This window comes from Phacochoerus africanus, chromosome 7, assembly GCF_016906955.1.
Source record: "Phacochoerus africanus isolate WHEZ1 chromosome 7, ROS_Pafr_v1, whole genome shotgun sequence".
NCBI classification, from domain to species: Eukaryota; Metazoa; Chordata; class Mammalia; order Artiodactyla; family Suidae; genus Phacochoerus; species Phacochoerus africanus.
This window is the reverse complement of record NC_062550.1, coordinates 107,334,000-107,406,088: the sequence shown is the minus strand read 5'-3', so window position 1 is coordinate 107,406,088 and position 72,089 is coordinate 107,334,000.

Below are 72,089 nucleotides of genomic sequence, written 5' to 3'. Positions count from 1 at the left end.
GCATATATAAAAATGCCTTTCCCAGTATTGTGCCTTTTAGTTGCCTTTATTTATTATAACCAATGCCTTTCCCCCTTCCATTGATGTGTAATCCCTAAACGTGCATCTGAATGGAGCAGGAATATCCGGTATGGTGAGACGATGGCATAGCCCTTGGAATGTTTCTGTGGATGATGAGTATTTTTAGTTAGTTCTCCACTGGTAATTTTACTAAATGATGTGGGGCCTGTTAGATCAGTATATGCCTGTCTTTTCTCCAACCACTCTACTTTTTGGCTACCTAAAAGAAAATTTGAGCTTGTTCTGAACAATAGAAATTGGACCAAGAGGAATATACCTTTCCCAGAATAGGTTACTTGTTCTTTTTGCTGAGAAAGATCACTGATCATCTGAACTAAAGACATGAATACTTAAAAATGGAGGGAGAGTCCTAGTCTCTGGTCACAGAGGCAGTTAGAGTACCCAGCCACAGTAGGGGAGGGTTTTTAAGCAATGTTAGAGAGTCTGCGGTCAATCCTTAACTTGGGAAATATTTTCTCAGGCTAAAATACTCAGAAGAGGAGAATTCTGCATCTTTATATAAGGCCAAGCTGCTTTTCACCATAGAGTTTTATCCATGCTTGTGTGGTCCTGGTGGGTCTGCTCAGTGGTTATCTCCCTGTCTTCCCTCATAATTATACCCTCATTTATACTTCTTCTGTTTCAAGACGCATTGTAGAGAATAATGGAAGAGATGTTCCTACTGGAAAGAGGTGTGTAGCGCTCATCTCAATATTGTCCACATTTGGCTGGGACCACAGTGATACTAAAAATATTAATAGCAGCAACCATTTATTGAGTACCTACCATGTACCTGTAGAAGCCATCCAGGCATCGCACAAATACTCTGAAGTCAGCAACCATATCTCTCCATCCTTGGCGGAGTCCCTGGGATGTAGAAGGCAGTTAATATGTGTTTATGTCCATACCTTGAGACATTATGGCTTTGGTTCCAGCCTCCTGCAATAAAGGGAGTCACACGAATGTTTTGGTTTCCCAGTGCACGTAAAAGTTCATGTTCACACTGTAGTCTATCAAGTGTGCAATAGCATTCTGCCTAAAAAATGTACAAACCTTAATTTAGAAATACTTTTTTTTTCAAAATTGCTAAACATCTCTGAGCCTTCAGCAGATTGTAATCTTTTTGCTGGTGGAAGACCTTACCTAAGTGTTGATGGCTATGGCTGATCAGGGTGGTGGTTCTTGGGGGCTCGGGTGGCTGTGGCAATTTCTTAAAATAAGACAGTGGTGAAGTTTGCTGCCTTGATTGCCTCTTTTGTTCAGAATGATTTATCTGTAGTCTGTATTGCTTTTGGATAGTATTTCACTCACAGCAAAACTTAATTTCATAATTGGAGTCACTTCTTTCAAACCCTGCCATTGTTATATCTACTGGGTTTATGTAATATTTAAATCCTTTGTCATTATTTCAGTGATCTTAGCACCTTCACCAGGGGTAGATTTTATCTCAGGAGAACACTTAGAAGAAGCTCACTCTCAAGAAGCATCTCCTCATCCATACAAGTTTTATCATGAGATTGCATAAATTTAGTCCCATTCACGTCTATTTTTCTTGCTGTTTCCACGTCTGCAGTTACTTCTTCCATTCAAGTCTTGAACCCTTCAAAGTCATCCTTGAGGGTTTGAATCCACTTCTTTTTAACTCCCGCTAATTTTGATATTTTGACCTCTTCCCATGAATCATAAATGTTTTTAGCAGCATCTTGAATGGCAAATCATTTCCAGAGGTTTTCAATTGACTTTTCCCAGATCCATCAGAGGAGTCACTACCTATGGCAACGATAGCCTTAGGAAACTTATTTCTTAAGTAATAAATCATAACTTTAAATCCAAGCTTACTCCCTGATCCATGGGCTGCAGGGTGGATTTTGTGCTAGCGAGCATGAAAACAACATGGGTCTCTTACATCTCCATCGGAGCTTTGGGTAATCGGATGAACGGTCAATAGGCAGTAAGGCATCTTTTTTTCTGAGCAGTGGGTCTCAACCTTGGGCTTAAGCTATTCAGTAAATCATGTTGTGAACAGATGTGCTGTCATCTGGGCTTTGTTACTCCACTTACCGATCAGAGACAGAGTCGAGTCAGCATAATTCTTAAGGACCTAGCATTATCAGAATGGTAAATGACCATTGACCTTAACTTTAAGAAACCTGCTGCCTTAGCTCCTAACAAGGGGGTCAGCCATTGACACTTGGAAGCCAGGCAGTGCCTTCACCTCTCTAGCTATGAAAGTCTTAGATGGCATCTTCTTCTAATAGAAGGCTGTTTTATCTACATTGAAAGTGTATTGTTAAGTGCAGCCACCTTCATGAATGGTCATAGCTGGATCTTCTGGATAATGTGCTGCAGCTTCTGCAGCAGCACTTGCTGCTTCACCTAGTACTTTTATGTTGTGGAGATGACGCCTTTCCTTAAACCTCATGAGTCAGCCTCTGCTAGCTTCAAAAACTTCCGCAGTTTCCTCGCCTTTCTCAGCCTTCATGGAATTGGAGAGAGTTAAGGCCTTGCTCTGGAGTAGGTGTAAGGAGGTGTTGTGGCTAGTTTAATTATCTATCCAGACCAATACACCTTTCTCCATATCAGCAATGAGTCTGCCTCACTCTCTTATCATTCATGTGTTCACTGGAGTAGCACTTTTAATTTCCTTCAAGAACCTTCCTTTGCATCCACAACTCAGCTAACTAGTGCAAGAAGCCTATCACTTGGCCTTTCTTGGCTTTCCACTTACCTTCTTCACTAAACTTCATCATTTCTAACTTTATTTAAAGTTGGGGTGTGGGCTTCTTCTTCTTTCCTTGGACACTTAGAGCCTGTTGTAGAATTACTCCTTGGCCCAATTTCCATATTACTGTGTCTCAGGAAATAGGGAGGCCCAGGAAGGGGGAAGGACAGGGGAAAGTCTGGTTAGCAGAGGAGTAAGAACACACATTTATTGACTAAGACTGCTGTCTTCTGTGAGTGCTGTTTGGGACGCCAAAAGAATTGCAATGGCAGCATCAAAGAGTATTGATCATGGATTACCATAGCAAATATAATAGCACTGAAAAAGTTTGAAATACTGCAGGAATTTCCAAAGTGCGACACAGAGACATGAAGTGAGCAAACGCTGTTGGAAAGAGGGTGCTGATGGACTTGCTTGATGCAGGGTTGCTGCAAACCAACTTATTAAAAATATGTAATTATCTGTGAAGGACAGTGAAGGGAAGCACGATAAGACAGGTGTGCCTATATTAAAGGAAAGAATTGGTCTCATCCTGAGAACAATCCTAAACAGATTTGTTATTTCTCTTCTGCAGATAGAGAAACCGAAGCTTGCAAATAAGTAACTTTTATAAGGCCATTTAACAGGTACTTGGTAGTATCATGTTTGAGCTCAAGTATGTACAACTTCAGAGCTGTAAATGTTTCTGTTCTGCCATGTGGTTAGTAGATGGATAGATGAAATAATAGAAGAGTGGGTGAATGAATGAATTGTTCTTGCCCTCTGTACTTGTATTTATTACTCAGCCATCCCTAGTCTACTTTGTCCATAAGATATTGTTCCTTTGGTGAGAATAATAGAATTGCATTTGCTGCTTGCACACTGCACTCGCACTGGGGAGAAGATGACTTTGAATACTGTTCCCTCTTCTCAACATCCACAGGATCCATGGAGGTGAGAAAAAGCCAGTGGATACTGGGTTTCCAGGTGGTTTCACACTGTGGAGGCCACCTGCTTGGGTAGCAGTAGGTCTGTAAGTATTCCCTCGCTGTAAGTCATGAGAGCTTGTCACCAAAGGTTGTCAAGAGTGTCTTGTTACAAAGGTTGGGTGTGTGTGAGTGAATGATCTGGTTTTTTTAGATGCCCGTGCCATTCTTTGGGCCTTGTGAGTTCAGGTTCCAAATATATTGTACTTAGGTAATTCTGCTCTGTGCTTTGTCTGGCCCAGAATCTGGTTAACTCTCCAAACCTGGGGAGCTCACAGATCAAGACAATCAATTTCCAAAAAGAGTGGCGTGTACAAATGCAATTCCCCTCAGAGGAGAGGTCTGTAATAGGGCAGGTGGGAGTGGAAGACTGAATGGGCAAAGACGGGAGAAGGGCATTCTTCCCAGAGAATAACAGGTTCATTATCACACTTGGGTATCTTCAAATTCTGATACTTTTATTTCCCTTTTCTACTTTTTTCACCAGAAATTGCTAAGCAAATTGGCTGGGAAGTAGGGAGAAGACAATAAAGGGCCATAAATCATCTACAAGTTAGTAATTCTTACCTGCATCTGAAAATTTCAAGTTACTGGATATGTAAATGGAATAAAATATGGAAACAGAATTAGAACAGCCAACATCATCTCAGAATGAATAGGAAGGATCTATTTAGCAAAAAAACAGTCTACTGGGTCTTTCAGAATCTGCCAGGTTCCAGCGAAAGACAGTTGTAGTGCCGACAAGGTGTATCCAGTTTTACTACTTGTTTATGAGAGAGTTGTCGTTATTCAGCTGGAAGCATAGTATTTTAGTTTCTAGGCAAAATATGCCTGTTGTAAGCAATAATGCTTTTACGTAAATGATCTGGCACGATGGGAGAAGTTAAATTCAGCAGATTCTCATTTACATCTCCAACGCGTGCCTTTTGACGGTGCTGAACCTGAAGCCTTGGTTAGGACTTTGTGTTACAGTGTTAATTTATACAGTAGCACACTGTCTATAGGCTGCCAGCTTCTGGGATTTGAGGCAGTTTGAAGAGGACCATACTGCTTCTCTTTGTAACCTTTTGTTTAAAAGAGTAAAATATTTTGAGATTGCTGAATTAGAATGTTTTGAAGATCTTTGAATGCATTTTATTTCATATTAAATCATTAGTACTTTGTGCCTTTCTTTACATATAAAACAAACACTTAAAAAAAGCCTTCTCCAAAATTTTGTTTTCTATCACTTCTTATTCTTTTTATGTTTAATTTTTTTTTTCTTTTTCTAGGGCCGCACCCGTAGCATATGGAGGTTCCCAGGGTAGGGGTACAATCGGAGCTGTAGCTGCCAGCCTACACCACAGCCACAGCAACGTGGGATCCGAGCTCACAGCAATGCCAGATCCTTAACCCAGAGAGCAGGGCCAGGGATCAAACCCGCAACCTCATGGTTCCTAGTCACATTTGTTAACCACTGAGCCACAACAGGAACTCCCTGTTTTCTATCACTTTTATGTCTGTTCAAACTTAGCAACTTTATAAATATGAAATAAAGCTATTTCTTGTATGGGCATAGTTAAATACCTCATGAATAGTGTTTTGGTATAGGTAGAGTAGGTTCTGAAGATGAACTTTCTGGAATCTTAGCTTAACTTCGTCGTTTACTAGCTGTGTGATTTTAAAGCAGTGTATGAACTTTTCTGTGCCTTAGGTTTTCTAGCTTTTCTTGAGGATTACAATAGTACCTCTTTGCTAGCCTTGTTCTCAGGATTAGCAGAGTTCCTTCTGATAATGTGTTTACTTAGAATGATATCTGACATGTAGTAAGCATTATTTCTATTATAACTTATCTTGGCAGTTTCCTAATCTAAATCTAGTCCTGATTGGTAATTAAATTTCTAGTAATGAGAGTATTTGAATTAGTCTCCCTGTTCTTGACCGAGCAGGTTACCATTTCCTGTATTTACTTTGGGCTCCTATTTTAGCAATTTGTGGAGAATATGCTTTGAGAGAATGCAAAGATAATGCACAGTGGGAATCAAATATAAATATTTATGTACATATATCATCAGCTTGTACCATTGTTTTGGAAATCTAAGACTGTCAGGTTACAGCGCTTGACGACTTCAGAAAATTTTGTTACAACTGTGTCCTGTACTATTTTCCTGTGTTCCTGACTAATCGAAGCTATGTTCTCCATAGATGAGCACTTCATACTTTTAAAATCACTGAAGTAGAATAATGTCCTTCATTTGGTAGTTTATGTTTTTATATTTGTGCCCCTTCTTTGGAGGAATATTAAAGTTTTATGTTTGAAACTTTACAAGCCTGTTTTAATAAGGAATGGAGTGAAAAGCTCTAAGATATGGTAATACCTTGATTTTGTGACATGTTGTTAGGAAATGATGTATTCCAAATAAATGCATTTTCAGGTGATTTCCCCTCTCTAGCGTAGTACACTTGTCCTTGCCTTTTGAAGCAGTACACAGCGAAAATAATATAAATCTTCCTTCATAATACAAGGTTGTCATTAGGCATCTTTATTTTTACACTGCCCAGTGATGACACAGCATTATCCTCAGGATGTGTTATAATATGTAGACCTGCCTGACCACGTGCTAAATGGATCCAGACAACTGTCTTTTTTGTGAATTCTCATATCTACTGTTATTTCTCACCCCTGGCAATGTGCCTACTTGTAGAAAGCCAGTCCTCTTCATTTGCTGATTCCAATTGCAAGCTATGCTTTCTGGGATTGTATCTAAAATAACACTGGAATAGAGCTTGAGTGAGGATTTGATGTTTTTGCCAAGTGCAATTCATGGAATAGGAGAGGTGTTGGTATTTGTATATGGGCACTGGCTGCCTTAGCTTTGCTTTGATTTTTTTTTTTCTGGTATATGATTCTAATATACAATCGAGTACTCTTTTTTATGATTTTCATTTTTTTCCATTATAGTTGATTTACAGTGTTCTGTCAATTTCTGTTGTATAGCAAAATGACACAGTTGAGATCTGAGGATGAAGAGAAACTAGAAAAAAAGAGCCTTCTTAACAGAGTAAACAGCATGGGAAATGCTTAGGAATGGAAAAGAGCTTGGCGCATTGTCAACACTGGAAGAGGCCAAGGTAGCTGGAACGCAGTAAGCAAGGAGGCCGTATGTTAGGACATAAAGATGGAGAAAGATGTAAGAGCCGGATCATAAAGAACTTTGTAAGGATTTTAAGTATTTTTCCTAGTGAACGGACATTGAAGATTTTTAAGTAGAGAATGGCATAATTCGAGTGGAGATAACAAATATTCTCTGCTATTCCTTAATTAATGGAAGTTATTAAAGAGCAAGGGGGGAAGCAATGATGGACAAAGTCAGGATATGCAGGCGCATCCCTCAGTTTCATTATCTGTAAAATGGGGATAGTTGTGTTTGGTACAGGGTATCTCGGCACACACTGGCTACTATTATTATTTGTATTATCCAATGGGATTTGCACTAGTTGGTTAGTTAATTGAAAAGGAAAGAGAAATACTAAATAGTATAGATGCATGTCCTATATTTTATTTTAACCTAAAGAATATAAACACCCGTTGACAATATTTTGATGAAATTCGGGACTATTTGTTGAATGTGAATCTGTGAATCGGGGTTCTGACCTGATTTTATTTGATTTTTCTCTTGTGTGAACCATACCCATGGTTACGTCTTCCATAATTTCTGTTTTTGGTTCCTTTATATGAAGCAAGAATTTAAAGATATCCATAAATGTCTTTATGAAGCAGGGGTGAGGATGAGAACACAGAACTTGGTAACTTCTTTTTCTTCCAATTTTGCTGAAATATGATTTTATTTTTTTATTTTAAATTTTTTGGGCCTTTTTTAGGGCTGTACCCATGGCATATGGAAGTTCCCAGGATAGGGGTCAAATAGGAGCTGTATCTGCTGGCCTATGCCACAGCCACAGCAATATTGATCTGAACTGCATCTGCCACCTACAACATAGATCACAGAAATGCTGGATCCTTAACCCACTGAGTGAGGCTAGGGATCAAACCTGCATTCTCATGGGTATTAGTTGTTTCTGCTGAGCCACGGTGAGAGCTCCCCAGATATGATTTAAAAATAATTCAGGAGTTCCCGTCATGGCGCAGTGGTTAACGAATCCAACTAGGAACCATGAGGTTGCAGGTTCAGTCCCTGGCCTTGCTCAGTGGGTCCGATTCGACCCCTAGCCTGGGAACCTCCATATGCCGCGGGAGCAGCCCAAGAAATAACTAAAAAGACAAAAAAAAAAAAAGTACATACTGATAGCAACAAGTTTGAAGACAAATACACCTGACTTCTGCCACAGATGTTATTTGATTGGAAGGAGTAGAACTGTAGGGTAATGCTAGAAATAAACCTTGCATTGGCTGCAAGCATTCAGTGTGCCATGGTCACAAGTCACTGTCTGTTTATATAAGAAACGGGAAATAGCAGTTAATCTAATAATCAGGTAACTGGAGAATGGTTCCAAGGGCTGTCATGGGTTTGGAGGTAGAATTGACATGACAGGCTCTGGGGTGTGGTAGGAAAGGGGGAGTCCTGAGAATGGTCCCCATGTATCTGCAGACCCCCCCTGGAAGAAGGGGCTGGTAGATGAGTGGGAAGTTGGGAAGTGGCGTACACATGTGGGTTTCAGCTGAAGATGCCCGGAAGGCATTCCTCTGGCAAGACGATAGAAGCCCTGGCAGTTCATCTCCAGAGTTTAGAGGGAGGTCTAAACTGGCCTTGCTTGCAGAGTTGGAAGTGTGGTGAGGCCTGAACCATGAGACAGTGGCCCAGGTGCTCGGTTGGATATACAGAGTATAGAGTCCTGGTGGCTGGAGGTCAGGTGGGGAGAGGGAGGGTCCGAGTCATGCCTGAGTGAGGAGGCGGAGGATGTCGCTGCAGAAATTGTGCTGATTGTCAGGTATCAGGCTGGGCAGAGCTCCAGATGCGAAAGTGAGTCAGAAAATCACAAGTCTACAGAATTAGGAGATCATAGTGAAGTATGGCAGGAGACAGATTCAGGAAATACGCTTTGATAGTAAGACCTTGAATAACGCCGAGGTGTTGGAACGCTGCTTTTGTGTGGCACGGATTGAACAGTGGGCAGGCCATCTTGAAATCTCCTCTCTCTGGTCGCTCAGACATAAATATTAATTTTACTTTCTGGATGTGTCAGCAGCCTTGATACAAGGACACCCTGCCATAAGTTGTATGTGTATATGAACACGTTAGTCTGCGTGTTAGGGGTACTCGCCTAAAGAAAGCCATTTTGAATTCTCTTCAAAAAGGACTAAGTTCTGGGAGTTCCCATTGTGGCTCAGTGGTTAAGGAACCCGACTAGGAACCGTGAGGTCGTGGGTTAAGGATCCGGCGTCGCTGTGGCTGTGGTGTAAACCGGCGGCCACAGCTCCGATTGGACCCCTCACCTGGGAACCTGCATGTGCCACGGGAGCAGCCCTAGAAAAGGCACAAAAACAAAACAAAACAAACAAACAAAAGGACCATGTTCTGGGCCTCGGCCTTATTACCTTATCCTGTGACAGAATAACTTGGATCCTACCAATTTATCATCTGCCTGCACGACCGTGCAGCTCTTTGTTATCCCCAGAGCCCTGCAGTCGTATCGATGTGCAAATCATCCAGTTGTGTTGGAATTCACATTGAAAACACAACACGTTCAGAAACTGGTGGAGTTTATAATTAGATCTGAAAGTAGTCTGCCAATCACCGCGAACATTGTGTTGCCTTACCCAGCTGAGTTAAGAGGCAAATTGTGGTAAGGGAGGAAGTGTTTATTTTTAGTTGATGGGTATAGCTGATCTGGCCTCTCAGTGTGGGGGTGCTGTGCTCTGATATGAGAGACAGTTTGGCTCAGTGGCCACGTGATAACTTGTTAAGTAATTCCAAACACATCAGCATGAAGTTTCTCATTGATTTCCCATTTCCTGAAAGACTAGATAGCTGAATCTTGGTATCTTTTCTTTCTGAAGAGGCAGTTTCTTAAAGGGTAGTTTCTTCATTCTGATGCGAATATTTATATATTGACTGTTGAAACTGAAACTAGCAACCATAGATTTTGGGGAAGGGGGTCTTGATCGCTTTCCCACATAGTGAAAAATATTTCCTAAATGTTTTAATATTTAATGTATAGGTATTTGATGCTTATTAACTTTTCTCTAAGTATCTATTTTTAAAAACACCCCCAAAGAAATATTCTTCTGTGTGAGAAATCTGTCACTTTCTCCTGTATATGGGGTTTTTCATTTTATGTTTAGAAGGAGCTAAACACTTCATTGTGATTTACCATTATCCCCCCCAAAATTACCATTTGATTCCTTTTTTGTTTTCTTTTTAGGGCTGCACCTGCGTCAAATGGAGGTTCCCAGGCTAGGGGTCGAATTGGCACTGCACCTGCTGGCCTACACCACAGTCACAGTAATGCAAGATCCGAGCCACCTCTGCAACCAACACCACAGCTCATGGCCATGCCGGATCCTTAACCCCCTGAGCAAGGCCAAGGATTGAACCTGCCTGCTCATGGATGCTAGTCAGATTGGTTAACTGCTGAGCCAGGATGGGAACTCCCATTTGATTCCCTTTCATAGGTTCTGGTGCTACCATTCAATCCCTGGCCAAAGTCAGAAACCTGGACTTCATCCTTCACTCCAGCTTTTCTCTTTCTTACTGTTTGACTCATTCAGGAATCTGTTCATGATCTTCCGTCTCCACAGCGACTGCTGTCTTCAGCCCTCTGTCTCCCTAGATTGTTGCAGTGGCTTTCTGTGTTCTCTGCCTCTGCTTTTTAATCCATTCTCCCCACGTTAGTCAGAATGGCATATTATCATGCCACCTCCCTTCTTAAAACATCAGTGCTCTTCAGGTAAGAAACAAACGACCTAGCCTGTTGCTAAAGTCTTTGAGGGTCTGACCTCCTTCTCTTTCTTTAGCCTCAGACTCACCTCTTATTTCCTCACATTCTGAGCTCAAGTATACGTAGAAGCTCCATGTAAGTTCTCAAATGTTGCATGACTGTATGCCACCCACCCCCAGCCTTCACACATGATCTTCCCTTGGTTTATTCCCACTTTGCTTTCCTTAATTTGATGCCTCTCCAAAGAGGAAGTCTCTGAGGACCACAGGCAAGGGTAGATGTTCATGCTCACACGCTAGTGCAGCCGTTTCCCTTCACCATGACGCTTCGTAAATCTTTTTTTTTTCATTTTTTTATTACTCATGAATTTATCACATCTGTAGTTGTATAATGATCATAACAATCTGATTTCACAGGATTTCCATCCCACAGCCCAAGCACATCCCCCCACCCTCCAAACTGTCTCCTCTGGAGACCATAAGTTTTTCAGTGTCTGTGAGTCAGCATCTGTTCTGCAAAGAAGTTCTGTCTGTCCTTTTTTCAGATTCCACATGTCAGTGAAAGCATTTGATGTTGGTGTCTCATTGTATGGCTGACTTCACTTAGCATGATAGTTTCGGTCCATCCATGCTGCTAAAAATGCTGGTATTTCGTTCTTTTTGATGGCTGAGTAACATTCCATTGTGTATATGTACCACATCTTCTGGATCCACTCCTCTGTCTATGGACATTTAGGTTGTTTCCATGTCTTGGCTATTGTAAATAGTGCTGCAATGAACATTGGAGTATATGTGTCTTTGCGAGTCGTGGTTTTCTCTGGATAGATGCCCAGGAGTGGGATTGTTGGATCAAATGGTAGTTCTATGTGTAGTTTTGTGAGGAATCTCCATACTGCTTTCCACAGTGGTTGCACCAATTTAAAATCCCACCAATAGCATCATAGGGTTCCTATTTCTCCACAGCCTCTCCAGCACTTATTGTTTGTAGACTTTTGGATGATGGCCATTCTGGCTGGTGTAAGGTGGTACCTCATAGAGGTTTTGATTTGCATCTCTCTAATAATGAGTGACACTGAACATCTTTTCATGTGTTTCTCAGCCATCTGTATGTCTTCTTTGGAGAATTGTCTGATTAGATCTTCTGCCCATTTTTGGATGGGGTTGTTTGTTTTTTTGGTATGGAGCTGCAGAAGTTGTTTATAAATTTTGGAGATTAATCCCTTGTCAGTCGATTCATTTGCAAAGATTTTCTCCCATTCTGTGGGTTGTCTTTTTGTGTTGTTTAGGGTTTCCTTTGCTGTGCAGAAACTTTGAAGTTTGATTAGGTCCCATTTGTGTATTTTTCTTTTTATTGTCAATACTCTGATAGGTGGATCTCAGAAGATGTTGCTGTCGTTTTAAGTCAGAGAGTGTTTGGCCTATGTTTTCCTCTAGGAGTTTGATAGTGTCTGGTCTTATATCTAGGTCTTTAATCCATTTGGAGTATATTTTTGTGTATGGTGTTAGGGAGTGTTCTAATTTCATTCTTTTCCATGTGGCTGTCCACTTTTCCCAGCACCACTTATTGAACAAGCTGTCCTTTCTCCATTGTATAGTCTTGCTTCCTTTGTCATAGATTAGTTGGCTGTAAGTGCATGGGTTTAATTCTGGGCTTTATATCCTGTCCCACTGATCTATATGTCTGTCTTTGTGCCAGTACCATGTAGTTTTGATGACTGTTGCTTTGTAGTATAGTCTGAAGTCTGGGAGCCTGATTCCTCCAGCTCCATTTTTCTTTTTCAGGATGTCTTTGGCTATTCTGGGTCTTTTGTACTTCCAAACAAACTTTAAAATATTTTGTTCAAGTTCTGTGAAAAATGTCCTTGTTAAATCAATAGGGATTGCATTGAATCTGTAGATTGCCTTGGGTAGTATAGTCATTTTGATAATATTAACTCTTCCAATCCACGAGCATGGTATATCTTTCCATCTATTTGTGTCATCTTTGATTTCTTTCATCAGTGGCTTGTAGTTTTCAGAGTACAGGTCTTTTGTTTCTTTAGGTAGGTTTACTCCTAGGTATTTTATTCTTTTGGATGCAATGGTAAACGGGATTGCTTCCCTAATTTCCTTTTCTGCTTTTTCATTGTTAGTATATAGAAACGCTATCGATTTCTGTGTATTGATTTTGTATCCTGCAGCTTTGCCAAATTCATGGATGAGCTCTAACAGTTTTCTGGTAGAGTCTTTAGGATTCTCTAGGTATAGTATCATGTCATCTGCAAATAGCGATAGTTTTACTTCTTCCTTTCCAATTTGGATTCCTTTTATTTCTTTTACTTCTCTGATTGCTGTGGCTAGGACTTCCAAAACTATGTTGAAGAGTAGTGACGAGAGCGGACATCCTTGTGTTGTTCCTGATCTCAGAGGGAATTCTTTCAGCTTTTCACCATTGAGAATGATGTTTGCTGTGGGTTTGTCGTATATGGCCTTTATCATGCTGAGGTAGGTTCCCGTTATGCCCACTTTCTGAAGGGTTTTTATCAGAAATGGGTGTTGGATTTTGTCAAAGGCTTTTTCTGCGTCTATTGAGAGGATCATATGCTTTTTATTCTTCAGCTTGTTAATGTGGTGTATCACACTGATGGATTTGTGGATATTGAAGAACCCTTGCATCCCTGGGCTAAATCCCACTTGATCATGATGTACAATCCTTTTAATGTATTGTTGGATGCGGTTTGCTTGTATTTTGTTGAGGATTTTTGCATCGATGTTCATCAGTGATATTGGCCTGTAGTTTTATTTTTTTGTGGAGTCTTTGTCTGGTTTTGGTACCAGGGTGATGGTGGCCTCATAGAATGAGTTTGGGAGTATCCCTTCTTCTGCAATTTTTTGGAATAGTTTCGGAAGGAGAGGTGTTAGCTCTTCTCTAAATGTTTGAGAGAACTCGCCTGTGAAGCCATCTGGTCCTGGACTTTTGTTTCTTAGAAGTTTTTTAATCACAGTTTCAATTTCAGTTCTTGTGACAGGTCCATTCATCTTTTCTAGTTCATCTTGGTTTAGTCTTGGAATATTGTACTTTTCTAAGCATTTGTCCATTTCTTCTAGGTTTTCCATTTTATTGGCATATAGTTGCATATAATAGTCTCTTATGATCCTTTGTATTTCTGTGGTGTCCGTTGTTACTTCTCCTTTTTCATTTCTAATTTTATTGATTTGAGTCCTCTCTCTTTTTTGCTTGATAAGTCTGGCTAGGGGTTTATCAATTTTGTTGATCTTTTCAAAGAACCAGCTTTTCGTTTCATTGATCTTTTCTATGGTTTTCATTGTTTCTATTTCATTGATTTCTGCTCTGATCTTTATGATTCCTTTCCTTCTACTAACTTTAGGTCTTGTCTGTTCTTCTCTCTCAAGCTGCTTTAGATGTAAAGTTAGCTTGTTTATTTGAGCTCTTTCTTGTTTCCTGAGGTGGGCTTGTATTGCTGTAAACTTTCCTCTTAGAACAGCTTTTGCTGCATCCCATAGGTTTTGGAGTGTCGTATCTTCATTGTCATTTGCGGCTAGGTATTTTTTAATTTCCTCTTTGATTTCTTCAGTGATCCATTGGTTGTTTAGTAGCATGTTGTTGAGTCTCCACATGTTTGTGTTTTTTGCAGTTTTTTTCTTGTTGTTGATTTCCAGTCATATAGCATTGTGGTCAAAAAAGATGCTTGATATGATTTCAATTTTCTTAAAGTTACCGAGGTTGGATTTGTAGCCCAGGATATGGTCCATCTTAGAGAATGTTCCATGTACACTTGAGAAGAATGTGTATTCTGTTGCTTTTGGATGAAATGTCCTATAAATATCTATTAAGTCCATCTGGTTTAATGCTTCATTCAGGGCCTGTGTTTCCTTATTGATTTTCTGTCTGGTTGATCTGTCCATTGCTGTAAGTGGGGTGTTAAAGTCCCCCACTATGATTGTGTTATTGTCATTTTCTCCTTTTAAGGTGATTAGCAGTTGCCTTATATATTGTGGTGAACCTGTGTTGGGTGTGTAGATATTTGAAATTGTTATAACATCTTCTTGGATTGATCCTTTGATCATTTGGTAATGCCCTTCTTTGTCCCTGAAAATATTCTTCATTTTAAAGTCTATTTTGTCTGATATGAGTATTGCTACTCCAGTTTTCTTTTGATTCCCGTTTGCATGAAATATTTTCTTCCATCCTCTCACTTTCAATTTGTATGTGTCCCTAGAAGTGAAGTGGGTCTCTTGAAGACAGCATATATATGGGTCTTGTTTTTGTATCCATTCAGCCAGTCTATGTCTTTTGGTTGGGGCGTTTAGCCCATTCACATTTAAGGTAATTACTGATATGTATGTTCTTATTGTCATTTTATTAACATTTTGGATTTGTTTTTGCTGCTCTTTTTCCTTTCCTTCTTCTCTTGTTCTTTTCTGCCTATAGAAGTTCCTTTAGTATTTGTTGTAAGGCTAGTTTAGTGTTGCTGAATTCTCTCAGCTTTTGCTTATCTGAGAAGGTTTTGATTTTTCCTTCAAATCTGAATGAGAGCCTTTCTGGGTAGAGTAATCTTGGTTGGAGGTTTTTTCCTTTCATCACGTTGAGTATATCATGCCACTCCCTTCTGGCCTGCAGAGTTTCTGTTGAAAAATTGCCGATAGCCTTATCGGGGTTCCTTTGTATGTTATTTGTTTCTTTTCCCTAGCTGCTTTCAAGATTTTCTCTTTTTCTTTAATTTTGGTCAGTTTGATTAATATGTGTCTCGGTGTGTTCCTCCTTGGGTTTATTTTGTATGGTCCTCGTTGTGCTTCCTGGATTTGAGTGAGTGGTTCCTTTTCCATGTTAGGGAAGTTTTCGGATCTCTTGGGATATTTTTTTCTGTCCCCTTCTCTCTCTCTTCTCCTTCTGGCACCCCTATAATACGGATGTTGGTGCGTTTAACATTGTCCCAGAGTTCTCTGAGACTCTCTTCATTTGTTTTCAATCTTTTTTCTCTTTTCTGTTCTGCATCCATAATTTCTACTAATCTGTCCTCCACCCCTCTTATTTGTTCTTCTGCCTCCTGTATTCTGCTGTTAGCTGCTTCTAGTGAATTTTTTATTTCAGTTATTGTATTTTGCATCTCTTCTTGTTTAAGTTTTATATCTTGTATCTCTTTGGTCAGTGTTTCCGGTAAGTTATCCATCTTTGCCTCCAGTTTATTTCCAGTGTCTTGCATCTTCTTCAGCATCAACAGTCTAAAGTCTTTTTCCTGGATGCTGAGAATCTCCTCATGGCTTAGCTGTTTTTCTGGGGTTTTTCCTTTCTCCCTCATCTGAGTTATAGTTCTCTGTCTTCTCATTTTTATAGGTTTTTGGTGTGGTGACCTTTTTACAGATAGTAGAGTTGTAGTCTCTCTTATTTCTGGTGTCTGCCCTCCTTGTGGCTGAAGTCAGTAGGGGGGCTTGGTGTAGGCTTCCTAATGGGAGGGGCTGATGGATTCTAATCCCTCTGGTGGGTGGGGCTTAGTCTCTGGATGGGATTAGGGGCAGCTGTGTGCCTGAGGGGTCTTTAGGGAGCCTGTTTACTGAGGGGCGGGGCTGTGATCCCCCCTGGACTGTTGTTTGCCCTGGGGCTTCTCAGCACTGACTGATGGGTGGGGCCAGATTTTCCCAAAATGGCCACCTCCAGAGAAAGGCAGCTGCCGAATATTCCCGAGAGCTTTGCTTTCAATGTCCGTCCCTCACAGCAAGCCACATTCACCCCTGTTTTCCCAGGATGTCCTCCAAGAACTGCAGTCAGGCTTGACCCAGATTCCTATGGAGACTTTGCTTTGCCCTGGGACCCAGCACACGTGAAAGTCTGTGTGCGCCTTTTAAGAATGGGGTCTCCGTTTCCCCCAGTCCTGTGGAGCTCTTGCACACAAGCCCCACTGGCTTTCAATGCCAGATGCTCCAGGGGCTCTTTCTCCCTGTGCCAGATCCCCACACGTGAGGGTTTGATGTGGGGCTCAGAACTCTCACTCCTGTAAGAGTGTTCATTTCCAGTCTGTGGGGCTTCCCACCCAGGAGGTATGGGGTTGTTTATATCATGGAATCACCCCTCCTACCTGTGGATTTGGCCTCCTCTTTTTCTTCTGGAGTAGGGTATCTTTTTTAAGGTTTCTGGTCCATTTTGGTGAAGTGTGCTCAGTCTTTAGTTGTGAATTTCGTTGTTTTTAGGAGAGAAGTTGAGCTCCAGTCCTTCTATTCTGCCATCTTAATCCCATCTCCCTTCGTAAATCTTTCTTGCCATGTGTATCTGCCTGTCCATGCCTTCTACAGACTATAGGAGACGAGACCATATCTGTTGCTCTGGGTGTCTGTTGCCACACGTTTTAGGTTTGTTATGACGATACTCCACTTAGAGGAAGCACAATCTGTTCCTATTACTATTTTAAAAAGTACCTCAAAACTGAGTGGTATAGAACAGCCACCACTTTGTATGCTCATGGGATACGTGAATAATAAATTTGGACATGGCATAGCCCAAACGTGGGAATGGGTTGTCTTTGCATGGTGTTGGAGGCATTAGCTAGAATGACTAGAAAGGCAGGGGCTGCTTTAATGACTACGGGATGAAATTGTCTGAAGACTTCTTACCTCTTTACTTGTGGTACAGTCCTATTGATCTATTTTCTCTGTTGCTGCTAGTACTTTTTTTTTTGTCTTTTTGCCACTTCTTGGGCCGCACTCTCGACATATGGAGGTTCCCAGGCCAGGGGTCCAATCGGAGCTGTAGCTGCCGGCCTACACCAGAGCCACAGCAACGTGGGATCTGGGCCACGTCTGCAGTCTACACCACAGCTCATGCTGGATCCTTAACCCACTGAGCAAGGCCAGGGATCGAACTCACAACCTCATGGTTCCTAGTCGGATTCGTTAACCACTGAGCCATGACAGGAACTCCGCTGCTAGTACTTTTTGCGTCATATCTAAGAAATCACTGCCTACTCCATGAGCATGGAAATTGACTCCATCAGGTTAATGTGTTGTTCCTACATATAGTCTTTATCCACAGTAGTTTGGCAGGAAAAAAAATATCTCGTAGCCCATCACTTTTTCTTATCTATAAATTAAAAACACATGCCAAAATTCAATTCTTTTCTTGTTTTTGGTATCTTCCATTAACTAATATTCTCTTGAAAAGTACTTGGAAAACAGCTTGGCGGACTTAAGTCAAAAGCATCTGAGGAATGCATACATGTGCAAAGCTCTGTGCAGGAAGCAGGATGGTTTTATCCCACAAGGAGACAAGTCATGATGATATTAATGATGTTAGGAACCACCTGCTCAGACAAGCTCGTTATGTCCAGCAATTGTGTAATTTGTGTTGACCTAGCTATTAAACAGCCTCTCCGAGAAAGCTTACCCGTTTTCACTTACAGAGAAATCGTATTAGAAAACAAGATTAAAATCTGTAGTGATAGCTTTGGAATTGACTGTATAAGTTAGGCTGCTTTTTCCTCCATGCAATGCATTGTTGTGATTAGCTTAAGCAAATAAATGAATTTCCTTGAGGTTTATGGTGCAAAGGAATACCTGAAAGGAATACTGCAAATCAGGCTTCAGATAGGCTAGAACCAGGCATACTCATGTGGCTTTTGGGAGTCGAGACATTTTTAACATCTTTCTCTGTCAGCTCCATGGGAGATATGAACAAAGATTGTTTACTCTGCCCTTGCATTACCTTTCTTGAATTTCTAAGAGCTTCCATTTTGGGTTATTCCCACAACTTATCTGTGAATGGATGGAAAAAGGAAAAGACCCATCATGAGACCTCCAGGCACTCCATGGAGGGTCTGTCATGGGAGTCCATAACACCTTGATGTAAGCAAGGTTTTATAAAATCAAACTGGATAACAGTTAGCAAAGCGAAGGTCTATCAGGCAGCTCAAAGGCAAGGGCTGTCCGTTATACTGGCTGTTTTAATAAATTTAAGCATTTTGAAGCAGGCTGGCTTTAGATAATTAGTCCTGCTTCTGCTTATGGTTCTTGAAAAGATGAACTATTGTACTGGGTCTTCTAAGTAAATGAGTAAGTGTTTTAGAACTTTCCTCATAATATTGTCATGAAGAGTCAAGGTGATATTATGCTTAATAGTGCTCTATACCTAGAAAAAAAAGTTCCAATTTTAAAACAAGCATCATCTTTGAAATGAAAGAAAAAAATATGATTGCTACCAGTTTAAACAAGAAAATCTTAAAAAAAGGAACTACAACCTTAAATCTATGGTGGAACAATTAGAAAATTCAGTTATTAGCTAAATTGATAAACAGTTGCACCTAAGAAGCTGCAGAGTGTTTAACAAGGTTGCTAAGATAATTCAGTGGGGGAAATAAGAGTCTTTCCAACAAATAGTGCTGGAGTAATTGGATATTCACATGTAAAAGGATGAATTTGGTATACTTCATACCATAAACAAAAATAAACTTAAAATAGATTATAGACTTAAAAGTAAGAGCTGCAAATATAAAATTCTAGAAGGCAGAAGTAAAATTTCATGATCTTAGATTAAGCAGTGGTGTCTTCAACATGACACTGAAATTATAAGCAACAAAAGGAGAAACAGATTAGACTTGATCAAAATTAAAAAAATACTGTTGTGCTTCAACAGACATCATCGAGAAAGTAAATTCAGTAAATTCATAAACCATAAGATGAGAGAAAATGCTTGAAATTAGTTTCTCTGTGAAGATGCTAGTACCTATACAATAAAAAGAACTCTTAGAGTTCAATGATAAAACAACCCAATTAAAAATAGGTAAAATATTTAAATATAATCTTTTAAAAATTTATTTATTCCAGTAGATTTACAAAGTTTGACAAATTTCTGCTGTACAGAAGGGTGACCCAGTTATACATTTATATACATTATTTTTTTCACATTATCCTCCATCATGTTTCATCACAAGTGGTTAGATATGGTTCCCTGTGCTATACAGTAGGATCTCATTGCTTATCCACCACAAATGCAATAGTTTGCATCTCTTAACCCCAAACTCCCAGTGCATCCTGTTCTCTCCCCCTCCCCCTTGGCAACCACAAGTCTTTTCTCCATGTCCAGGAGTTTATTTCTCTTCTGTGGATAGATTCTTCTGTGCCATGTGTTAGATTTCAGATATAAGTGATATTATATGGTATTTGTCTTTCTCTTTCTGACTGACTTCACTCAGTATGAGAGTCTCTAGTTCTATCCACGTTGCTGCAAATGGCATTATTTGTTCTTTTTATGGCTGAGTAGTATTCCATTGTGTATATGTACCACATCTTCTTAATCCAGTCATCTGTTGGTAGACTTCTAGGTTGTTTCCGTATCTTGGCTCTTGTGAAAAGTGCTGCAGTGAACATATGGGTGCACATATCTTTTTCAATGAAAGTTCGGTCCAGACATATGCCCAAAAGTGGGATTGCTGGGTCATGTGATAGTTCTATATTTAGTATTCTGAAGTACCTCCATACTGTTCTCCATAGCTGTTGTACCAATTTACATTCCCACCAACAGTGCAGGATGGTTCCCTTTTCTCCACACCCTCTCCAGCATTTGTTATTTGTCAACGTGTCAATGATGGCCATTCTGACAAATGTTTGGTAGTACCTTGTAGTTTTGATTTGCATTTCTACTCAGCTATAAAAAAAGAAGAATATGCCATTTGCAGCAACATGGATAGAACTAGAGACTCTCATACTAGGTGAAGTAAGTCAGAAAGAGAAAGACAAATACCATATGATATCACTTGTATCTGGAATCTAACATATGGCACAAATGAAACTGTCCACGGAAAAGAAACCCATGGACTTGGAGAACAGACTTGCAGTTGCCAAGGGTGGGGGGGGGAGTGGGATGGACTTGGAGTTTGGGGGTTAATAAATGCAAACTATGGCATTTGGAGTGGATAAGCAATGAGATCCTGCTGTATAGCACAGGGAACGGTATCCAGTCACTTGTGATAGAATGTGATGAAGGACAATGTGAGAAAAAGAATATATTTGTGTGACTGGGTCACTTTGCTATACAGTAGAAATTGACAGAACATTGTAAATCAACTCTAATGGAAAAATAAAAATCATAAAATAAAAAAAAGAAAACCTATTTCACACAAAGACTTGTTCAAAAAAGTTTGTAGCAGCATTATTTATAGTAGCCAAAAAGTGAAATCTATCCAAATATCCATCAGCTGATGAATGGTTAAATAAAATGCAATCATTCATACATTGGAAGGTTACTTGGCAGTAAAAAGCAGTTAAGTAGTAAGATATTCTACAGTACAGATGGACCTTGAAAATATGAAAAGTGAAAGAAGCTAGTCACAGATGACCAAATATTGTGTGATTATTTATATGAAGTGTTCAGATTAAGCAAATCCCCAGAAACAGAAAGTAGATGAGTGGTTTCCAGAGACTGGAAGGTTGAAGGAACGGAGAGTGACTGTGGATGGCTTCAAGGTTTCTTCCTGAGCTGGAAAAATGTTCTGAAATGATGTCCTGTTGGTGATTGCACAGCTGTGTATATGCCAGAAAACTACCCTGAATTGCTGGATTTGGGGTTATGTCAGTTATATGTCGGTGAAGCTGTTATTGGGAGAAAAACCAGACAAGAATGCAGTCGTGATCTAGGCTTGCATCCTCGCTAGTTTATGAGAGGAGAGCAGCTTTGGCCTTGATTCTCAAGAGACGTGTACTTTCCTGGTATGTAGACTGATTTCAGCCCTTTGCTGGCCATGGCTGCAGTGTGTGGAAGAAACGGGCCTTCCTTCCCTTTTTGGAATCATGACTGAAAAGGAGTATGAATTATCATTTAGTGAAAATTTGCAGTGGTTCAAGCCAACAGACATTTATTGGGCACCTAGTGTTGACAGCCCATGTGCCAGACGCAAGATGCAAAGATAACCTGATGCCTTTTTGTTATTCATGAAACTCGTTTGCTGAGAGCATCAGTTCCCACCTCTGCTGACAAAATTGCTAGAGGTTCAGAAGAGGGGAGAAAGGGAGCTTCTCTATTCTGAAATGAAATTGGATGGCATTTCAACAGAGATACTAAACTGCATAAAGCACAGGCATTCATTTCCAAATAAGAATAACTTTATTCACTTAATTGGATGCCTTAACGCTATAATTTTTTAAGCCGTAATAGCTAGTGGCTTAGTTGCTATTTAGAGTAATGCAACAATAGTAAAGAATGTTTATTTTGGCTTGTTGGATTCTGTATATTTGTTAATAGGAATTATTTCTAGATATTTAAATAATATGAAAAATTACAGTCTGCTTTTAATCTGTATGTTTCAAATAGTTCAAAGATAATTGTGTATTTAGAATAAAACTAACATTCTGTTGTGTTTTACTTGGGAGTAATTAACATCATCATGCCTTGTAATTCAGCTAAAAGCAGAAAATCTATTTTCTTCATGTAGGTGGTTGCTCTCTATTCTCACATTTCCCTTTTATGGGAAAAATGCATGCACTACTCTCAACATAGAAAAAGATATAAAAAATGAGATATGAGTAGATTATTTGACACATGTATATTAAATAAAATACCGTTGTGAAGGAAGGGAGTTAAAGCCAGCAGTATAAATGAGTTTGGTAACAAAGTGGGAAGAACGAGTTAAGATAAATGTGAAAGAGCAAGTTTGGCGGGCATTTTGGTATGTTTTTCATGTCCTCAGTTGCTTTCAGTCAGTTTTTCTGCTAATGGAATTGGGTAGTTTTTAATGTTATGGATTTGTACTATTCAATAAATTTTTGGTAAAGGTCAAAAATTAAGTGTGCTCTTTAATGTATATTCATGAAAGAAAATGCATATTTGTATGTGTTTGTTACTAAATCTAATAGCTTATGTTGCATATAAGTGGTTTCATTTGAAAATATATGAAGCCCCAGAGTAAGTTCATTGTTAAATATAATCATTAATCTGACTCTGCTGGTAAAACAAAATATTTTACAAATAACCTATTCTTTAAGATACCTGGAGTCTTATATGGTGTTAAAAATGCTCTAATTTCGTTTTTCTACATGAAGCTTTTCAGTTTTCCCAGCACCATGTATTGAAGAGACTGTCTTTTTTCCATTGTACAGCATTTCCTCCTTTGTTGCAGATTAATTTGCCATAAATGTGTAGGTTTATTTCCGAACTCTCTTTACTGTTCCAGTGATCTGTACGTGTCTGTTTTTATGCCAGCTGTACTATTTTGATTATTTTGTAGCTTTGTAGTATAGTCTGAAGTCAGGGAGCATGATACTTTGAGCTCTGTTCTTTTTCAAGATTGTTCTGGGTCTTCTGCGTTTTCTTAGAAAATTTAAAATTATTTATCCTATGTCGGTGAACAGTGCCATTGTTGTTTTGACAGGGATTGCATTGAATCTACAGGTTGCCTTAGGTAGTGTGGTCATTTTAAGAACATTGATTCTTCCAATATGTTAACATGGTGTATCTTCCTTTCTCTGTCATCTTCAATTTCTTTCATCAGTGTCTTAGAGTTTTCTGAGTATAGATATTTTATTTTCTTAGGTTTATTCCTAGGTTTTTCATTCTTTTTGACTCAATTATAAGTGGGATTATTTCCTGCTTTCTCTGAGTATTCATTATTAGTGTATAGAAATGCAACAGATTTCTGTGTATTAATTCAGTAAAGTTGTATCCTGCAATTTTACTGAATTCACTGATAAACTCGTCGGGTTTTTTGGTGGTGTCTTTAGGACTTTCTATGTATGTTATCATTATCATCTGCAAACAGTGACAGTTTTACTTCTTCCTTTCCAATTCGCCATCCTTTTATTTATCTTTTCTTATCTGATTGCTGTGGCTGGGACCTCCAAAATTATGTTGAATAAAAGTGGTGAATAAAAGTGGTGTGTGTCTTGTTTCTAATCTGAGGAAATACTTTCAGCTTATTACTAATGTGTATGATGTTAGCTATGGGTGTTTCATAATGGTCCTTATTATATTAAGATATGTTCTTTCTATACCCAGTTTCCAGAGAGTTTTTTTTTTATCATAAATGGATGTTGAATTTTGTCAGAAGGTCTCTCTGCATCTATTGAGATAATACTATAAAAAAAAGAAACAGACTCATAGATATAGAGAACAACTAGAGATTACTAGGGGGAGAGGTGAGGTGGGAGGGGCAATACTGGGGTAGAGGATCAAGAGTTATGAGTTACTATGTATAAAATATTTTATAATACAGTTTTTATTCTTCAGTTTGTTAATGTGGGCTATCACATCTAATGATTTGGGAATATTGAAAAATTATTGCATTCCTGGGGTTATGCATCCACTTAATTATTGTGAATGATTTTTTTAATGTATTGTTGGATTATTTTTCCTAGTATTTTGTTGAGGATTTTTGCATCTATGTTCATCAGTGATATTGGCCTATGATGTTCTTTGTGTGTGTGTGGTATCTTTGCATGGTTTTGATATCATGGTGATGCTGGACTAGCATGAGTTCAGAAGCATTCCATCCTCTACTAGTTTTTGGAGTAGTTTTAGAATACCAGATGTTAACTCTGGATTTAATTTTGAAAAACATGATATTTCATATGGTATTCCGTATGAGCCCCAAAATGTTTCTAGTCCAACTAGCTATATTAGGCAGCATTTATATTCTGTGACATACAATATAAAAATAAGAGGATGCTGGTATGGTCTTATCTTTATGTACTTTATTAGAAATTTGAGTATTACTGATAGGGAAAAGAAGGCACATTATGACCTATTTCACTACATGATATAAAGAAAAATGCTACTATGCCATGATTCAGTGCATGTTTGTGTGATAAATATGGATATTTTCAACTAAAAACATGAATTTTGTAAAATTTCTGATTACTCAACATCCATTGCCAGCTTCACGTTTATATACTGATGATCTGTTGCTATCCAACATAATTGAAAATGAGATCTCAAAGAGATATTTGCACAGCCATGTTCATTGCAGCATTATTTATAGTAGCCAAGAAGTAGAAGCAACCTAATTGTCCATCAGTGGATGAATGGATAAATAAATGTGTTATATACACACAATGGAATATTTTTCATCCTTAAAAAGAAGTTTTTAATATGCTAAGCCATGAGTGAATCTGAAGGACTAAATGAAGTCAGTCAGTCATAGAAGGACAATTATGCATAATTCCACCTCACATATAAGGACCCAAACTTATAGAAATAGGAAGTAGGTAGTTACTAGGGACTCAGGGAGAGGGAGAAATGCAGGGGTGTGGGGCTATAGAGTTTCAGTTTTTCAAGATGAAAAAGATCTAGTTATCTATTGAATTACAATATGTTAACCACCCTGAAGTGTACACTTAAAAATGGTTAATACTAAATACTACATTATGTGTTTTTTTTTTAATCACAGTAAAAAAAAAAAGTTCTAAAAATACATGTATGGGGCACAGAGAAGTGATGTGATATGGTTTTAGACCCTGTCTTTTTACCAGAAGGTGAATGCTAGGGAAATTTTCTCATAAACTGGGGCAAAATTAGATATTTTACAGATAATAAAATGATACTGAATAAAACCTTTGTTATGAAAATTTAGAACTGCGCATTTTGAGCTATAAAAATGTTACCTCATAGAAAATGGTCAGAAAGTAAAAGCAGCTATGCAGTTTATTTCTCCATGGACATTTTCCATTATCAATGTCTGACCAGTGAATACCATCTTTATTCTTAAAACAGTGGGTACGGACAGACAGGAAAAATTCCACATTGAGTCTGTCTTGCATGACATGCCATCTAGTGTGGCAGATACATGCCTAAATAAGCAGTGATGGTTACAGTCAGTGCACGGAGACCGTAGGTGGTGACGTAGGGTGGATCCCGGAGGATGGAGAGACTGGCGGCCAGAGGCGGCCAGAGAAGGGGCTGGCAAGAGACGAGTGGTCCCTTCCGTGGTGGAGAAGGCTTAATGCCTCTAGGTAAGGGAAAGAGCTCCAGCAAATCCCTGGAGGTGTGACAGAAGGGCATGCCTTGAGGGTGGTGAGAGATTCGACATGTCTGGAGTTTGAGCTGCAGAAGTGAGAACATTTGGAGCCGGATTATCTTCTACGGGAATTTCATGTGTGTCGTGCTTTATTCTCAAGGAGTTGAGGAGCTATGCTGACAGGGATTATAATTACCACGATTAATTGAGAGCAAACCACGGGCAGTGAATTGTTTCAGTTATTTGCCTGTATTACCTTATTTCTATTTGGCAGACAAGGAAACTGAGGGGCTAAGTAACTTAACCAAACGGGCATAGCAAATGACCTGCCCAGCTGGGTTTGGGAAGCACAAGTCTAAGCTTCCAAAGCTTCTGCCTCTAATGTAGTACTTCACTGTCTTCTAGTGCAGTTTTTAAAGAGGGCAGATAACAGACTGAGGTGAGAGGTGTTTAAGGATGGTATTGCAGAAGCAGCATCGAGGAAACCTCTGGAGGAAAAGTCAGGCAAAGCAACAGTGCAGGAGGAAAAAAATAGCATTGGTGGGAAGTTACTGAATCTGATACTAAAGGATCTTCCTTTGATTCCTCTGCCTGCTCTTGGAACCCATTCCCCCTCCCTGCAGAGTCAGAATGGCTATCATCAAAAACAAACAGACAAGCAAACAAAAAAACTCATAAATAACAAAAGGTAGCAAGGATGTAGAGGGAAAAGAACCCGTGCACGTTGTTGGTAGGAACGAAGATTGGTGCAGTCATGTTGGAAAACAGTATGGAGGTTACAAAAAGGAAACAAAGGAAACCCCTAAAATAGACCTATCATATGGCCCAGTCATTCCACTCTGGGATGTGTTCCCAAAGAAAGTGGAAACACTAACTTGAGGAGACATGTGCACCTCAGTGTTCAGAGCAGCATGATTTAAAACAGCCAAGACAGAGAAGCAACTTGTGTGTCCATCACCGGATGAATGGATCAAGAAGATGTGCTGTCGGTACCTAATGGAGAAGTGCTCCGCCTTAAAAAGGAGGAGGTTCTGACACCTGCAGCAACACAGTGGACTTTTAGGGTACTGTGCTAAGTGGAAGAAATCAGAGAAAAAACAAACGCTGTATGATATCTCTTATATGTAGAATGTAAAAAATACATTAGTGAACCTAAAAAAGTAAGACTCGCAGATACAGAGAACAGACTAGTCGTGCCCAGTGGAGAGACGGAAACGGGAGGGGGCAGCTTGGGGAAGGGATTAATGGGTGCCGAGGACCATGTGTGAAGTGAGCGACTGAGACAGAGCGCACAGTAGGGAATGCCACCAGTACTGTATAATAGCTATAAATAAAGTATAGCCTTCAAAAATTTGTCAGTCACGGAGTCCTCGTTGTGGCTCAGTGGGTTAAGAACCGGACTAATATCCATGAGGTTACAGGTTCGATCCCTGGCCTCACTCCATGGGTTAAGGATCTGGCGTCGCTGTGCTATGGCTCACATCTGGCATGGCTGTGGCTGTGGTGTAGGCCCACTGCTGCGGCTCCAATTTGACCCCTAGCCCAAGAATATCCATATGCTACAGGTATGGCCCTAAAAAGAAAAAAAAAAAAGTGAATCACTCTATTATATACCTGTAACATATAATATTGTATAAGCTGTACTTGAATAATTTTTTTTAAAAAGTGAGCAGACTTCTTGTAAACCAGAAGCCCCCTGCCATTGTAGTGTGTGTGTGTGTGTGTGTGTGTGTGTGTAAACACTAAAAAACAGGAGAGCTCTGGATCAGAGAACAGACCGTTTCCTCGCAAAGCGTCTTAGCAGCGCTGATTCCGCTGTGCTCCGGTTCCTCATGGGGCAAAGCAGTGTGGACACCTCTGTGCATGGAAGGGCTGTGCCAAAGGAGAGGAGTCTCTGAGTCAGGACACTCAGAGCGCCTCTGAAGCAGCAAGTGTATTTTCCCCTCCTCCCTCATGGAGACATACATACTGACCGGGTAGGGAAGGAAGTTCCCCAGATTTTTATTACCCTTAAAATGTAAGCAGATATCTCTGTGGGAGATAAGCCCTTAAATCTCTCTGGAAAAATTCATTTTCTGTAACTTCCATTCACTCATCCTTTAACCCAGGTTGCCAGTAATCTTTATTCAGAAAGTGCTGCCTGTGCAGAAATATGAAACTATTCCTGGGACGTAATCTCCCAGTAGTGGTTGGAACAACCTTTTGAAATGGGAGAGAATTTCTGCAGCGTTTTGAAGATGCTGGAATCTGTCCATCATAAGCTTAGAATGTCTCCTACTACCAGTTGAAGTAGACAGGGGTTGAGGCCACATTGTCTGTAGCATTCAGTTTGAAAGGTGTTTTTCAAACAAACCTCTGGATTGATCAAGTGACTGTTGGACTGTGTATATTCTTACGTTGAGCACCAATGCAGAGGTTTTGAAGAGAATCCTCTTTCTTCTGTGACTTGGAAGTTTCTGAAGAAATACCAGTAAATGGCCAACAGAGGGACAAGGAATGCTGCTTTTATTCAGAAACCCAGCCATTATCACAATTTCAGGAATACAGAAATATAGCTCATGAATATATTCCATGTAATAAAAAAATTACACAGGGTGTGGAATTTTTAAAAAATATTAATTTTAGCTGATAACATACATCATCAGCTTTTCTCTAGAACATCTAGTGCAACTCAGTTCTGTTTCTCTCAAAAAATGTGAAGATGCGTTATTTGCCTGTGTTTTGTAAGGATCATCTGGGCAGGTACCAAAAAACAGAGGTTCAACAAATCTAAAAGCACATCAAACCTGCTGAGTCGGAAATTTTGAGAGTTAAAACAAGTGGTTATGAGTTTCTAGTATAATACAATGAGCTTTCATTTCCAATTTTTTTCTTTCTGTTTTGCTTGCTTGCTGGTTTTTTGTCTGTGGGTTTTGGCCAAGGGGTAGTTAGGAGAGAGATCAGAAAGTAAGTATGGAACTTCCACAGATCTTCAAGTGCTGGTATTGGTAGCAAGTAACTTCCCAAACATGTGACATACAAAATTCAACTGTAAGGGCTTTTGAGTTTCTTTTCGTGTTTCTCTGCCCTTCTCTTATTGCTGGAGATGATAGGAGCCTTGATTCTGTTACTTAACATGCTAGAGAGAAGAGTGTCAATACCAAAATCAAGAACTGCAGCTTAGTTGAAGACCAGTCTCCAATGCATAGGCCTTACTTTTTGTTATATCTATATCTAGCTAGATAGATACAGATTTTTTTTTTTTGCATTGATGATAGCAGTAAAAAGTCATGTTGGCTCAGTGGTTAACGAACCTGACTAGTATCCATGAGGATGTGGGTTCAATCCTTGGTCTTGTTCAGTGGGTTAAAGATCCTTCTATGCTATGCCTGTGGTGTAGGCCAGCAGCTGCAGCTCCAGTTCAACCCCAGATGATATGTCGTGGGTATGTCTCTAGAAGGAAAAAAAAATCTACTGACGCCTCCAGGAAGAAATCTAGAGGCCAAGTGGGTTTCAGGTCTGGCTCTATTAGGACCCAGCTCTGACTCTTCCTGGTTACTGATCTTTTTTTCTCCTGTGTGACATGTTACCATGTCCACTTCTTATGAAGAAGCTATATGGCCACAATGGCCATTGGACCTGTGTGTTCCTTATTCATATTCAGCAGTCACTTTTATGACTTTCCTAATCTTTCCTGAATCTTCCAGGCTCAATGGCCAGAGCTGGGTCACAGGTCCATCTTTAAAATAATTACGACATAGGAAATCAAATCACCATGATTGATGTAAACTTGTTCTTTCTTATCCTTGAAGTTGAAGTCAAGTTTATGATCTGCCCGGCCTATTGCTCAGTGGGCAAAGGTTAAGCGAATGTGGTGAAAATTGAAAGCTACATTGTTCTATTCAAGAAAAGGAAGAATTACCTTCAATTTAATTTTTTGATTGAAATTGTGCAAATAGTTATTTGTTTTCTAAAAACCCTTTTGTTATTCTTTTCTTTTCTAAACGCTCAGTTTAGTAATCTCACACTGAGGTAACAGTTTAAAGTGTTTTTAATATGTTAGAAAACACCAAAGAGCAAGTTTTTATGTTATCATTTAGCAAATGTTCTATTAAGAAATTTAATTAATGCATCCCATTTATGTCATGTCAGCTTACTATTTTAGTAAGTCTCATTATTAACTATCGCTTGCTGTGTCCCAGACAGTGCAGGTGCTAGGACTGTGGTCTTGGCCTCCGATAAATAAGTCCCTGTGGCCATACAGTGTCCTTTCAGCTCTGGATCAGACATGTATGCAGATGAGTGCTGTATTGTCTGGTTCAGGGTCTGTAGCTAGTACAGTAGACTGGGTATCTTAAGTAACAGATATTCCTGGTCTGGAGGCTAGAAGTCTGTAAGCAGGTTGCAAGGATTATTGTTTTTCTTGGAGAAAACCCTTTTCCTAGTTCTGTCCCCACATGGCATTTCCTTGGTGTAGAGAGTGAGGGGTGGGGGGAGACTGGGGAAAGGGAGGGAGAGGAGGAAGGAGCAAGAAGAGAGGGAAGAAGGGAATGAGGGGGAGAAAGGGGGCGAGCTCAAGTCCTTTAACCTTTTTATAAAGACATTAATCCCGTTGTGGGCTCCTTCATGACCTCATTACCTGTCTAAGGCCCCAGTTTCAGATGCTGTGCACACTGGGGGTCAGGGCTTCAAAACGTGACTTTGTGATGTGGGGACACAAACATTTGGTCCACACCTATTGGGGTGCCGTGATGGGAATGTACACGAGGTGCCATGGAGCTGGGTTAGGAGGGACGTCTAGCCAGGATTCAGAGCAGTGTCAAGCGCCCAGAGGAAATAGTATATAAAATTAATCTTTGAGCAGAAATTACATAAAAAGGGGTAGAAAAGAGAGTTCCCAGAAAAATCAAAGGCAAGAAAGACACAGTTTGGTTGAGGGTACCTGGCATTCAGTGTTTCAGTGGTTTGGAGCAGAGCTGGCTGGGTGGGTACAGAGTAGCCAGGGATGTGGCTGGACATATAGCCAGTGCCAGATTCCTAAGGGCTTTTGTCAGTTATACTGCAGAGTTGAGACTTTGCTTTGGAGCAAATAGGAAGCTAATGAATGCCATTTAAAGAAGGAATTGTGGGGAATTCCTTGATGGCTCAGCTCCTTAGGGATCTAGTCTTGTCACTGCTGTGACTTGGGTTGTTGGTGTGGCTAAGGTTTGATCCCTGGGAACTTCCACATGCCATGGGTGTGGTGAGACAAATAAGAAAACAAAGAATTCCCTTTATAGAGTCTGTACTTTCAAGGAGTGACTCTTTCTCTGTGTGAATAGTAGATTTCAGAGGGTAAGGTAAATAATCTGAAAAGTTCTTAGTGATTCAAATGAGAAATGAAGGAGCTGAAAGGTCAGATTGAGGCAACAGAGGAGCTTAAGAGGTGGAATCCTGGGGCTTTGTGTTTAAGTGATTCGGTAGATTAGGAAGGGGGGACTTTGAGGAGAAACGCATGGGTGTCTGACCTGGAAAACTGCCATAAATTGAATGATGCTTATGCAGCCTTTTCAACCGCATGGTATCTCTAGGATGTGAAGATAAATGCTTGAGCCTGGCAAAGGGATACAAATGATGTTATCAACTCTTTTGTTTTACATTCAGGTTTTATGTCAATTCTACTAATATACTTAAATATAAAAAATGTATTTGTGTTTTCTTTTTAAATTTTATTTTATTAGAGTATAGTTGGTTTATAGTGTTGTGTCAGTTTCTGCTGTGCAGCATAGTGACCCAGTCAGACATACATGTTGCATTTAGAGTGGATAAGCAATGAGATCCTCCTGTACAGCCCAGGGAACTACAGCCAATTTCTTGGGATAGAACATAATGGAAGTTAGTATGTATATATTTTCCACTCTTCCTTGAAGCCTTCCTGATTTATATCATTTAAAAATCACTGATTTTCTTGGGTATTTAAGCATATTTCACCACACAGCTAGATGAGTTTTGAATTAGGTAGAGGTTTTGTTTATATTTTCATGTATCTTTGTTTTGGTTGTCCTCATTACCTTTTTTTTTTTTTTTGGCTGCACCTGTGCTATTCGGAAGTTCCCAGGCCAGGGATCAAATCTACGGTGACACAGCAGCTGCCCTGACTACTGCAGTGACAACAGGGGATCCTTAACCTGCTGCGCCACAGCAGGATGACCTCATTACATTTATTATGAAGCACTTGGGAATTTCTTAGCTTCTATTCCTTTTGTACATTATTGATACCTTTTTTTGCGATCAATTAAAATGTAACATAAAATGTAAATGTGGATGCTGTCAAGGCTAAACATTATGTAAAGTTAAAACACAAATATACGCTCCAGGCTTAGAAAGTTAGACGTGGGGGAAATTAATGCTACTTTCACAATTAATGTATAAAGAAGCTATCAGGAAATTACTACCTTTGTAATTTTTGTTCTATATCACCTAGATCCAGAGCACTAATAAATGAATCATTATTGGGTCAGAGTTTTTGCACAATAGTTATTTTCTCACTGCTGCAACAGAGGGAGCTTTCTGAAATAAAATATATGTCAGATCTCTGTCAATAAATCCAAACCAAATCAGACTCATCTCTCACACAATTACTTCTTCCTGCCCATCCTGAGCTTGAAATTCTTTGTCAGCTGCAAAAAGATGTTACCGTAGCATCAAGAAAACTATGTGAAGAAAATGAAATACATGATATTGCTCTTAGTTGAGCGTAAATGTTGACAGGACTGACAGTCTTTATACACACAAGCTCTTCAATGCAAAACACGGCTGATTCAGTAGTCAGACACTCAGGATCTTTTCATCCTCTCTTAGGTTTTACAATCTTTTTGTTCGTGTTACTATAAAGTGCCTGGGATTCCACTGTGGTTTATGGTCTTTTAAGATTTTGACTAAATAAATAAAAGAAACTAAACTGCTTTCCTACAAATTCTATGACATTTTCATATTTAGACAAATCTGCATTATAGGTACAAGTTCACTCATTGCTTAAAATTTTAAGCTCCAGTATTATACTTGGAATACTTTTTATTTATTATGTTTTGTAATGTATTATTTCAGGGCAAATGATTGTGGTTTTATTTCTCTTTCTTTGTGTGTATCCTTGCTGGAACGATTCTTTAATCCAGTTCAGCCCTGTTATTCTATCTCTTAGTAAGTCTGACTTGTATGTGCTGAGTCTTTTTACCTGGTCATGCAGGTCATTATTTAGCTCTGTTTAGTATGTTGGATTATCATATTTGTTCTGTTTGTCTTCGTCTCCTCATCAAGGAAATACCTGCCATCCATGTGTTGAAAACCAGTTATCTTTAACTCTTTGCTGGAGTTACCTTTTGTATTTTTCCTTTCCATCTTTGGAGAGCTTATCAGATTCGACTGATAATTCTTGATTTGGTTTTTACATTGTTTATTACCTAATGTTCTTTTGAATTCCACCATGGTTTTGTAATGACCCATCATTCTTTATTTAGTCCCCTTACATATTGCTTCAGTGATAGCATTTGTACTAAGTGGGATGGAATAGTCCATGCTGCAGGATCACATGCAGGTGTATTTCTTCTCATGCTACATGTTCACCTTAAGGTGATGGTGTGCTCTGCTCCACACAGCCACGCAGTGATGAAAGCTCATGGAGCCTCACGTTTTTACAAGCCCCACCTGGGACATGCCACATGTTCAGTCACAGTGTTGTAATTCAATTTTTCTAGCTTATTAGCCAGAAGCAGTCACTTAGCCCACCGAATACTGTGTGCCTGGAAGAGGAGAAGAGGAAGGTGGGAGTGAGCATTAGACATCTCTGCCAGAGAGTTTGTGAACTCAGTGGTTCTTTTAAAAAATTGCTTTGAGTATGTAAGGCAGATGCTATCTAATCTTTGCTTCTGTTTTTGGTCGCAAAACGTTTTTGGATGTGTAATTGTTCTCTCCCTTTGGCTTGGTGGAATCTGGAGGGCAAAGCCTCTGAATCTCACGCATTAATTGGAAGTTAATGTATTTCACTATGGCTAAATAAAACTTATAGTATATGAAACACTTACAGATGTCTTAACTTGCTTTCCCAGGTTGAATACGAGCCACTTGCCCCTTCATACCACTTATTGGGTATTTCTTTTCACCACTGATTTGAATTAAATCTTTGTAAATTCTTAGGTCTTTCAAGCAACTGGTAGGGAAAAGCATTACTTTTTTTCTGATTTCTTTACTATTTATATTTATTTGACTTTCAAGTGAATTTTAGAGTCATTTTATCACTCTAAATTAAGATTTCTAACAAAATATATAAAGTGGCTTTATCTCATTAATGTTATGCATCATTTGTAGGAAGACTTGGAAATGTTTTCTTTTTGTGGAGTCAGATTCCTGGGTTCTTATTTCCACTCTGCCGCTTAACAGCCATATGACCTTGGGGAAATAGTAGACTCTGTGTCTCAATTTCTTCACCTATAGAATGGAGGTAATAGTATCATCTACCTTATAGGGTTGTTTTGAAGATGAAATGAGCTAGTATTTGTAGAGCTCTTAGTGCAATACCTCATATATATTGAGTTTTGTATTTGTGGTTTTTAAAAATATAAATGAAGTAAATTAAAAACAGAGTCCTGGAATGTAGTAGGAATGTGTGAGATTTTTAAGAATACTGTATTAAGGATAGGAGGAAATGGCAGCATGTGTGAGTGCAGGCAGCACTATTCTTTTGGGGGTTGTTTTTTGTTATTGTTATTTCCCCAATACACTTTTTTTTCCTACTGTACAGTATGGTAACCCAGTTATTATATACATGTACACATTCTGTTTTCTCCCATTATCATGCTCCATCATAAGTGACTGGACATAGTTCTCAGTGCTACACAGCAGGATCCTCATTGCTAATCCATTGCAAAGACAACAGTCTGCATCTATTAACCCCAAGCTCCAAATCCATCCCACTCCCTCCCCCTCCCCCTCGGCAACCACAAGTCTATTGTCCAAGTCCATGATTTTCTTTTCTGTGGAAAGGTTCCTTTGTGATATACGTTAGATACCAGATATGTGATATCATGTGGTATTTGTCTTTCTTGTTCTGACTTACTTCACTTAGTATGAGTCTCTAGTTCCATCCATGTTGCTGCAAATGACATTAATTTGTTCTTTTTTTATGACTAAGTGGTATTCCATTGTGTATATATATCACATCTTCCTAATCCAATCATCTGTCAATGGACATTTGGGTTGTTTCCATGTCTTGGCTATTGTGAATAGTGCTGCAATGAACACGCAGATGCATGTGTCTTTTTTAAGGAAAATTTTGTCCGGATATATTCTCAAGAGTGGGATTGCTGGGGCATATGGTAGTTCTATGCATAGATTTCTAAGGTACCTCCATATTGTTCTCCATAGTGGCTGTACCGGTTTACATTCCCACCAACAGTGCAGGAGGGATCCCTTTTCTCCACACCCCCTCCAGCACTTGTTATTTGTGGACTTATGAATGATGGCCATTCTGACTGGTGTGAGATGTTACCTCATAGTAGTTTTGATTTGCATTTCTCTAATAATCAGAGATGTTGAGCATTTTTTCATGTGCTTGTTGGCCATCTGTATATCTTCCTTGCAGAAATGTCTATTCAGGTCTTTTGCCCATTTTTCAATTGTGTTGTTGGCTGTTTTGCTGTTGAGTTGTATAAGTTGTTTGTATATCTTGGAGATTAAGCCTTTGTTAGTTGCATCATTTGAAACTGTTTTCTCCCATTCTGTAAGTTGTCTTTCTGTTTTCTTTTTGGTTCCCTTTGCTGTGCAAAAGCTTTTCAGTTTGATTAGGTCCCATTGGTTTATTTTTGCTTTTATTTCTGTTGCTTTGGGAGACTGACCTGAGAAAATATTCATGATGTTGATGTCAGAGAGTGTTTTGCCTATGTTTTCTTCTAGGAGTTTGATGGTGTCCTGTCGTATATTTAAGTCTTTCAGCCATTTTGAGTTTATATTCGTGCATGGTGTGAGGGTGTGTTCCAGTTTCACTGATTTGCATGCAGCTGTCCAGGTATCCCAGCAATGCTTACTGAAAAGACTGTCTTTTTCCCACTTTATGTTCTTGCCTCCTTTGTCAAAGATTAATTGACCATAGGTGTCTGGGTTTCTTTCTGGGTTCTCCATTCTGTTCCATTGGTCCATATGTCTGTTTTGGTACCAGTATCACACTATCTTGATGACTGTGGCTTTGTAATATTGCCTGAAGTCTGGGAGAGTGATGCCTCCTGCTTGAATTTTGCTCCTCAGTGTTGCTTTGCAATTCTGGGTCTTTTGTGGTTCCATGTAAATTTTTGGATTGTTAGTTTTAGTTTTGTGAAAAATGTCATGGGTAATTTGGTAGGGATTGCATTGAATCTGTAGATTGTTTTGGATAGTATGGCCACTTTTGCAGTATTAACTTTTCCAAGCTAGGAGCATGGAATATCTCCATTTCTTTACATCCTCTTTAATTTCCTTGATGAATGTTTTATAGTTCTCAGCATATAAGTCCTTTACCTCCTTGGTCAAGTGTATTCCCAGGTATTTGATTTATTTGGGTGCAATTTTAAAAGGTGTTGTATTTTTGTGTTCCTTTTCTAATATTTCATTGTTAGCATACAGAAATGTGACTGATTTCTGAATGTTAATCTTATAATCCTACTACTCTGCTGAATTTGTTGATCAGTTCAGGTAGCTTTTGGGTGGAGCCCTGGGGGTTTTCTATATATAGTACCATGTCATCTGCATACAGTGACTTCTCTTCCATTTTGGATGCCTTTTATTTCTTTTGTTTGTCTGATTGTTGCTGGGACTTCCAATACTATGTTGAATAGCAGTGGTGAGAGTGGGCATCCCTGTCTTGTTCCAGATTTTAGTGGGAAGGCTTTCACCTTTTCTCCATTGAGTATTATATTTGCCGTGGGTTTGTCATAAATGGCTTTGATTATGTAAAGGAATGTTCCCTCTACACCCACTTTGGGAAGACTTTTTATCATGAATGGATGTTGGACTTTGTCAAGTGCTTTTTCTGCATCTGTTGAAATGCTCATGTGGTTTTTGGCTTTTCTTTTGTTAATGTGGTGTATGACATCGATTGATTTATGTATGTTGAACCATCCTGTGAACCTGGGATGAATCCCACCTGGTCATGGTGTATGATCTTTTTGATATGTTTCTGGATTCGGTTGGTTAAAATTTTGCTGAGAATTTTTGCATCTATATTCATCGAAGATATCGTCTGATAGTTTTCTCTTTTGGTGGTATCTTTGTATGGTTTTGGAATTAGGGTGATGGTGGCATCATAGAATGTCTTTGGGAGTGTTCCTTCTTCTTCAACCTTTTGAAAGAGTTTAAGGAGGATGGGCACCAATTCCTCTTTATATGTTCGATAGAATTCACCTGTGAAGACATCTGGTCCTGGACTTTTATTTGTAGGGAGTGTTTTTTATGACATTCAATTTCATTTCTAGTGATTGGTCTTTTCAGTTGATCTATTTCTTCTTGATTCAGTTTTGGCAGGCAGTAAGTCTCTGGAAAGTTGTCCATTTCTTCTAGGTTGTCAAATTTGTTGGCATATAATTGTTGATAGTATTCTCTTATGTTTTCTTGTATTTCTGTAGTATCCATTGTGACTTCTCCTGTTTCATTTCTTATTTTATTTGTTTTTTTTCTCTCTTCTTGGTGAGTCTAGCCAGAGGTTTGTCAATTTTATTTACCTTTTCAAAGAACCAGCTCTTTGATTGATTTCTTCTATTGTTTTTTTAAAATCTTTAAGTGATTTCCTCTTTGATCTTTATGATTTCCTTCCTTCTGTTGACTTTAGGATTTTTTTGTTCTTCTTTTTCTGATTCATTTAGGTAGTGGGTTAAGTTGTCAATTTGAGATTTTTCTTCTTTTTTGAGGAAGCCCTGTATCACTACGAATTTCCCTCTGAGCACTGCTTTTGTGGCATCCCATAGATTTTGAGAGGTTGTGTCTTCATTATCATTTGTCTTGAGGTATTTTCTAATTTCGTTCTTGATTTCTTCATTGGCCCATTGGTTTTTTAGTAGTCTCCATGTAGTAGGTTTTTCCTCATTTCTTTTCCTGTGGTTGATTTCTAGTTTCATGCCATTGTGGTCTAAGAAGATACTTGAAATAATTTCTATACTCTTAAATTTGTTGAGGTTAGCTTTGTGCCCCAATATGTGATCATTTCTTGAGAATGTTCCATGTGCACTTGAGAAGAATGTGTATTCTGATTTTTTTGGATGTAATATCCTGAAAATATCAATTAAGTCTAACTTTTCTATTGTTTCCTTTAGGATCTCTGTTGTGTTATTGATTTTCTGTCTAGAAGATCTGTCCATTGATGTGAGTGTATGTTAAAGTCTCCTAGTATGATTGTACTCCCATCCATTTCTCCGTTTATATCTGTAAGTATTTGTTGGAGGTATCTGGGTGCTCCTATATTAGGGGCATATATATTGGCTATTATAATATCCTCTTCTCAAACAGATTCTTTAACCATTAAATAGTGTCCTTCTTTTTCTTTTTTATGGCCTTCATTTTAAAGTCTATTTTGTCTGATACGAGTATGGTAATGCCTGCTTTCCTGTCTTGTCCATTGGCATGAAAGATCTTTTCCCACCCCCTCATTTTCAATCTATATGTGTCCTTTGTCCTAAGGTGAGTTTCTTGTAGTTAGCAGATTGAAGGTTTTTGCTTTTTTATCCAATTTGCCACTCTGTGTCTTTTGATTGGAGCATTCAGTCCATTGACATTTTAAGGTGATTATTGATAGATATGTATTTGTTGCCATTTTAAACCTTATTTTCCAGCTGATTAGTTTCTCCTTCTTTTCTTTTCTTTTTTTTTTTTTTGGTTGGATGGTTTCCATTTATTTTATGCTTGAGTACTTTTCTTTTTGTGAATGTAATGTTTGGTTTTGATTTGTGGTTGCCCTGTTTTTTAAGCACGTTAAACCCTTCCTATATCTGATTGCTGTAGCCTGAGAGTCATATAGGCTCAAACACATCATTAAAATAGAAAAAGAATCTATTTTTTTCCTTACTTCCCTTGCCCACATTGTATGATTTGATGTCTTTTTTTAAACATCGTCATGTTAGATCTCTGTGCTGGCTTCTTTAAGTGACTGCTTTTCAATTGTGATTTCCTCTATCCTACTTCTTCCTTTTTTTTTTTTTTAATTTAGAGAAACCCTTTCAGTATTTTTTTTAGAATGGGTTTAGTATTCCCATACTCTTTTAGCTTTTGTTTGTTGGAGAAAATCTTTATTTCCCCTTCTATTTTAAATGATATTGTTGCTGGATAGATTATTCTAGGGTGCAGATTTTTTCCTTTCAGTGCTTTAAATATGTCTTGCCACTCTTTCCTGGCCTGTAGTGTTTCTGTAGAGAAATCAGCTGCCTTTTCTCTCACTGCCTTTACAATCCTCTCTTTAACTTTTGCCATTTTTATTATAATATGCCTTGGTGTGGGCCTGTTTGGGTTCAACTTGTTTGGGGCCCCCTGTGCTTCCTGTATCTCAGTGTCTGTTTCCTTTAGGTTTGGGAAGTTTTCAGCCATAGTTTCTTCGAACATATTTTTCAATCCCCTTTTCTTTTTCTTCTCCTTCCGGAATTCCTATTATGCGTAGATTGGCCTGCTTTATTTTATCCCATAGGTCTCTTACATTGCTTTCATATTTTTTTCATTTGGTTTTCTGTCTGCTGTCCTTTTTGGGTGATTTCCATTATTCTATCTTACACATCACTAATTCGTTCCTCTGCATTATTCATTCTGGTGTTTATTGCCTTTAGCTCAGTTTATATCTCTACAAATGAATTTTCTTGTTTTTCTTGGCTCCTCTTTATGTTTTGAAGTTCCTTTCTGAAGGAATCTGCATTTCTGTTCATATCCTCTCAATTCCTTCAGTATTTTCACTATCTCCCTTTTGAACTCAAAGTCTGTCAGACTGCAGGGGTCTGTTTCATTGTTGACTTTGGGAAAATTCTCCTGTTGCTTTAACTGGGAGTTGTTTCTGAGCTTCTTCATCTTGTTTGTGTTTTTCTTTTTTTGTGAATTTGGTTAAGCCAAAGTGTAGTTTGGCACAATCCAGGGTGGGCCAGCGAGTAGCTTCCTTCAGCCGTGGGGGCCAGTCCATAGAGGATGGCAGATGGCTTCTGCCTGCAGGGGTTGGGGGGGTTGTGGCAGGAATGCTCCACTCTTTGTGAGCCGGTAGGCAAGCATGCATGCTGGGGCTCAAGGAGTTTTCTATGGCAGCGGCCCACCCCCCTTCCACTTCCCTCCCCAACAATGGTGCCTTATCTCTCCTGCGGGTCCGGACCTTCTCCTGGTTTCCCTCTGCCACCGGGCTTTCCACTCCCCAGCCCTTAGTGTACCACTTCCCCCACCCACGGTGCGCCGCTCCCCACCCCCTTAGGCTGTCTTCACACCCCCAACCCCAGCCCACTCCCAGGGCCGGACCTCCGGAGCCTGAGTCTCAGCACCCAGCCCCCACCCAAGCATCTCAAGCTGTGGTGTCTGGGCCAGTGGTTCAGATGATCTGTGCTTCTCTCACTCTGCCTTTCGGTTCTCAGGCCTGCTGCTGCGATTTCCTCTGTCTCGGAGGTCCCTCCGACTCTGCTGATCTTTCCGTTGGTTAGGTGACTTCCCAAGGTGCGGGTTCCCTTTCTCCTTGACAGCTCCCTCTCGGGAATGCTAGTCCTGTCCTGGTCCCTTTTTTTTTTCTCTCTCTCTCTCTTTTTTCTTTTGTTCTGTCCAGTTATGTCAAGAGTTTCTTGCCCTTTTTGGAAGCAGAACTTCTTCTGTCAGCGTTCAGTTGATGTCCTGTGCAAGTCGCTTTACATGTAGATGGGTTTTTTGGTGTGTTTGTAGGAGAGAGTGAGTGCTTCCTCTTGTTCTTCCGTATTGCCTCCTTCCCCCAGGGATTGTTTTGGAGGGAGGATGAACTGTCGATGTGCCTCATGTGATGTGTGCGGTGGTCCAAGATTGGAGCACTGGATGTTCATGAAGAAATAGTAAAATCCTTGTAAAGGGATCCATACATTCTTAGGGAAAGGTTACCTAACCCTTGCCCTCAAATCACTGTCTTTTGGGGGGTGTGTGTGTGTCTTCTCTAGGGCCACACCCACGGCATATATAGGTTCCCAGGCTAGGGGTCTAATTGGAGCTGTAGCTGCCACCCTACGTCAGAGCCACAGCAATGCGGGATCCGAACCATGTCTGCGACCTACACCACAGCTCATGGCAAGGCTGGATCCTCAACCCACTGAGCAAGGCCAGGGATCGAGCCCACAAACCCATGGTTCCTAGTCAGATACGTTAACCCCTGAGCCATGACAGGAACTCCAAAGCACTGTCTTTATTGGGAAGTCCTGCTCTAAAAGTCTGCATCTTTAGCAAAAATAGACTTGGAGTTTGAGGGTTTTTTTCACCCAAAGGTAGCTGCTTATTAAAAAACAGCTGTGTTGGGGAAGACTGACACGGTGTGCTGGAAGTTTTATGTGATAACGATGTTCCGTGAAAAGTGGACTTGATGTGAGTTCTGCACAGGAATAGCATGAACTGACTAATGTCCACTATAAACTAATGCTGAAATATGGAGCTCTACAAACCGAGACGTGGAGAACTGAAAACTCACATGGATCGACTCTTTTTAAATGTTAAGGATCCCTTGCCTTACACTGAAATAGGAAGAAATTAAGGAGATAAACTAATATTGCAGTGCCAACACAGAGCAATATACCTTTTTTATTGCAGAATCAGGGAACAATCCTCTGAGATTCTTATTTGAAATAGAAAGGACTGAATTTTTATTGATTTGTTATTTCCTTTAAGACATCATTTTGCCCTCTTGTTTTCTTGTAGTATGTGTGTTCAATAAAGAATACATTCTCTCTTCTCCATGTTGCCACCTAAGAATTTGTTTGGCTCAGAATCAGCCAGGTGTTTCCACAGCTTGCTGTTCTGGCTTCTCTGTGGTTTTGCCTCACAGCTGGCGGGACTGGTCGTCTTGATCATTGTGTGAATCGTTGTGACATCAAAGGGGGTCTGGGGTCACTCGCTGAGTGGCCCTTGCCCAGCTGCCATGATAAGGACAAGCGCATCTCATATTGTCCCCGGCTGACTGCGATGGTGGCTGCTGACCCCTCCCTGTTTCATGTGCCTGGTAACTGATGGATGGAATCCACCTTGGACTGATGATCAGTAGCCAGGCCTGTGAGGCTGACCACAAGCAGATATAAAAGTAACATTACAAGTAAGACTCTCTTCTCATGGTCTGATTCAGCAGGGATCTTGGCTGCTTGACACAAGCTACGTTTTCATGGTCAGAAAAACAAATGGCTAGACTCTCTTTTTCAGAGAGTGTTATTTATGTATTTCATCAATGGTTCCTTTTGCTTTAAAATAGGAATATTAGAGATATCGCTTTCAGAGTGGGAGGCCTGAAGAAGAAGGCAGAGGGTACAGCTTTATAAACACACATAGTAGGATTTTTGTGAGTATTTAATGGAATTCAGAAAGCATCTTTGGTTATTTCCTGAAGTTCGTGCTCCTGTGAAACTGCTGTGCTGTCTTGTGAAACTGTCTGTATACAGATAGGTTTCAATGGGGATTTTGATGGAAAAAATCATACCCTTCCCTTCTCAGGTCTTACAGCACCCCCACTTCAATTCTTTCTTCAGTAAGGAGTGTGTGTTATGGAGAAGAGAATGTGATTTTTTTTTTTTTTTGGCCTAAAAAAGCACAACACGAATGCTGTGCTTTAGTTTTATTTGGGGTCAGGATGAGGACTGTAACCCAGGGGGCAGCACTTCGGGTAGCACTGAGAAACCACTCCAAAGGGATGTGGGGAAAGGTCAGTATGTGTGTGATTTTGGCGAAGGGGGAGGTACATAGAGTCAGGTGCACATTTTGTTGGTCTCATGAAAGTTCCTGCTGCTCTCGTGACGGTTACTGCCAGTTACGAGGAGCAGATGTCACCATGAAGGATTTTGGTGCTTTTCTAGATATGAGGATATGTAAGAATTAGGCTCATAAAATATTCTCCTGAAGATATGTACCTATCTGAAGACCTATTCTGTTAGTTTTTCCCAGAGCACAGAATGCCTCACTCCTTATCTCCACCCTGAGCTCCTTTCAGGGGGTGTTGAAGGTCAGCAGAGTCGGCAGCTCGGGATTCAGTCCATGTCGAGGCAGATGGCGAGTGCCAGCCTCCAGTTTGCATTTGCGTTACATTAATGGCATCAAGCTCGAGGTTCGATTCTTCCTGTCAGCTAACAAATTTTTGGAGAGAGTATGTTTGTTTTTATTCTTAGTATCCCTCTGGGTCCTTCCCTGTCACTCTTATAAGAACTTAGTTTACTATATTCCATACTTGATCATTACAATCCAATTTTATAGGATTTCCATCCGGCTTGCTTTTGTAGATGGATTTATAAATGATATCACTGCACAATTTGTGATACATGATTTTTTTCATTAATGGCTATTTTAAAAACCCGTACTTACTACAATTAAGGATTAAGTGATTTTTAATTTTAGTATTTTTATATTCTATACTATTTTATATTGTCTTTTGCTATAATTACCTAAGTGTTTTTCTAATATCAGAAGATAATCTAAATATTTAGTAAAAGTTTTAATATTTCTTCCAAATATCATTTCATAGTATATGTATTTTGTCTAGTATTTTAATTCTCCAACTCAAAACCTGTAAGAAATTAGTAAAATTATGTGCTTTGCATTTTCAATTGTTACATAATGAATTTCTGTTAAAAATTTCCTCTGATTCCTGGACCATGTAAAAGTCGTAATAACTTTTTGAAAAATATTACCAAGCCAAAGCAAGGCTGTCTTTTAGCCAACTCTAAAGGTCACCAGACCTTGACCACTTCCAAAATTAAGTTGGTAACTTGCTTAAAGTAAGTGTTGGATTTGCATTACTCTTTGGAGGTAAGAGATTCCTGTTACTTCAGAGGGATTGATTTTTTTTTTTTAAATCAAAGTTACATTCTAAAACATCTTTTCAGGATTCTGTGTTTCATTTCAGTGAGATGGATTTCTCAGAAGCAGTTTCCTATCAGTATTCTTCCTTTCTGAATTTAACTTTCCTTTAACAAGGGGAAAAGTATTTTTTTCTAGGTAAAAGGTTAGTCTGCAGGTCAGAATGATAAAAGTATAAACCCTCCAATTTCTCAAACTTGACAGGAGAACTCCTTTATTGTCCTCTATTTGGATCAATAAAACATTGCTTTTATAGAAATAGATGCAGAAAACATGGCATTTGTAGAAAATCGGCCACTCTCCCTTACTGAGGAATCAGCTTCGAGTCCCTTCGTGTTAATTTGCTTGGACTCAGAAGGTCTTTTCTGAGATGTGGAATGTATACAACTTGTTTCTTAAAGTTGCTTCAAGCTTCTTTGGAAAGGTAGGGATTTGTGGACTATTTGAGTAAGTCCCTCTTTTGGCTGTGACAGCAGAAGTGCAGCTTTATTTAAGGGTTAACTTGTCCTCTTCACACATCTTCTGCTTCTCCTTAGATCTACTCTCCAGCTCTCAAAGCTGTAGCAGCCTTGAACTGAGGGCTCCCATCCTCCTCTTCTCCGTCCTCTCCCCATCTCATCATCCCTTCTCCCTGCCTTGCTCTGTCTTCTCTTCTCCCTATATTTTTCTTCCTTTCTTCTTCTGCCTTCCACCCCTTCTGCTTTTACTTCCTCTCTCCCCCATCTCTACCTCCTTCTACCTCTTTCTATCCCTTGTGTCCTAGAATGTGCAATTCCAAAGCAAAGGTGGCCAAATTAACATCAAAATTACAGAGCATTTTTAATTCGTTCCTCTGAACTATTCATTCTGGTTTTTACTGCCCTTAGCTCCGTTTGTATCTCTGCAAATGAATTTTCTAGTTTTTCTTGGCTCCTCCTTATATTTTCTAGTTCCTTTCTGAGGGAATCTGCATTAACTGTTCATACCCCCTCTTAATTCCTTCAGTATTTTCACTATCTCCCTTTTGAACTCAAAGTCTGTCAGGCTGCAGAGGTCTGTTTCATTGTTGACTGCTTTAGGTGAGTTCTGGAATATAATACATGGCACAAAGGAACCTTTCCACAGAAAAGAAAATCATGGACTTGGAGAATAGACTTGTGGTTGCCAAGGGGGAAGGGGAGGGAGTGGGGTGGACTGGGAATTTGGGTAAATAGATGTAGAATGTAGCCTTCTCGGTGGACTAGCAGTGGGATCCTGCTGTGTAGCACTGGGAACTCTGTCTAGTCACCTATGATGGAACACAGAATGTGCGAAAAAAGAATGTATACATGTAAGTATAGCTGGGTCACCATGCTGTAGAGTAGAAAAAAATATATATATATATAAATAAATGATCAAAAAATTACAGAGCATTAAATTCCATGGCCTCTTAAGTTGCTGGAAAGAGTTGAAAATCGAATGATGAAACTACCAGTATTAAACAGGAGACTGGCAAGAATCTGTCTTATTTCTCTTCATGCTTCAGTTCTCTTCTGAGGTTGTAATTTGAATGTGTTCTTGGGAAAGAGCTTCAGTGGAAGAAGAACTGGGGCAAAAGTGTGGGATCATAAGAACCTAGACAGTGAGACAAACGGCTTCCCTTGATGGAGGATGTGAGAGCTTCCTAGAGCTTCACAGACGTATGTGGGCTGGGACAGTGCCGAGTGCTTCCAGGACACAGCCAGCCAGGGGGGTCCAGGGGTGATCCAGAATAGTGAGGCAGAGTATAAGGCCAAATCAGAATTCTAAGCCAACAGTTTTATCTAAGGAAAACTGGAAAAGAAGACTATGGTTAAAATTTCTGGAAACGGGAACTGGTGGGAGTGGAGTAGACCCAAATCCTGAAGAGAAGTCTCAGGGATACTGTTGGAGAGATGTCCCATGGGGTGAGGGTGGGTGCCAGTTCAGGTACAGTCCAAGTTGCTGTTACCTGTAATTCTCCCCACCCCTCAAAATGAAGCTGAAATAAGAGAAGTTTTCAGAGTGTGTATGTGTGTCTGTTCACACGTGTATATTTTTTCTTACATGGTAATCCGGGGTAAACCAGGCTGTGGTGTCACTCCTCACACAGCCATGCAGGGACTCTGACTCATTTAGTCTTACTGTTACATTCTTCTCAATATACAGCTTTCACATCATGGTCCGAGATGGCTGCTCCAGCTCCTGCCATCGTATGTATACTTCAGGTCAGGGGAAGAGGAAAGGTCAGGGGAGCATATATCCATTTCTTCTAAGAGCAGTAGCACACATCAGTTCTGCACAGGACCCACCAGCCAGAAGTGAGTCATATAATCAACTATATAAAGCTGGGAAGCCTCTCTAGCTAGGTAGTTGTTTACCTATTTAATTTGAAAATTTTAACTTGGCATTTTGGCAATTAAAAGAAGAAGGGTGATGCATATTCATTCAGGTATTCTATTCACTAATCAAACAGTGCTGAGCTCAAGCTACTGGTTCTGATACTCATTGGGCCTGAGCAATATCATTTATCACCTACTATAATTGGCAAGGAGGGCAGGAGCACATTCCTGAAAGTAACTGAGTAACATCTTAAAAAGGTGACATGGGAACTCTGGGGAATAATGACAAGGATAGTCACCCCAGTTGGTTGTGAGTTTTTTGAGAGTAGATGATGAATATTATTCCCAAAGTTTCACATGACTCCTAGCCTATGTTTTATCACTAAATGAACAGATGAAAATATATCCATTAAGGTGATAAGAAGGGTTACCATACAAGGGCTTAAATTATTTAAATCATGGCATCTTTAAAAAAATGTTTTTTTGATTTTTGCAGGAGACTTTCCCTTAATATTTAAAATTGGTGTTCCAAGACACATACTTTTTCTCCGAACTTCATGTAAGGCTAAAATGTATATAATGAGTTAGAGAAAGAACATGATTTTCTACCCAAATATGAATGTAACCTAAATTGCACATCTCAATATAGCCTAATTCTCAACTCTGAATTGATAACTTTGAAACCATTCCACAAAAATGGAGGGAACTCTGCCTTTGTATTTTATACCATATATAACATCAAAGTCAACTGTTGTGTATTCAGACTAAGTTTCAGGGTTTGCCTAGCTTTTAGAGTGTGGGGATATAGTTCTTAAACTGCATAAATTGATTTTTCTTGTCATATCTTCTAGTGGTACTTCAGTAAACAGTATTACATAACAAAATTTGTATAGTCTATATAAAAAATTGCCTTTTGTGATATCGAGGTGTTATTCCATCCTCAAGTATATGTTGAAACATGTTTAATAAATATATATACTTATTAATATATACTAAATACGTGTAACACTATAAAACTCCTAGAGGAAAATATACGCAGAATGCTCTTTGACATAATGACAGCAATATCTTATTTTTCCCACTTCCTAGGATAATGACAACAAAAACAAAAATAAGTCAATGGGACCTAATTAAACTCAAAAGCTTTTGCACATAAAAAAATGAAAAGACAACTTACAGAAGGGGAGAAAAATCTTTGCAAATGATGCAACTGACAAGGGCTTAGTTTCCAAAATACAAAACAACTCATACAAACTCAACAACATAAAAACAATCAATCAAATTGAATAATGGGCAGAATACCTAAATAGCCATTTCTCCAAAGAAGATATGCCGATGGCCAACAGGTACATGAAAAAATGCTCAACATCACTAATTATTAGAGAAATGCAAATCAAAACTACAATGAGATACCACCTCACACCAGTCAGAATGGCCATCATTAACAAGTCAACAAATAACAAATGCTGGAGAGGGTGTGGAGAAAAGGGTACCCTCCTACACTGTTGGTGGGAATGTAAAACTACTACCACTATGGAAACAGTGTGGAGCTTCCTCAGAAAATTAAATATAGAACTACCACATATCAAGCAATCCCACTCCTGAGCATAAAGCTGGACAAAACTGCAATTCAAAAAGATACATGCACCTGTAGTTTGCTGCACTATTCACAATAGTCAAGACATGGAAACAACCCAAATGTCCATTGACAGAAGAATGGATTAAGAAGAGGTGGTGAGTATATACTACTTGGCTATAAAAAAGAAGGAAATAGTGCCATTTGCAGCAACAGGGATGCAACTAGAGATTATTATACTAAGTGAAGTAAGTCAGAAAGAGAAAGACAAATACGATATCATTCACTTACATGTGGAATCTAAAATATGTCACAAATGCAGCTACATGCAGAGCAATGAAACTAGAACACACTCTCACACCATGCACAAAAATAAACTCAAAATGGCTGAAAGACTTAAATATATGACAGGACACCATCAAACTCCTAGAAGAAAACATAGGTAAAACACTCTCTGACATCAACATCATGAATATTTTCTCAGGTCAGTCTCCCAAAGCAATAGAAATTAGAGCAAAAATAAACCCATGGACCTAATCAAACTGAAAATCTTTTGCACAGCAAAGGAAACCAAAAAGAAAACAAAAAGACAACTTACAGAATGGGAGAAAATAGTTTCAAATGATGCAACCGACAAGGGCTTAATCTCTAGAATATATAAACAACTTATACAACCCAGCAGCAAAAAAGCCAATCAATCAATGGAAAAATGGGCAAAAGACCTGAATAGACATTTCTCCAAAGAAGATATACAGATGGCCAGCAAACACATGAAAAAATGCTCAACATCACTGGTTATAAGAGAAATGCAAGTCAAAACTACCATGAGATATCACCTCACACCAGTCAGAATGGCCATCATTAATAAATCCACAAATAACAAGTGCTGGAGGGGGTGTGGAGAAAAGGGAACCCTCCTACACTGTTGGTGGGAATGTCAACTGGTACAGCCACTATGGAGAACAGTTTGGAGATACCTTAGAAATCTATACATAGAACTTCCATATGCCCCAGCAATCCCACTCTTGAGAATATATCCGGACAAAATTTTCCTTAAAAGAGACACATGCACCCGCATGTTCATTGCAGCACTATTCACAATAGCCAAGACATGGAAACAACCCAAATGTCCATCGACAGATGATTGGATTTGGAAGAGGTGGTATATATACGCAATGGAATACTACTCAGTCATAAAAAAGAATGACATAATGCCATTTGCAGCAACATGGATGGAGCTAGAGAACCTCATCCTGAGTGAAATGAGCCAGAAAGACAAATACAAATACCATATGATATCACTTATAACTGGAATCTAATATCCAGCACAAATGAACATCTCCTCAGAAAAGAAAATCGTGGACTTGGAGAAGAGACTTGTGGCTGCCTGATGGGAGGGGGAGGGAGTGGGAGGGATCGGGAGCTTGGGCTTATCAGACACAACTTAGAATAGATTTACAAGGAGATCCTGCTGAATAGCATTGAGAACTTTGTCTAGATACTCATGTTGCAACAGAAGAAAGGCTGGGTGAAAAATGTAATTGTAATATATACATGTAAGGATAACCTGACCCCCTTGCTGTACAGTGGGAAAATAAAAAAAACAACAAAAAATATTTAAAAATTGCCCGCACTGCAAAAAAAAAAAAAAAATATATATATATATGTCACAAATGAACCTATCTTGCAAAACAGAAACAGACTCACAGAAATAGAGAACAGACTGGTTTTCAAGGGGAAGCGGGGAGGGAGTCAGATGAGCTGGGAGTTTGGGGTTAGTAGATATAAACTATTGCATTTAGAATGGATATGCAATGAGGTCCTACTCTGTAGCACAAGGAACTATGTCCAGTCTCTTGGGATAGACCATGATGGAAGATAATTTAAGAAATGGATAAAATATATATATGACTGGGTCACTTTGCTACACAGCAGAAATTGGCCCAACATTGTAAATCAACTATGCTTAATAAAAAATATATAAATTTTGAATTCCATGTGTATCTGTGTGCATGTGTGTGTATTTGCATACATGTATACACGTGATATTCTACTAGATGGAAATTTTTCCAATTAAGGAAGTACAAGCTAAATTACCTTACTGGGACATGTATCTTTTATACTTTTAAATGTAAAAAATTTAATGTAGTTTATTTCTTTCTACTATGAAAATAAATTTTATGCAATAAAAAGCACATAAATAAGATAATTTATAGAGAAAGTTTAAACATCTCAATTAGCTTTAATTATAGTCAGAGCAGGAAAATATTCCATATTGTATATAGTATAAATTCTGTGCATTTTTGCATATATGGTATTTATAGCACATCCTTTATAGTATTTTTTTCCCTTTGGCCTAAATAGCAATTGTCTGTAGCTTATTCATTTAAATACTATATTTTGAGATTTTTGCGTATCCCTCACAATACCTGTGGGAAGGTGCTTTCCTGTACAGTATACTTTTTAACCTTCTAGAAATAAAAGGTGGTGTTTATTCTTCCCATTTTCCTGATGAGGACACTCAGTCTAATGCCAGAGGAGAGTGAAATACAAACCTAGTTCTGATCACAATCCCCTGCTTGTTGCAGTTCACTCTCCATCCTTTATTCTAATAGTTACCAATTATTGTCGTGTATTTTCTGTTTTGAACTCATCTGCTCAGGTGTGAGCTCCCTGTAGATAATGACTGAATTATAGAAAATAAAAATAATTGTTTTTTACACGTCAGCTATTAAAGCAAGTAGCATTTGTGTGCCCAGAAGAGTAAAAGATGCTCATTTTGGGGAGTTCCCGTCCTGGCACAGTGGAAAGGATTCTGACTAGGAACCATGAGGTTGTGGGTTCGATCCCTGACCTCACTCAGTGGGTTAAGGTGCCGATGTTGCCGTGAGTTGTGATGTAGGTTGCAGACACCCGTGAGTTGTGGTGTAGGTTGCAGATGTGGCTCAGGATCTGATGTTCCTGTGGCTGTGGCATAGCTGCTGGCTGTAGTTCTGATTGGACCCCAGCCTGGGAAAGGCGGCTGTAGTTCTGATTGGACCCCAGCCTGGGAAACTTGATATGCCACAAGTGCAGCCTTAAGAAAAATGCTCATTTTAATTTGGAAAATCTATCAAGACTGTTGATTTTCCTTGTGGATATATAGTCTAGGTTGCATCATGTGCGAAAGACCTTGGGAAATTTCCCTGAAATTTCGCTGTACTTTCATCTAAGTAGTCCTCCAGGTCTTGAATGATGTAATGATGACTTCCAAACAAAATAGAAGATACAGGATGAAGCCATTAAAAATTAAGCGGTAATTAAAATGGGTAGTTTTGATTTCCCTTTTGACATAAACAGACTGTTTCTATTTTTTTAAAAAAATAAGATTTCCTCTTCTGTTGTTTTTAAGTTAATATCACTTAACTAATTTGATTAGTAGAAATGTATTTGCATTAAAAATTTGTTACCATACACACACTAAAAGAAATGGGTGATTTTCTCTTTAACTGTTATGTAAGAAATGCCACATCTACTTATGACTCAAAATTCATAGGCAATAGAAGAAAAAAATTGATAATTTTGACACCGCACACACACAGCTCATGGGATAAAACATCATAAGCAAAACAGAGCTAATTTACGAACTGGCAGAAAATATCTGTGACACGTGCCACAAACAGAGGGCTTAGTACATCCTTAATATGTAAAGAATTCTTAGGAGACTAAGAAACAAAAGACTAAAACTCCAGAAGAAAAATGGGAAAAGTTATGGACTAACAATTTAAACTTGGAAGTAATGATACAAAAATGGCATTTGAGCGTCTGTCAAAGATTCAAATTCACTCATAATTTAATAGTTTCCAATGAAAATAATATCGAGATGTCCTTTCTTAACTGTTAGGTTAATGAAAATTAAAAGTTCGATGGCATTCCTGTTGATGAAGCTGTGAGGAAATAGGTTCTCTCAAACACTGCTAGTATGAACACAAGCTGGTACAATTCATGTAAGTGGGAATTGGACAATTAACATACCATTACATTTACTACTGGCTTTTGACCAGCAACTGCACTTTTAGGACTCTTCCTTATAACTATACCTCCAACACTACGAAAGTACCTATGTAAGTATTCACTGCAGCTTCAATAAGAATTGCAGAATACCTGTCCAGTCACTTGTGATGGAACGTGATGGAAGGTAATATGAGAAAAAAGAATGTGTGTGTGTGTGTGTGTGTATATATATATATATATATATATAACTGGATCACTTTGCTATATAGCACAGACTGACACAACATTGTAAATCAACTATAATGAAAGAATTTCAAAAAAAGAAAACAAGCCACAAAAAAATTAAAGATGAATAGGAAAAAATACACACCAGGATACTCTTCCAGTAGGTACCAAAATAACTGAAGAAAATTCGGCATTTTTTTCTTAAAATGGGAACATAGAGTTCCACAGTATAAGAAATCATAAGAATGAAACTCTCACAGAAATTTATAGAACAAAATGTAGACGAAATCCTCCAATTAAAGACCCATATGTAGTTTCAGTGCTTTCTAACCCAGCTTTTCACAGCAAGGAATTAATCCCCCCTGGGGGATGCAAACAAACTTCAAAGAGAAAATTATGCCCAGATATTAGTACTGTAGAGCATAAATTTTATACCTAAGTTTGCTCAGATATTTTGGTAGAGATCAGAGATACAGATCCCAGGAACAAGGACTAATTTTAAGGTAGATTCTTTGTAATAATCTAAATGGCAAAAATAATGCATTAAACAATATCAGAAAAAGGCAAAAAAAAAAAAAAGAATTACATAATACTGGAAACAACCCAAATGCCCATGAGAATAATTGAAAAAGCTATGGTCTATTCATTGAATGGAATACTGTGCAACCATAAAAGAGTAAAAGAGCAAAGTGTAGAAGACTGTATTATGCTACCCTTTATATCAGAAAAAGGAAATCCTTTTATATCAGCAAAAGGAAATATAAGAAAACAATTTGTCAGTTCATTTGTCCAAAATAAATACAGGAAGGATAAACCAGAAACTACTGAGATTAACACCTAGAGGTGGTGAGTGAGAAGAGGGTCGAAATGAGTATGTCACTTTTCTTAGCACCTATTTTGTAACTATAGTAACTTTCACATATCCCCTCCCCAGTAAACAGTTTGAATCAGCTGAAATGGAATTTGGGGAGAACTCAAAATGGATTGTTAGAGAGTAATGAATGTAACTATTATAGATGAATGACATAACCACACTGAAGGAGATGGGGAAAGAAATTTAGCTGATTAGTAAATTTGGAAAATAGCACTTTGTCGTATACTATAAGGTTAGAGACAAAAAAGAACATTATACAAATATACTCTAGTTAGTAAATATATTTGTCAGAGGGGTCTGGGTTAGTGATTCTGAACTACTTCTGTGTATATTAGAACTGAAAAAAATATGTTGTGGATAATGGGAGCTAGATTTCTCACTGTCAGAGAAATAAGTTACAAATAGAAAAGATAGAAGAGAAGGTTAGAATCTGAGCTATGAACAATTGCCAACAAACTGGATAACAGATGAAATGGATAGTTATGTAGAAACACAAAATTTATCAAGACCAATTTGCAAAGAAATAGCAAATCTGAATAGACCTATAACTAGAAATGGGATTGGATAAGTGATCAAAATTCTCCTGACACAAAAAAAGGCATGGACCTGATGGCTTTATTGGAGAATTCTACTTAACATTTAAAGAAGAATTCATATTAAACCTTCTCAAATTTTTCCAAAAAATTGAAGAGGAGATGACTTTTTGACTCATTCTATGAGGTCAGCATTACCTGATACCAAACCAAAGACACTGCAAGAAAACTACAGACCCATTTCCCTTTTGCGCATTGATGCAGAAATTCTTCAGACAACAACAGCAACAACAAAAACACCACTGCCACCAAACAAACAAAAACAAAAACCTAGCAAAAACAATTTAGCAGCATGTTACATGGATTAACTGAGATTTATTCCTAGAATGCAAAGATGCTTCAACATAGGAAAATCGATCAATATGCCACATCAACAGAATGAAGGTAAAAATTCACATGGAAATCTTTGACACATAGAAAGCTTTTGACAAAATTCAAGCCCCTTTCATGACAAAAATACTAAAAAAAAAATGAAGAATGGAGGAAATTACCTCAATATAATAATAAAAGTCATGGATGGAAAACCCACAGCAAACCTCATATTCAATGGTGAAAGACTGAAAGCTTTTCCTCTAATATCGGGAATGAACTAAGGATACACACTTTCACCACCTCTATTCAGTATAGTCCTGAAAGACCAAGCCAGAGGAATTAGACAAGAAGAGAAAGTGTCCAGACTGGAAAGGAAGAAGTAAGATTATCTGTTTGCAGATCATATGATCTTATATAGAAAACCTCAGAGAGTCCACCAAAAACCTCTTACAACTAGTAAATAAATTCAGCAAAGTAGTAGTGTACAAAGTCAACACACAAAATTACTTGTACTTATATTTATGAGTGAACAATTTGAAAGGGAAACCGCAAAATAATTGCATTTATATTCTTATCAAAAAGATGGAGTTCCCATTGTGACTCAGCAGAAACGAACCTGGCTAGTATCCATGAGGATGCAAGTTCAGTCCTGGGCCCCATTGAGTGGGTTAGGGATCTGATGTTGCTGTGAGTTGTGGTATAGTTCACAGATGCTGCTTAGATCTGGTGTTGCTATGGCTGTGGCATCGGCTGGCAGGTGCAGCTCTGATTTGACCCCCTAGCCTGAGAATTTCCATATGCTGTACCTGTGGTTGGCCCTAAAAAGAAAAAAAAAAAGAATAAAATACTCATGAATTAACCAAGTTTGTGGAAAACTTATATAATGAAAATTACAAATCATTATGAAAAATTAAAAAGTATGTAAGTGGAAACATATCCTGTGTTCAAGAATTGTAAGTCTTAATATTGTTAAAATATCAGTGCTACTACCAAAAGCAATCTACAAATTCAGTTCAATCCCCATTGAAATCCTGATGACATTTTTTGCAGAAATAGAAAAACCTATCCTAAAATTAATACACAATCTCAAGGGGCTCCAAATAGCCCAAACAATCTTTAAAAAGAACTAAACTGGATGGTGCTCACTTCCTGATTTTAAAGCTTACTACAAAACTATAGTAATCAAAATAGTGTGTTGCTGGCATAAAGACAGATATGTGGACCAATGGACTAGAATGGAGAACCCAAAATATATACTAACATGTATGGTTACATGACTTTTGAAAAGGTGCCTAGTGCATTCAATGGAGGAAGGACAGTCTTTTTAACAAATGATACTGGGAAAACTGAATATCCACATTCAAAGGAATGATATTGGAACCTCACCTAACACAGTATATAAAATTTAACCTAAATGAATCAATTATCTAAATGTAAGACCTAAAACAATAAAACTCTTAGAGGAAAATGAAGGATACACCTTCATAACATTGGATATGGCAATGATTTCTTGGATATGGCGCTAAAGATGCACAGATAAATTAACCAATTGGATTTCATGAAAAAATATTTTAAATTATACATCAAAAGATACTATAAACAGTATAAAGGAAAGCAACTGAATGAAAGAAAATATTTGCAAATCATGTATCTGATAAGGGATTAATATCTAGAATATATAAACCCATTTCAAAACTCAACAACAACAACACAATCAGATTAAAAAATAGGCAAAATATTTAGGTCACCAATGGCCAACAACACATGAAAAAGAAGCTCAGCATCACTAATCATTAGGGAAATGCAAATGAGAAGCACAAGATATCACTTCATACCCATTAAGATGGTTACTATTAAAAACAAGAGAACACCAAATGCTGGCAGGTATGTGGAAGAATTGGAATTCTTGATTATAAAATTGTACAGCTTCTGTGGAAAACATTATGAATGTTTCTCGAAAATCGAAAATGGAATTACCAGAGCTCCTATTGTGGTTCAGTGGGTTAGGGACACGACATTGTTGCTGTGATGATGTAGGTTCGATTCCTGGCCTCTCTCCTTGGGTTAAGGATCTGGCATTACTGCCAGCTGTGACGTAGGTTGCAGACGAGGCTTGGATCCAGGGTTACCACGTCTGTGGCTTAGAGTTCAGTTGTAGCTCTGATTCCACCCCTAGCCTGGAATCTTCCATATGCCTTTGGTGTGGCCCTAAAAAGAAAAGAAAAATGAATCACCATGTGATTCTGCAGTTTTATCCCTAGGTATATGACCAAAGTAATTGAAAGCAGGTTACAGAGAGGTAGCTGTACACTCGTATTCATAGCAGCGTTATTCACAAATGCTGAAACGTGGAAGAAACCCAAGGGTCCATTGATAGATGATTGGATAAGCAAAATGTGTTATATACATACAGTGGAACAGTATTCAACCTTTAAAAAGAAGGAAATTCTGTGATATGTTACAACATGGATGAAAATTGAGGACATTATGCTCAATGAAATAAAGCAGTCGCAAAAAGGCAAATGCTGTGTGATTCCACTTGCATGAGGTACTTCGTCACAGTCATAAAGACAAAGCATAATGGTGGTTGCCGGAGGCTGGGAGCGGGGCAGAACGTGGAGTTACTGTTTTATAGATACAGAGTTTCCGTTTTACAGGAGGCAGAGGATCATAGGATGGATGGTTACAGTGATTGCGCAGCAAGGCCAATGTGTATCATACCACTGAAGGGCACACTGAGAAAGAGTTTGGGTGGTAGATCTTATGTTTATATTTTATCATGCTAAAAAGTGACGCAGGTGTTGAAAGGATATAAGTGCTAACCTGAGGGAGCGTGTAGTGGTCAAATCTGGAACAAACTGAACACAAAAATAATAAGTGTAATGAATTATAATTCATAGAATAAAGCAAATATCCACACCAACATAAATAACTGAACACATAAATTATGGAGAAGAGACAGCTTTTTCTTATGAAATAATTCCACTAAGTTCTTTCTTAGGCATTCTAAGGCCATTTTTAGGGAGGCCCATGTATTTTTAGTGACATTTTGAAACGTATAAAAGAGAAGGGCAATTTGTTCCAGGGGAGTCATATCTTCTGAGTTTATCTGGTTAATCTGCCACTAAAGAAATGAAATAACAAAGAAGTGTTGGCCTGGGAAATTAAGTGTTTTTAAGAGTCAGAGGCATGTAAGAGGGGAAAACAGAACAAAGAACAAAAGAGCATCAGCTGGAGTGGAACAGCTGGGAATTTTAATCCAGGGAACAAAGCTTGAGGAGGTGTATATTGAAGAAGCTTATATAGGAAAGTTTGTGTTTGCAGTTAAAAGCCTGCCCTCTCCCTAGGTAGCCATGAACAAACCATTTTGAGTGAGAGAATCATAGACATTTAGATGTCCTTTTGATTTCTTATTTTATGGAGGAGGAATTTGAAGAACAGATGGAAACAACTGACTTAAATCATAATTATTTGCTGCTATTATATTGTTAATTATTGTACACAATTTGTTGTTTTAATAGGGTTTTCCAGTGAGATAAGGGATGAAAAAACACCTTGAAAATTAGAATATACAAAGGTGGCTAGTTTGTCTCAAAAATCAATTATTCTACTATATTTATGATATAGGTATTATTACTACCTCCCTTTCACCCAGTAAATACTCCCTGAAAACCTGTTGTCCCAGGAGGGAGAATAAAATGGTTAAAGGCCCCATTTAACTCAGAATTAGGCTGCCTGTCTCCTGGAGTTCCCTGGTGGTTCAGCAGGTTAAGGACCTGGCACCGTCACTGCCATGGCTTGGGTTGCTGCTGTGCCACTGGTGCAATCCCTGGCCCTGAAACTTCTGCATGCCCTGGACACAGCCGAAGAAAGGCTGCCTGCTTTGACCATTTGCTACCTGTATGGCCTCTCGTAGGTTGCCTCTCCTCTGTATGCCTCAGGTTCCCACTCTGTAAACTGGAAAAAATGAAAGTCCCGAATGCACAGATTTGGGTGAGGAGGTAATGAGATGATGCTTAGGTGAGAACATGGCTTAAAGAAAGTGCTGTGTGTAAGCTATTGTTAGAATCTGTAGGCCTTTTGAAAGAAAGGACTTCAGCACTACAGATTCTTCTGTAAGATTATCATTGAAGCACAGATCAAATCAGAATTCATGTTCAAGCTTAGGTTCACTGCATGCTTTTAGGTCCTAGAAGAGTAAGCATACCAGGGGTTATCTTTATTGAGATGCTAAAAAGCTTTTCTGTACTATTGCTGAACAAATTGGTTAAGAAACTTGCCTTTATGAAAGGGTTTCAAAAAACTTTATGTAGTGTCGTTAAACTCATGTAGCCATTTTTTGTTAGATAGTAGTCTACCACGTGAACTAATGTTGCTAAATTCATTTATGTAAGTAGAATACATATTTGTATTTTAAACAGAAGTGGGCGGGTATTTCTGTGGTGTTTCCTGTTGGCAGTTTAGCACAACGAGATTTGCTGTCCTTTGGAACCCGTATCTTCTCCATAGTCTAGCACCAAGGTCATTTGATTTTTGTTGTTCTTTGTTTACTTGGTTTTGGTTAAAATTGTGTCATGCTAGCTCCTCTTTATAACTTGACTGTCAAGATTAAGAATATACCACTTAATAAAGAAAGTGCTTGTCATTCCTTTTTTTTTTTTTTTTTTTTGGGCCATCCAGTGGAGTTCCCAGCCCAGGAATCACATATGAGCTAGAGTAGTGACCTAAGCCACGGCTGTGGCAACACCGGATTCTTAACCCACTGCCCTGGGCAGGTATCAAACCCACATTCCTGCCTCTGCAGAGACATGGTCTATTCTATTACACCCCTGTGGGAACTCCGGTCCTTTTTCATCTGAAGTTATGAAATGAAAAAATTTAAATACAATCATCTCACCAAAATTTAACCAAAGTAGGTAATTGAGATCAGGATTAGCTTGCCATTTTTGAAAGTCTGTTTTCTAGAACATATTTGCGCAAATGTCATTTTATTGTGCTATTATAAAGCAGAGTTGATGCTTGATATTTATTAGGTGCTTGTGCGTATTTATTGAATGAAGGGACACCTGTTTTGTTTATGCATATAGTAGCCATTTGTAATTGACGGGTCATCACTTGTAAACAGATTAGTTGTAGCCGAGGTGCTTTGAAGCAGCTGGCGTTTTCGTTGAAGTGCTGTTTATGCTATGATGTGCTCTGAAATTCCTTTCAAAACTAATATTAAAGAAAAATTAAGTTCAATAATAATTCCAATTTCTGAATATAAATTCAGTATGAGTGTGGATGGATTACTGGTGATCCAAATATTTTAAGTCCTGATTTCCCCGCTTATTAAACAGTCTTTTTTGTTCACTATCTTTATACAGAGCTGGATTTTCAGAAAGATAAATACAGAGTATTCACAAATAATTGCCTATTCAATTTCTTTGATTGGCTAATACAGTCTTTGCCTCTCTTCATTCCTGTTTTGTTTCTTATTTCCAGAATCATTTCTTAAATGGTGTGCTGAGATAACTTAGGCCTAAAGGATAAATCAAGATAGTTTCAATTGTCATTTAAGTAACATTGTTTTGGAGGGTACTGGAATGGATATATCTCATTTGACTGTACATCCTATTTCTTTTTTTCTTTTTCTCTTTTGTCCTTTTAGGGCCACACCCACGGCATAAGGAGGTTCCCAGGCTAGGGGTCTAATTGGAGCTGTAGCCTACACCACAGCCACAGCAGTGCCAGATCCGAGCCCCGTCTGCGAACTACACCACAGCTCACGGCAACGCTGGATCGTTAACCCACTGAGCGAGGCCAGGGACTGAACCCGCAACCTCATGGTTCCTAGTCGGATTCGTTTCTGCTGCGCCATGACGGGAACTGCAGTATATCCCATTTCTTAAGCTATTTTTATACTCATTGTGAATGTTTAAACATAAGAGCATATATATTTGTGTTTAAGTTTTATTTCTTGATGCCCAACATGTGTGAGCGTATTAAAACACTTCATTAGTAGTGATTGAAAACCTTTTCTTTAATGAGATTAGGACTCTGTAAAGCTCTAGCCTGTTTGGAAATGGATCGATGGCATAAAACACCCCTTCATCCTCCTGACGACCCTTCCGAGTAGCCCAGGAGTGGGCTTGTGCAGCGGCATGTTGTGTGTTCCAGCAAAAATGGAAACTTAAAAAACCGTGCACTTTATCAGTTCAACCAGATTTCATGGATGCACATGGGAACAACAACAACAAAAAAAGAGGTTTTCAGTGTGTGATGGTAGGATTCCCCGATTCCAGCAGAGAGGAAGAGGAGCCATGCAGTGCTCTGGGGGATAGGGCCAAGGGATCCTATTTCGTAAGAAATGCCACATGTCAGTGGCATAACCCAACACAGGTGTATCTCTCACTTGTATCACTTTCGGATGTGGGTTGGACCACTCACCTTGGTGGCTTTTCTTCACCAGTGACTCAGGGATCCAGCTGATCCCCTTTCAGCTGCACGACGGGAGAGAGTGTCAGGAACTCACACTCAGTGTATGTAGCAGTCGAGTTCCAGAAGGAACATCTTAACTTTTGCTGTTGAGAAGTGAGCAATGTAATCCCAACCCTGTGGCTGAGAATTGTGGCCTCCTACACGCAGATGAGGAGCAAATGCTGCGATGAAGGCACAGCCTCACTTCTTCTGCAGCTGTGGATAGTGATTCACACAAACACACAACTGACGAGAGAAGAAAGTGCACAAAGCAGCTCTTCCGCTGGACGCACATTACTGCCGACCGTTCCCCAGGGGGCCTCGCCTCTCCCCACCCTTGGAGAAATCTTACTCTAAAGGAATGACCTCTGCCAGGTGCTAGTCTGTCTTTGTTATCGCTAGATATCACTAGTCACTCCGGTCGAAAATTTCCAGTTTTACGTCCTGGCCAGACTTTTGATTCTATGCTTTGCCTAGAGTTCTGATATTTAATAGAACTTGCTCCTTTTTTGTGTTATACTAATGTCCAAAGTATAACAAAGGTTGGACATAGCAGAAAGCAGTGTAGACCATTGGGCTCTAAAATGACAAACGTCATGACTTAGGATGATCTGAAATCAAGGAGGGCTAAGAACATCTTTTAAAAAGGGGAATATTCTTCTCATCAGAATAGCTGTAGGTTGAAGTCCACTGATAAAAATAGTAAAGGGCCTTGGCTAAGAAAGTGGCAAAAATTAAGGGAAGGTGTACAAAATCTTAGAATATTAAAGTTGTATTAGAGATTGTGTATTTAATCCTTCTGTTCTGAAAATCAAGAAATTGAGTTGAAACCATGATGGCTATACATGGAAGTTCTGAAAACCTCTAATTCCAAATTCATGAAGTACAAATTGTTTCCTTTAATCTACCTCTTACCTTTCTTTTCAGTGCTATATATTCATTCAATGCTATTGCCTCGTCTCCCCGTCATTTCCTTCCTCCACATTCAGTAGCTTAGAACAGCAAGCATTTATTTTCCTCTTAGTGGATCAGGCTGGGTTTGACTTGAATTTGCCATCATGCTATGGATTGGACTTAAATTTTCTTGATGTATTTCCTCTTTCTGCATGATCCACGGGCACCTGAGGCATGCTCTTTTCACGGAGGACCATAGGAACTCACGAGGCAAGCTGATTTAAAACCTCTGGTTGCATTAATCTACTCTTGTTTTCTTGGGCAAAGCAAATCGCATGGACAGGTCCCAAGTCATTGAGGCAGGGAAATGAGAGAATATTTACTGAAAACAATCCAGTCTATCATGTTCTTTATCAGGCCACGTTTTCTGTATTGTTTAGGGTGAAGGCTTATTTGCTGTATCAAAAAGACCCTGTGGTTGGAACAAGATTGTAACTTATTTTTCACGCTCCTCACGCTTTGGAGGGAGGTCAGAATTCCAGGGCAGGCGAAAGGGTCTGCTCTGGGGCCCAGGTTCCTTACCTCTCATTCCCTGGCGCTCTGTAGGGTGGTGTCCTTATCACCTGCCTGAGGCTTTCTGACCAGCACAGCTTTACATCCCAGCCCATGGGAACGGGCGGAAGAAAGAACCTTGCCACAGGAGCATTTCCTTTCAAAGTCATTTGAAAGTGGTGTATGCCAGCTCTGCTTGCGTTCCATTGGCCAGAGCATGGTGAAATGGTGAGACCTTGCGACCAGGTAACCCGGTGAATGGTAGTCTCTCATGCCGAGGCCCGTGTGCAGCTAAAACCTTGAGGAGAAGCAGATGTAAATAGATATTGGGTGACAATCAGCAGTCTATGCTCTCAGGAGAGTTTGTACTAATTACACAGATTTGTCTACACAGCCTGTATAGGGAATGTGCATGGGTGGAAAGGATGAAAAAATGTTGCCTTCCCCTTGGGAGAAACTGTAGATAACTGTCTTCCACAGCCGGAAAACGAGGAAGATTTCTAAAACTTTCCTTAGTTCGCCAGCTTTCAATGTAACTTCTGTGATCACCTTGGTAGAATGATTTTCCTTTTGCTCTTGTAACAAGAAACAGCCCTGTGTTTCAAGTCTCCCCTAAGGGAGCCTGTATTTTCTAAATAACCAAGTCCACATACAGACTAAATGTGAGAACCTGATCAAATAAAAAGTTTGATTAAAGTGACCTAATAAGGCCTTGCCCGCATCACAATTTTATGCACATAGTGAATGCTGTGTCATCTGGGTTGTGACCTGAATTACTGGAAGTTGTGTGTGCGCGTGCGTGTGTTTCCCCTCTCTTTGGAGCTTAGAAACTCCATTTCAGAACTATTACTGAAGATCGAATTGATGTCAGCCGGGAAACTGTAATTTCCTGTCACTTGGCCTTGAATTACTATGTTGGGTTTTCAGGCAATAAACAGATTTAGCTAAAAGATGCAAGCTTTTTTTCTACTTATCATTAGTCCCTAAGAATATGAATGTTTCATACTCTTCCGTCTCCATTACGGCTACGGTTATTGGCTCAGAATCATATTCAAACCTCCTTGCATCCTTTTATCTTGAACTAATCAAGTCCCAACTTCCTGCTGAAAACCCATGTATGTTCCTTTAAATGTGGGCTGCAGAGCCAATTTATCTGATAAAGCAAATACCATTTCCAGTCTACAGAAATGAAGCAAAGCAGCCATGTTGCAAGGAACATAATGCTTTCCCTGCTGTTTTTATTTCTCTTGCGTATCACCAGTGGGAAAGATGAAGTTTTAGAAGAGTGTAGTTTATGAAGCATGATACAAGGCAGTTTTTTGAAAAGCACTTTTCCTGCACATGTGGTATCCAAGAGAGAAAATAGTTTTGTTTTACAAAACCTTTAAGATTTGTGTTATGTTTGTGTTGACTCTCTGGTGGCCAGGTTCTGTGTTGCACCTGAAGGGATTTATTTATGGGGCAACCAGTAGCACTAAGGCTCTGTTTCATTGTGTCGAGATGAATCAGGTAGAACATAAAGATTTCCTGCCCACCTCTTTGGTTGAGACGATGAGCTGGGAACTCAGCTTAGAAGGAGGGGACAGGGCAGAGCCTAAAGCATCTTTTCTTTTCCTGGTCTTGGAACAATCTCTGACACATAGGAAGCTCTGGGGGAAAATGTTATTAAAGAAAGAACCCCAAGGAAGAGGCCATGCTCTTGCGGTGCGAGTCTTGAACTTGGGCTGCGGTCAAGTCAGGCGTATTCCAAAGCTGTTTGGTACCGTGACTGTGCCTGTCCACGGGAGATCTAGGGGCCCTTGTTCCTTGTGCTGGGTTGTACCAGTTGCCTTGCAACATGTATGTCATTCCCCGCCCCCGTAAATGTCCTCCAGTTAACGGAACAACCAGAAAGAGCCCTTTCCTCCTGGCACATTATCAAGTGCCACCCACCTATAGGGAGGTGCCAGCCCTGAAGGAAACTATGTGTTATACTCTAGTTGGTTAGTTGGTTGATTTGTCTATTATTAATACTTTTACATTCTGTAACTTCTCATAAACGTTTCTTATTTTTATTGTGGACTCTTAAGTATTAAGAAAAGCACAGCGAGTAAGTATAGAGAATACACAGAATTAACACTTCTATGTACTCAGCATCTCGCTTTGCTACGTTTTAACATCTGGCTTGAGAAATTTTTTAAAGACATGGAATCCTGCATCATCATCAAAGCTTCCTTTGCAGCCCTTCCCAGTCTCGTTTCTATGTCCTCACCCTGGGGGGAAAACAAAAATGACAAACCCTGCTCTCTTGATGTTAGATTTATTATTTCTCACACGTGTTTATGCTTTTGTCATGTTTCTGTATGTTTCTAACTGGTAGTTGGTATTTCTTAGCATGATATTACACTTTGTTCTCGTGCAGCTTCCTTCCTTGATGCATGATTATGTTATCAGTATTTGTCTTTATAGATATGTGGAGCTTTAGACTATTCATTTTAAAATCTATAAACCGTGTAACACAAACGTATGCCATAATTTACTTATCTGAATTTCTGATACTTGGATAGAGTATTTCTAACTTTTAATCAGTGCCAAGTGTGCTATAATGACCATTCTTATACATGTCTTTTAGTGTCTGCATTTCTTCCTAGGAATTCGATTGAAGTGTCTGAGGATCTGATGACATTTCACTCTAACTAGTTAGCTGGCAAATTACTCACTATAGTGCTGGCCATATACTAGCAGGAGAGTTACCCACCTGCGATTCGTGAAAGTTTTAGTATTACCACATCTTTTCTAACAGTTGCCAGTGGTGACATATAAAAATTTTTAACAAATTGTCGTCTGGGACATACTTTATCTCCCCCGTTTCTACTTTTCATCTGTTTTCATCTCATCCATGCTTGTGGGTGTTACCTGTTCATATAATTTGTTCCTTTTTTCTACTGGGTCTTTTGTCTTTTTTTAGTAAGAATTCTGTTTTTAGTATGTACACACACAAATACATATATGTAGTCAGCAAATAGATTTTTCTCATGGTTTCTGTTTATGCTCATCTTTTGTTGTACAAATAGCTGTTGTCAGTTTTATCTACCTCTTGGTAGAGTTAGCATTTTTTTTTTTTTTTTTTGCTTTTTAGGGCCACACCCACAGCATATGGAAGTTCCTGGGTTCAGGATCTAGTCGGAGCTGCAGCTGCTGGCCTTCACCACAGCCAGAGCAATGCAGCATTCAAGCTGCGTCTGTGACTGAAACCACAACTCACAGCAATGCCAGATCCTTAATCCTCTGAGCAAGGCCAGGGATCGAACCTGCATCCTCATGGATACTAGTCAGGTTCCTTACTGCCGGGCCACAATAGGAACGCTGAGCATATTTTTATGTATTGTGTAAAAAAAAAATTGATCTATTAATCTTATTTTTTTCCATGTAGCTAACTAGTTGTCCCAAAATCAGATTTTAAAGTTGTTATTTCTTTCCTCAATAAATTGCAATGAATAGTCTTCATGAGGTGTGTCTGTTTCTATGTCTGAGCTACGTATTCTGTTCCAGTAATTTATTTGTCTTTTCTGTTGCCTAATATCTCTATGTCTTAAATGTCCTTGTTTTATGTATATCTTAATATTTATGAAAGTGTGCATTTTTCAAAATTGCCTTGGCTAGCCTTATCTTTTTGTTCTTATGTAGGAATTTAATCATCATCCTTTTTAGTTACATAAAAGTTATAATTTGAAATTTTAATTGGAATTGAATTTACGGAATAATTAAAATATAACTGTTCTCTTTGTGATGTTGAATTCTCCTATCCATAAACATGTCATATATCCGTTTATATAGAAAATTTTCATATTTTTCAATTTAAAATGAGATCTTTCTACCTAAAGATATTAATATACTTAATATATTTTTTATAGTTTTATTTTTATCTCTAAGTATATTATATTCTATGTGACTCTTACTAATGGAATTGATTTTAAAATTATGTTTTTTTCACTATTTCTGTTGTAGTTACTGATATGAAAGTACATATTTTGTTGCTGTATCATAAGTGATAGCCTTGTTTGATCTAAATTATTATTTTTGTTTTTTTGGCTTTTTTATGGCCACACCCACAGCATATGGAGATTCCCAGGCCAGTGGTCTAAACCGAGCTGTAGCTACCAGCCTTTGCCAGAGCCATAGCAACATGGGATCTGAGCCACCTCTGCGACCTACACCGCAGTTCACAGCAACGCCAGATCCTTAACTCACTGAGCAAGGCCAGGGATTGAACCCACAACCTCATGGTTCTTAGTCGGATTCTTTAACCACTGAGCCATGATGGGAACTCCTCTTCTAAATAATTTTAAATAAAATTTTCAAACTCTCCATATAACCAATAATATTATATGCAAATATTTTCTTTACCTTTTCTATCCTTATTATTTTAATTTTTTATCTTACCATGGTGATAAGTACCTGTGTATAAAGGTTTTTACTTATATGGTTATAGACATTATTTAATTCCTGATTTTTAAGACACTTAGCATCACATACATGATTTTATATGTTTCACTCCATTTGTCTTTATTTATAAGTAATGATTTGCATTTTTTACACTCTATATAAATGGTATCATATTCTGTACAGTCCTCTGTTTGTCATTAGTGTGATATTCTCTGCTCTAGCTATTTGGCTTCTTTCTATTTCTGTTTCTCTAACTTAAAATTTTCTTTTTATATTTAAATCATGAATGGGTATTGATGTTTATCAAAATGTTTTTCAGCATTTTTTTACTGCAGCCATATTATGCCAGTAGTTTTCTAGTATTTTTATAGCGGTAGGTCCTTGATTAGATGTTGCACTGGAGTCACAGCTCTGTGACGGGTTGGTTGGAGGGCAAGTGGAACTTCTGGCCCCAACTCTCTTTTTTCCTGGGGAAACTTTTCATCTTAACCCTTTCAGTTCGGGCCTGGATCCTTTTCTTTACCCCTTGGAAATATTTAGTTCCGTAGAGATGACCGTTGACCCATGAACATTTTTTAATTGCCTGTCCACTTATGGATTTTTTTCGCAGACTGCCTTCTGCAGTACTACACTGTCCACAGTGGGTTGAATCTGTGGACGTGGAACCATGGATGTGGGGGACCGACTGTGGCGTTATATTTGGATTTTCTACTGCACAAGGGGTTGCTCCCTTCGCCCCCACTTTATTCAAGCGTAAACTGTATTGAACAATTCATTATCACAATTCAAAGCATGAACAATGGCCATTTCACCTCTGAGTGATAGTTAAAATTCCAAAAGAAAGTTCCGGTCATTTTTTAAAATGGTTTCCGGATCTGGTTTTATTACTCAGTCAGCAGTGTAGACATAGAAACTGTTGATTCTTTGGCATTCTCTTCGACTTCAATAGAGGTCATAGATCCTGGGAAAAATATGTGAAATAAAGTGCACTTCTTTATTTTCTTCATTTGTAAACAAGAAGCGTCCAGGAAGCCTGAAAGGATATAGAGTTCCAGATGATTACAAATTCTGGTGGTAAACTGGGCTTTATTTTTGCCACGTGCATGAATTGGAACACATAAGCACAGACTCCCACCCACAGAGCAAAAGAAAGTAATGAACTACTGTTACAATAAAGTGAATCATGTGAAGCCTCCAGATTTAGTGTTGAAAAAAAGAAAAGCAAATTGAGTACACACGTAATAACAGTGTCAGGAACAGAGAAAGCAAATCTATGCTGATAAAGCAGAGTAGTAGTTACCTTTAATACTGTTACAGGAGGGAAGAATTGGGGCATTTCATGGAGTTTTGGAAATGTTTTTTAATCTTGACATGGTTCGTGGTTAACTGAGTGAATTAGAGGCTATACACTTAAGATATTTGTACTTTTTGTATGCATGTGATGCCTTAATTAAAAAGAATGGCTAAAATACTTTCAGAGAGGGCTTGTTGCCTTTTCTAAACTGTAAATATGTTTTAATAGAAAGATAACTTTGGAACAACCTTTTCAGGTGTATAGGGTATTATAATTGGCCATTCACAGAGGTTTGAACTGTGCAGGTCCACTTACATGTGGAGTTTTTCCAACAAAGAGGTACTACAGTTTTACACAGTCTGCAGTTGGTTGAACCCATGGATGCAGAGGCCTGACTGCAAAGTGGATTTTCAATTGTGAGAGCATCAGTATTCTTAAAACCTCTTAGCTTATTAATATGTCATTGCTCTCAATTCATTTAGATCTTAATTTTTTGATGATATTTTATTTCATTGCTTTATCATAAAGCTTTTAACCTCTTTTATGAGATTCAGCCCAAGATATTTGATATTTTTAGTGACAACATAAAATATTATCTTTTTTTTTCCACTGTGCAGCATGGGGACCAAGTTACACATACATGTATACATATTTTTTCCTCCCATTGTTGTGCTGCTATGTAAGTATCTAGACATCATTCTCAATGCTATACAGCAGGATCTCACTGTAAATCCGTTCCAAGAGCAACAGTTTGCATCCATTAACCCCAAGCTCCTGATCCCTCCCACTCCCTCCCCACCCCCCCGCAGTATTTTTTTAAAGTTTCATTTTCTTAGTATCCACTGCTGTTCTAAAGAAACATAAAGAAATGTTATATATTGACTTTGTATCCAGGAAACTTGCTAACTTCGCTTACTAATTCTAGTACTTTATCTCTTGATTCTTTAGTATTTTCTGTATATATCATCATTACATTTGCAAATAATAAGGTTGTTTCTTCCTTTTCAGTGCTTACATTGCTTGCCTGAATCCCTCTCCCTCTTTCCCTCTTTCCTTCTATCTCTTTTTTTCTTTCCCTCTTTCATATTTTCTTCTCTCACCGCAAGGCTAGGACTTTAGGCACAATATTGAATAGACATCATGTTAGTGGGTGTTTATATGCTGTTCATGAGCAAATGGAAAGCCTTTAACTTTTCACGATTAAGTATGATGTTTACCACAGATGTTTTGTGAATATACTGTCAGATAAAGGAAGATTACAAAAGTCCTCTTTTAGTCTTCATTTGTCTAGGGTTTTTTCCTCACAAATCAATGTTTAATTTGTCATATTCTATTTCTGCACCAAAAGAGATGAACATATCATTTCTCTTCACTGTCTTGTTAATGTGGTGAATTACACCAATTGACGTTCAAATCTTAAACTAGTCTCTTATTCCTGGGCTGATACCAACCTGGAACTGGTGTACGATTTATTTTATACTTTACTGGATTCAGTTTGCTCATGTTCCTTTAGGATGCTTGCTTCTGTGTTTGTTCATCGGTGAGACTGGCTTGTAATTTTCTGGATTTTAGTAGGCACCTTTTGTTTGCTTTATAAAATCTCTGATCTTCCCCATATCTTGAGTGCATCTCTTGTGGGATTTCTGCCTCAGGTAAGGATATCATCATCCATATGCTCAGGTGCCCTTGAATCACACACCCGCACTCAGGTCCAGTCCATTACCAGTTCCAACACCTCCTCCCTTTAAATACCATATCACCCAGCTTCGTTATTCTTTCCAATTCCTCAGCTCCTGCACTAGTTCACAATTCTGTTGTCTCTTTGATTGTTCTGATAATCCTTATAAGGTTTCTCTGCCAAAAATTTTGTTCTCGCCCATCTATTTTCCATGTTGCAGTTAAGGTAAACTGGAGGTCCTGCTATGGCCCAACGGGTTAAGAACCTGACACATAGTGTCCATGAGGATGCAGGTTAGATCCCTGTCCTCGCTCAGTGGGTTAAGGATCCAGTGTGGCCACAAGCTCCAGTGCAGGTTTCAGATGTGGCTCAAATCTGGTGTTGCTATGGCTGTGGCATGGGCCTGCAGCTGTGGCTCCTATTTGACCCCTAGCTCGGGAACTTCCATATGCTGCAGGTGCAGCCATGAAAAGAAAAAAGATATTAAAGTTAAGATGAACTGTTAAAGTCAAGAATTCTTTTATGTTAATTCTTTCTTAAACATTTGCAGTGACCATTTATTGAATTTCTTAGAACTCCTCAGATTGGCTGTGTTTTATCTCTCACACCCAAACCTTTGTTCTTTCAGTTTCCTTTGCTGGTAGCATTCACGTAGTACACAAACCTGTGCAGCAGAGCAGAGGGGAAACCTATGCAGCAGAGCAGAGGGGGTGTAAAAAGAGCAAGGGTTGACCAAAGAAAGACTAGTCAGGAGCTGATTTTTCAGACATTATCTGTCTGCTTTATCATGTAATTTCTGTTTGGCCTGGGGTGTTTGTGGTACCTGGAGGTGAGTTCTTAAAGGGAGCATGCCATGCTCGACCCTTGTGCTCATTTCTGGATAGTACAGTTTATGGGTCATGTCAAAAATAAAGTCTATTAAGTAAATAACCAGGGTGGTGAGGAGTTGTTGCAGCCACTGGGGATGGTTAACGCTGCTAAGGTGATACTTGAAGAACTGTCAAGTGAAAAGGGAAATTAAAAAGATTTTGTGTACATTGATGACTAACGGGATATAAATAATTGCAAATGTGCAGAAACATTCAGGAAAGGAGACTTCATCTCCAAATTAGGAAGAAGAATCTAAAGGCTGGAACTGCCCCAGTATGGAAGGTGCTGCCTCTTGAGACACTGAGTTTCCTCTTGTTTGACGTATTAATGCTGTGGTTGGTCACTTACCTAAAGAGAATTTATATATTAGGGCAGTGGGTACAAGACTCAGACTGCATCTAAGACTAAGTAAATTACAGACTCTGGGGATGAGACACAAGAATCAGTAGTCTGTGAAGCTTCACAGATGATTCCAAAATGCAGACAACTTGACAAGTGTCCTGCATTAGGGGAAGATTTCAACTCTTCTGTGGTTTTCTTGCATCAGAAGTGCTTAGAAGAGATGGAAAAACAATAAGAAGAAGAACAGCCAAAACAGAATTCGAAGCACTACCCTGTAGCTTCCGAATTAGCAGGGTTGGGTGGACCCCAGGAATCTGTGTGATTAAGATGGATTCCCAGGTGATTCAGTTTTCTAATTGGGTTTGGGAACCACTGGATTATAAGGAGAATGCCTCGAGCATTCATAATCCAGCAAGGCACTTAATAAACTCATTTATGGTATCCCTGTGGACAATAAAATATGCAATATGAAATAAGACAACTGTGTCTAGGACGAACAATGTGTTTGGTATTCAAAGGTATCTGAATTCAAATTCTAGTCCTGCTATACTTAATAGGCTTGAAAAATTTACTTACCCTTTCAACCTCCTCATCTCAAAATGGAGTAACATTATCATTTTATAGATTAATTTTGGAGTTTCAATAAAATTATTTATGAATAAGGAGTTCCCATTGTGGCTCAATGTTCATGAACCGACTAGCATCCATGAGGATGCGAATTTGGTTCCTGGCCCCACTCAGTGGGTTAAGGATCCAGTGTTACCATGAGCTGTGGTGTAGATCGCCGACGTGGTTCACATCCCACATTGCTGTGGCTGTGGTGTATACTCGTAGCTGGAGCGCCAGTTCGACCCCCAGGCTGGGAACTTCCATATGCCACGGGTGCAGCCTAAAAGTAAAAAAAGCAAAAAAAAAATTATTTATGAATAGTGTCAGTTATATTGGGTTCTTTCCTAAATTCTGTAGCTCTGTGAATACTGAAATTAATCAGTGGGACCCTGGAGCATATACATGTTTGGTGAGTGTCTGTGTATTCCCTTTTGAGTTTTAGCTTCATTGTGCTTTGTATCCCTGATTTTAATATTCTCTTTAGTTCAGGTATTATAATAGGTATTTTAAATCCCATAGGGTTAAAGAATAATGCCTTTCACTTGCTATTACTTTTATGTGAAATAGAATTCATGCATACATTTTTTTTTCGAAATTGGATGTTTCAGGTAAGAATTTTTCATTAATTGTGCTATGAAAGGCAGAGGAGAATTAACTGTGTGCTTATTTTTTTTTTTATCACAGGTTTACAGGAACTGCGTAATTATTTATTAAAATGGAAAACTGTGAAGAAAGAAGAAGATAGCAGTTGGAGTTAAAATTCCTGGATGAATATTTTGCTTTTGAGAAGTTAGCATTTAAAAACGATATGCTGATTTGGAAAGTCCTGGGAGTAGATTACCAAATTCATTTTTTCCATTCAATCAATGGATTTTTTAATCATCCCTTGGAGTTGATGAAGCTCAAAGATGGTGTGTGACGGGAAATGTGGCATGCCAGTGTTTTCCTAGTGATTGCATCTCGGATTAGTTTGCTGCTTTTTTGAAGAGATTCCATTTTGAAGGGTAAGAACCTAATGTGATGGATTTATCTTCAGAGATGAACAGACATGAGAAGAATCCAGTGAGTCACAAGCTAGAAGATCAGAAGAAGGTAATGCAAATCCATTTTCTTTTGCTTGGTCCTTTTTGGTTAGGCTTACATAGAATTTTGCAATGTAAAATGAATGTGCTTTGAGAGATAAAGTAACCTACTGTTTTATGGAGATGAATGCTGCCATATAGCCAAGTTTTGCTGTGGGTCCGGATTTGATTATCAGTCTTCGGAATTCATCCATCCAGTGGGTTGGGAAAGGGTTCTACTGTATGTGTTCACCCTTGACTTGAGTCTAGTGCCAAGCTGGCCTGACTTCATGTGAAGTTTGCTGAGACTGAAGGTGAGGTGTGTGTTCACCTTGAGAGCTCCCCTAAAAAAAAACCACCTACCTTAGAAGTTTTCTGAGATTCAGGGTGAGGTGTGAATGATGGAGCAAGTTAGAGCTCCCCTAAAAAAGAAAAAAATGCCTAGTTCAGAAACTGTAGCTT